Genomic DNA, 56411 nt, shown 5'->3' with positions numbered 1-56411 from the left:
CAAGGTGGGGAGACCCACAAGGACTGCACAAACACCCAGACCACGGCAAACACCTGTATGGCTAATACAAATGTTTATCACGTGCTGGGATCGAACCCGCAACCGCCAACGCAACAGGTACAATCCATGGCGTAACCGTTGCCCCAACGCGTGTCAAACACAATTACAAGATTGAGAGTAATTGCGTCTCAAAAACTGACAGGCACTCCAACAAATCGTGTTTTTTTTCTGAAAATCACATTTAAATACGAATTATATATTTATAAAATATGAATAATATTTTTTACCGACAATAATAAAAAATATAAATAAACATAAAAAATCAAAAATAAAAAATAATTAAAAAATAATAATGATAAAATATGAATAATATTTTTCGATTTTACCGACATAATAAATAAAAAAGTAGGAACAGCCTATTTAAATAAAAAATAACCAGTGCAATTAGAAAAAGAAAAAGAAAAAATAATTGACCAGGGACATGGGGATTTGAACCATGATCTTCTCGGTTGGTCCCGACCGACCGATTTCCCACCGAGCTATTACAACTAACTTGACAAATGCGAAATTTACTTTCGCATTCTAACGATATTTTTTTCACTCCCTAAAAACAGGGATAAAACGACATTTTCTGAAAATGAATCCTAGCTAGATAGATTTATCTCCCCCGAATCCCCCTATATACTAAATTTTATGAAAATCGTTGGAGCCGTTTCCAAGATCCAGATTCTATATATATATATATATATATATATATATATATACAAGAATTGCTCGTTTAATAGTATAAGAAAGGAATTAATTATTTGATTTTTATTTTTAAGAAACATAAAAAAATCTTCCCCTTGAGGGAACTCTCGACCTTACTTGTTACGTATTTTATGGACAACTCCTAATCATATGAATCGTCCTTAACTGATAAATAAATTAAAAAATATATATTTGTAAGTATTAATTTTACGTACTTATGTCAAATTAAATGATTTAGTAATTTAATGTGTTACATTAACAATAATTTAAAAGATAAGCAACCAATACATAAAACTTGGGTTCAAAAGGGTTCGATCGCTTTTTTATTTACTGCTAAACTTTTATTCTATTTTTATTTGGAAAACATATAATTAATTATAAAAAAAATTAAGTAAAACATAAATTCTGTGGATTTCCTGTTGATATGGCTAGGGTCGGCAACACGCTTGCGATACTTCTGATATTGCAGGCGTCTATACGCTACGGTAACAACGTTTTCGTCAATCGTTTTTCACTCATTTTCTCGACATCTATACTCGACATATATCTCGACAGCCAAACCATCTGAGCATATACCTTTTTCAATTTTTGTCACTACATCGTCTTTCAGACCACAACGTTTCCTTATCTCACTATTTCTTATCCTGTCACTCAGTTTAACTCCTATCATACTTCTTAACGCTCTCATCTCAACTGCATTTATTCTGCTTTCATGTTTCTTCTGCCATACCCAACTTTCACTTCCGTACATGAGTGTCGGAACCAACACCTCCTCATGCACAGCCAAACGAGCCTCGTTCGACACCTCCCGACTGCTCATAAAGGAGTGCAAAGCTCCATTCGCCCTGTTTCCTGCATTCACTCTTCTTTTAATATCACTCTCACACTTTCCATCTCTTGTAAACTTTGAACCCAGATACACAAACTCATTCACCTGTTCAATTTGTTCATCTCCAATCACGATATTGCAATCTGTTACTGCCTCATCTCTTTCAAACACCATCACTTTCGTCTTCTACATTCATCTTCATTCTCATTCTCACAAAAGCTCCACTCATAGCAGTTACAATTTTCTGCAACTCCTCGAAAACGAAAGTAATACTTGGTCATCAGCATAGAGAAGATATTTGACGAGTTACTCATTCATTCTCAAATTTGTATATTTTTTTTGAATCTATATATATAGATTAAAAAAAAATTACGCTTAAATTATGCAATTAGCAACGAAAGTAAAGAGGTTTCTTTAAATCTGTATTAAATTTTGAAATTAGCTTTATTTAATTGTAAAACAATCGTAATATTATTAGTCGTAATATTTTATTTTCAAAAAAAGTCGTCAACTTACCCATTATACCTACGACAACATTTGAAAGTTAACTCGTCTGTAACAGACTATTTTTTAAAATAAGAACAAACTTTAAAAAAAACTATGTTTAAGTACCTAATTAACATTATATAAAGCTTAGTTTAAGATAAATTAATTTGCTTCAAATCCTCAGTAAAGCATCTTGTAATTTTATTTTAAGAAGTTAAAATTAGGATGTGATCACTTTTGAAAATTACGTATTTTTTTTTTTGTATTTTTGTAATTTCATTACACATGTGTATATAAGATGTTATTATTATTTAGTTTTAAGTTATTTGTAAATGATAATAAACCATTGTTAACTTGTTTTTTTTTCTAATCAATCATAATAACTTTATTAAAATAGTCTTCAAAAGCACTTTCGAATCGTCATTTTACAAAATATAATTAAAGTAATTATTATTTTTAAAAGTGAAGCTATTAAGTAAAGTAACTCCGCAGTTACAACTCTTTTGAAAATAATATATAAACGGTGTTTTAATATTAAATTAGTAATTCCTTTTCCACTTTGGCCAATTCCACGCGGACATGATTTATACAAAAACTATCTGTAAATATTTAGTTCTTAAGTTGTGAATTGTTGTGAATATGTATAATGTTAAATATAAAAAATTAGTAATATCTTGCACGAAATACAGCGTTACTAGCTATACTACACAGTAGTACCTATTATAGCCTAACATACTTCAAATCTTAGACTAGGTAAATACCACCAAAAATAATAAAGAATACAACAACAGGCATTTATTTAACCTTCACAGCCCTTACCCATTGAGTTCCCTATAGGGGAGCTGATTCTAATTAATAATAATAATAATAGATAGATAAGTATTAAAATTCAAAATATCTTAATTCATGGCTTTTCTTTTGTATCGTAATTTTACAAATTAAAACATTATTGATTTAATATTAAACCAAGACAGTAGGGTAGTGGGGGGGAGGTGTATGGCCTTGGGTGGCACATGAAAGAGGGCGGCAAAATGACCAAAATGTTTCTATTGAAAAAATAATTCAACTCTGCTTATCGACAGGAGGTGAGGTGAAGTCGAGTGCCGTAGAATCGCAACTGCACTTCGACGGCACTCGACTTCATCTCTTTCGTACTATTATGTTTCACTATTAGTAATTAGTAGGTATTTACTGGCCCGTTGGCGCAGTTTGTAGTGACTGCTTTCTACCCCGAGGGTTGTAGGTTCGAGAATGGTAAGATATATATTATGCAATAAGGAGTAACTTAGGCTACTTTTATTTTAGAAATTTATTTATTTTATAACTCTGCAAAAGGAACAATGATGATGATGATGAATGTATAATCAGAAATGATTAAATAAATATTTTATAATATTGAAGTCGAATACTATTATTATTCTGTTATTGTTTTGATATATCTAATAATATTTTTTGTACTTGTTTGTTGTGTGTATGTTGTTTGTATTTGTTATTGTAGTCAAGTTGTTGTAGTTATTTACTTAGCACCGACTTCAAAATTATAAAATATTTATTAAATCATTTCTGATTAACTAAATCAAAATACGAATTACTTTGTACTAAGTAAATTTATTTTTCACTTTTTAGTTCCCTGTTTGAAGTCAGTTTTTTTTTTGTTAAAAATTATTTTATTTTACAATTTTTAGTGATGGGTAGACCTAACAAGGATGCTTTTTCTCTTGTGTCGGAGGTCCGGAAACATACACAATACACAAGCACAAACACCCAGATCATGACAAACATCTTATATGGCCAATACAAATGTCTGTCCTGCGCGGAGATTGAACCCAATAACGCCAGCGCAACAGCCAGTGCTGTGGCCGCTGCGCTAACGCGTCGACATACTATGAGTAAAGTTCGCTATCAAGTGTACGTAATAACAACCGGGACTGACAGCCTAGTGTGTTCTCTGTGTTCTTTGGGAGAACTACAAGGATTAACAACTAGACCGAAAATAAATATTTGTATAAACCCACCGAACCCGGGAATTGAACCCGCGACCATCGGTGTTTAGGCGCCGCCGACACGGCACATGCACCATTATATCAAAGCGGTCGTCAAACAGCAAAAGGTAACTGCTGTAAATTGTTGAGAAATTCCCTCGAGTGTTTATGGGCTCCATCATCAAACCTGGTCCTGCGACACAGATGACCACACAGCAAGTAATTGCTATAAATCGTTGAAAAGTTCTCTCGATTATCTTTCGTCTCCATCATCAGACTGTAATGGCACTTATAACTAATACAGGTACAAAGTTCTCATCAATAGAAACGAGTTAAGTTCAAAAAGCAGGTAATTGCTATAAATTGTTGAAGAGTTCCCTCGACTCTCTTTCTTCTCCATCATCAGATCGACTTCAGACCTTTATTTAATAGTAGTACTTTATAGTACTTAATGAAAACATGATTAAATTTACTAGTCACCCGTACGATTTTTGAAAGTTTCCCTCGATTTCTCTGGGATCCCATTATCAGATCCTGGTTTCCTTATCATGATACCAAACTAGAGATATCTCCTTTCCAACAAAAAAATAATTATCAAAATCGGTTCATAAACGAAAAAGTTATCTCCGAACATACATTAAAAAAACATATATATTTTGAAGTCGGTTAAAAAGAAGACAAATTGCGAAGATTACTTATTATTATTGATTATTATATATAAACCAGATGCATAGGAAAGACAATCGATTGTGAAGATCTTGAGTTGCAAAGTTATGGATTGCGTGGCAATTTGTAAAGTATCAATTTCGTCCAAGCACAGTATACACAAGGAACTCATTTTTTACGTAATTATTACTTGCGCTGAAGCAATACAACCGTGCTTCCATGAGCGCGTTTCGGCGCGGAATGACGAACGACGATGGTTCACTTGTAAAAAATGTATGAAGAAATTTGAGAGCGTTTCTTATTTTTCTCATAAATGGAAATATTATTTATTTTTATATAAAATATCTAGCTCTACGCATAGAGGACTAAATAAGCAACAATTTCTTAGTGTAGTTATTTTTCTTAGTGCAGTGTATTGAGCTATAATGGTTCCTATTCAGACCCGTCTTTTTTTTAATTTTTTGCGATTTCTGTGATGGTTAAACTGTATTTGTGTGAAAAGTTTGTATGGGGCTATAGAATTTTTATGGTGTCACTCGGAGATGAATATATTATCTTTCATTTGAAACCAAGATATCCTCTCATGGTGACTCCTAATTAATTAAAATGGTACGAGAAAAACACTAATGGTTTATTTTTACCATATATTTTTGGACTGAAGGTATTAAAAATAAAACAATATAACAATATCCATAAGATTTATTTTGTGCGTAGTTATTATTTAAAAACAATAAAACCGCTTATACACTATCCAAATTATAATACTATCACAATACTCGATATAACGTTAATTTCAAAACCTTTAGAGTACCTAAACAACATATAAATGTATATAATGTATAAACTAAGACAATACTGCTATTTCAATCCTTTTTAGATGACATGTCACAGAATAAATGGTTGTTTGGGGGACCCTCGATTGATTACGGTACGAACAGATTGGGTCCAATAGAAGGTCATTTAATTAAACCGCTCACACTTCATACCATTTATGAGATACATACAGAACATCAGTCGTACAAGCAGTAGTTTAGACACAAGATGGATTTACAAGTGAATTTAAACCGCTTATATTTGACTAATGTTTTGTATATACTCGTAACTTATACATATGTGGTCTAAATCTGTTTATGTCTGAATATCTGAGTGTCTGTATGACTGAATTGTAAGCGATGTTTTAAATTACCATACCATCGATATACTACACTATACTTTCACGGGAATTCCCACTATAATATTTTCGGAACACCCGATAATTCGACGACAGCTGCAATGTCACCGAAATATCGATATTTTCGAATTGACAACCGAGGTAAACGCCGTATAATAAAGTGTTGATAGCGACCATAAAACTTATATAGAATAATACTAAGTACTTAATTATAACCACTATTCGGTCACTGTAAGACAATTGTAACATCAGATTTGCTCCAACGAATGTACAATTGTTCGAAACACACCTAGTGCAGATATTAGTATATAAACATGATTCCTAAATTATACTAAACGCCCCCTAATAAGATCCCTATAAAATCTCATCAACCTAAAAACATGTATAGATGCAGATTATAGCGAGTTTTGGTAGCTATGAGATCTACGGGACTTTGGTCTGCATTTGTCCATTTTATAGGGCTTACAAGATTTTATCCATAGGGCTAAAATTTTTGCTACAAGTAATTTCCGTGTCAATTTATAGTATATGAGAATCTAGTAAATATTTCTTAACTTTAAAAAGACCCATATTAAAGAGAAACATCTAGTACATTTACCACACACACACACACACGCCAATATAAGTTCTAGAAGGTTCTAATACCAAGTAAATCCTCAGAACCAAGTGGGAGCTCCATTGGGACAATTTGGGATAAAACGAATACTTTCCACAAATATCTTCTAAAAGATTTTAACACAAAGCAATCAAGTTCTAATATCCAATGGGAGCCCCACTAGGACAATTTGGGATAACTCTTATACTCTTGCGTAAGTACGACTTTGCCCAGAAGTGGGATATTACAGGACAGCACAATTAAAGTTGGAAGACAAATTGAAGTCTTGGCGATCGAAATTGGGTAATTGGAAACGTTTTAATATTTTTATACCAAAATTAAGTTTTTGTTTTTTTTTTTTAATTATATGTATTAACCCGTTTCGTCTATATACAAGAAGAAATCAAATCAATAAAATTGTATTTAAAACTTTAATAAAATCAATAGTGACTTGAATTCACGAACCATATATTTTTTATATATATAAAATTCTCGTGTCACAATATTAGTTACCATACTCCTCCGAAACGGTTCGACTGATTTTTATGAAATTTTGCGTGCATATCGGCCAATATCTATTTTTCCCACCCCTGTTAATTGTTATAAGAGGGGGATTAAGGGGGGTTAATGTCATATATCGCAAAACAACATTTGCTGGGTCAGCTAATATTTTATATATATTACAAAACTATTTCCATCAATCACTACATTGGAACGAAGTTCCTTACGGCAGGCTTGACATTTGGCTGGGCGACCGAACTGAAAAACATGTGATACTAAAACCGTAAGAAAAATATATAACGGAAGTGACGTAATATCAGTCACACGACTGTATGATATGACGTTTGTAAAACTAAAATATTACTAGTAAGCTTTTTTTAAATTATTTATGTAATTTTATACTGTCAACAAAAATAAATAAAGACATGTTTTTTTATTTCACTTAATAGTTTGAATTATTATTATTATTTTCTTTGATTTATTTTATTTTACGGTATTTTGTTATTTTCTAAAATACTAAATTTCCTAAATACTTTTATGTACTTAATTAAAAGCCAATCAACAAAACTAAAAAAAAAAAAAAAAATCAAGAACTGGAAATATATATAAAATTCAACATTTTTTTTTCAAATTGTGTTGCTTCTATACTATCCGAAGAAACTTCGTCCCTACCTGGTGTCCCATGACACCACATAATTTTTTATATCACTTTACTTTTATAGTACTAGATATTACATTATTTTTTTATAAGACCAAAAAAAGAGGAGATTCTCAAATTGAATTATTTTTAATGTATTATATATAACCTCACAACTTTTTACCGATTTTCATGATTCTTTGGATTCGAAATCTGATGCTTGTTGTGTGGTCCTGGTTGTGGCAAAATCTGAGTAATAGGCTTTTGAGTTATCCTTAAAAATGCGTATTTAAATTGAAGTCAGTAGTTTGAGAATATATCAAATTTTTAATAGGCATTGTAAGCAGTTTAAAAGAGTTGTAAAGGTGGTAGGGGGGAATGCCCAGTGACATTCTTTTTCACGGACTTTTTTTTAATATGTGCGAAAATCTATATTACATTTAGAACAACTTTATTTCATTTAAATTAAGAATTTGGGGGGTATGTTAGGAGTACGAAGGGGGTAAGTATAAACTGGTTGGGGGATAAAAAAAGTTTGAAAATCTATGTTCTAATAAATCACGTGGGTTTTTATTTGTACACTAATGATCACAAATACACTTATATTATTACAGCGAACGCTCGGATTTATAAACAATTGCAATAAAAAAAAATTAAAATAAAAACTTTTCATTTAACTAAAATTATTTTTAAAATATCAAATCCGATTACAAACTTAAACTTTTTTTACGTACAACAAACAAAATACTCAGTTTTGTACAGATTAAAAAACATACAGACGATAAAACACATATAAAATATAAATACACATTTATAAATACAAACCACAGAAGTATACCTATGTCGATTACTAATAACTTAATATAACTTAACTATAATAAAACGGCGGTATGTTTAAAATATGTCTGACATTTCAAAAACACAAGCAATAATATAAAGTTAACATAAATCTAAGTTAGAAAACTAATTAGTCAACTTAAGTTTTGATCACGTGTTAAGTTTGACTTACCGTCAGACAGCGCGTAAGTCATTCTACTTGACAAATATAATAAGGACGTCTTATAAACGATCAAATTTTTTTGTCAAACTTTGTCTAATCATCGATAACAGCCAACAAGAACTTACACGTTTGACAAATTAAACTAATATTTAATTTGCTTGTGTAAGTTGTCCCACTTGAACGCGAACTTTGACAACTAAATTTGATCACTTCCGACTTGCATACGAGAAAGTGCCTTACGCGCTGACTTACTAACTTAAATAATGTTAACAAGCTAAAATAAAATACAAAATAAATTATAAATTTAAAATACTACTATCACATACTTTGGTTCGATTTGAATTAAAACTAAACGAGCTTACTAACTAAAGAATAAGAAGACAATCATTTGACATGATATATATGCGCCTATTTTTTAGCTACACAATTATTAGCCACCCAGAGGGTAGTTACATTTTTTTCTTTAAATCCTAACCTTACCGTGGTTAGGTTAGAATTTAAGAACTAAAATTGTCTAATGAAGGAAAAACAATATTTTTTCACTATTTCAATATCCATGCATTTCTTTTTTTTCTCGTTTATTGTAACGTGAAACCATATTTTCAATCACTCGCTTGACAGTTCTATATTCACTAAATACTTTTCTGAAAATAAACTTTACTTAATAGCGAAAAATCTTCTATTTAACAAGCTACGTTTATTCTTTGAAGCGACTTCTGACGTCAAAATTTCCTTTGCAATGAAATGGCAACACTAAAAATGCTATCATTTTTCAGTTACTGTACTATGACGTCATCGCCTCACCCGTACTTTGAGCGGGTGAAATAGTATGATATTGCTATCTCTCTCGCTCGATTCGTTTTTAATATATTTAAATGGTAATATGTAGTTATCTGTCGCCTAAAATGATAACGCCCAGAGGCTAGTAACACAGTGCAGATGAAAAAAAACGAACGCGAGATTTAGTTCGATCAAAGTTTTTTTTTTTTTTTTTAATTACAAAAAAGGGTTTATGGGATAATTTACTATACTTAAGAGAGACTATTACTACATAGTAAATTGATAAATAGTGATACCATATTACTATTGGAAGGTAAAGAAGTCATACTGCATTAGAGATAGGGGAATTGTTTGATTTTTTATCTGTTTATCAAAATAAAACTAGTACACTTTAGAAGAGAATGCTTTAACTAGGAGAATACTACGTTATTATTTAATGACTTCGGCTATATTTTCATGTGAGAAAACGGAACCGTCAATAGGTGAAAATCTACGTGGGCGAAAAGCTAGTGTGTAATTTTAAATTGCCAATTATACTATCTGTGTGTTAAATATTATTGTTGGATACAAGCGAGAAACATTAAAATAAACCACACACACACACACACACTACATACCATTTATAAGATGTATACAGAACAGATGACAGCAGGAGACCATCCTATTATGTTATGTAGTTTTAGTAGGTAGTGTGAGTGGGTTCATTAAATGCCTCTCGATTATATACTCCTGTATATGACATGGTTTAATGTTTTATTTAGTAAAAAAAATATATACTAAAATATTTTCGCAATAAAAAAATAATCATTAATATTTAAATTTCAAAACATGTTTTGGTAATTCGAAATAACAGTGAAATGTCACGGCAAATTTTTATTTTACGGATTTTTCGGTCAAGGTCATCTTGACGACTGGGGAGTCACAAAAGGGGGGGGGGGGGGAATTACCCCTTAATTACACCCCCCCTTTTGTGATTGATATCAGAGCTGTTCACTTACGTAAGTCATTAGTCTTAACCCTTTTGCGAGCAGTAACTAAATCTTACAGGTTCGTTTTTGACTTTTCTAATCGCTACTAGAACTTATCCTTAAACTTTCATCAGATAACTTCAGCCATCCCCTCAATAAGGGGCCTACCCCTTAACCCCCTCTAAATTTGAAGGGATCCTCAAAATCTCAATTAATAAATTTTGGAGCGACGATTACAAATCGTATTTCAGTAAATATGTTGCCAATGCTCGCGAAAGAGTTACAATCTTTTTAAGGTTTTACGTAAGAAGCAATAATTGTAAAAATATTGCTATCAAATTGTATTGCAATAATATTGTGTCTGGCAAAGTGAAGTGTATTTGACAATAAATAAGCGATATGCGATTAAATCTTTCGTGATAAAGTTACAAAACAATCGATCGCGCGATTATCGCAAAACGCTTATTTAGGGAATTAAAGCACATTTCGACCGTCGTACCCTGAACAGCTCTACAACACTTTAATTTTACCGTCAAAAAATTTATCGGAAAAAAAATATAATCATTTAGAATAAATACCTCTATAAATAGCCAATTTCCTTTGCAGTAGTGAACTTTTAGCGTCGTAAACATTAAAATTATCATTACTTTTATTTGCTACATTATTGTTCTTGGTATCTAGCGAATCTGAATCTCTACTACTTATTATACGATTAGTGTTATCTATATTGTGAGTTTGTTTGTGTTCATTTATAACTTTATTATTATTTTTAACATTTGATTCTATATATTGGTCGTTAAAGTTTTTCCGCGCGAGTATCTTAGACAGTACTTTCTTGACGCTGTTATCATATTTATCAAAATTATTACCAGTATTATTTAAATTTATACTATTTTCTATATTATTGTTCGTTGCGTCTTCCTCTAATTCTTTAAGTGTCTGCGATGTTTTATTTTCACTACCATTTCCGCTAGCATTGAATCCAATCACAACATTATCGCAATTATTTTTAGTTTTAACGCTGTTACACGATATATTAGAATTAATATTGTTATTATCAGTAAAGTGATTATCAATTTTATCTGAATTTTGATTTAGTTTATCGTTTTCTTTATCTGCATTAATATTTAACTTACTTATATTTATATTTAAATCATCAATATCTAATTGTGCTTTATTATTATTAGAACTTGTATCATTATTAACGTGTTTACTAATAGTTTTAGCATTAATATTGTTCAAAATTACAGGCTCCTGTGTACTATTGCTATTTGTAACAACATTTTTATTTTGAACTCTTAAAACGCGTCCATCAGAGCATGCAGATTCTCCTTTCAATTTACTAGTTTCTTCTTTAGCTACAATATCACTAAAACCATTCCTACTTTTCTGACTAGCTGAACTATCACACAATAGAAGATCTATCTTATCACTTTCTTTATCAAGTTCTACGTTTCTAACTTCTTTACGAACTCTTTGACTATCAAATCTTGCATCTACACCACTATCAACATTTTTAATTACTACATTATCATTCCGCACATCTCTTTCACGCGTTTTAAGTTTTACATCACTATTTTCAGATAGATCTAGATCTAGATTAACACTTTTATCGTAATTTTTACTGACCGTTTTCTCATATGCATTATTAAGATTGGAGGCTGTGTTGTCTGTATCGGTACTACGTCCCGCGTTTATCTGCACAATGTTACTGCCCTGAGCACCACCCGCCTAGGCGAACAGTAAGGTGGGGTCGGCTCCAAGGATCTCGCACTGGAACTGATCCTGCTCTATTGGCTTTTTTATCCACCTACCTAGCTGGGCGCGTTCGAAGGCAGCGGTCAGGGTATCTTTTGCTACCTGGATGAAAAAAAACAATAACATTCATATCACAGCTTTTTAATCGCTCGTGACTATAGCGTCTGCAACGTCACTGACATACCGGATATTTCAAAATGGCAATTTCGGTAAGTTTCTTGCAAGAAGATAACAATTTTTTGAGTAATCTTTGATAATGCATATTTACTTGACTATTGTTTCGCCTACATACTTTGTGTTACTGGTCTGCGTAATTGAATTTGGTTTTTTGTCGTTTGAAAGCAAACACAATTATTTAGAGTTTGATTAAGAAAGGTCGACAAATAATAAAGAAGTATATTCGTATATCATAATTTTGATGTATTAGAATTAATATTTATTAATTTTAACGGAGTATTAATTAGATTTCAATAAGGGAAAAGTATTTTTTGGTACTGATGAACAACATATGACTAATTTGTGACATCATTATGGTTATATTTCGAAGGACCCAACAGGTAAGTAAAGGGTAACTTTGAAGTATATTCAGGTAAGTTTGGTCAATTTACCTGATATGTGGTACACAACGCCTTTGCCTCGTTGTACAAGAGGTAATCTAGGTTCTTTGGTAACGGCGGTAGAGGCGGCCCGTCAGGATCCTGAAAATATTATATAAATATTTCTATATTTTGAACTTTTTTTTTGTATTTGACGTATAAAAATTTATTTATTTACAATCTCAACATACAAATTATTTTTTTAATCAAGTTTACCAAACTAGGTAAAATTGACTTCTTCTACTTACAAATAAGTATTATAATTATTACCAATCCTAGAAACATTTATTTTATGTATATATCATTCATTTCAAATTATCGCAAAGTAAAAATTCTAATCATCTGAGGTAAAATTTAGATATCTTTCTAGGCTTACCTGTAACTAATACTTAACTTACCTTCCAATTTTCCATTACCACATTGACCTGACTTAAGAGTTATTGCTTTATTTAAAATTAGTATCAAGTCTAAAAACCAAAGTTACCTAACAACTTATTATTTGAGATAGGATAAGATATATAGAAGGATCCTGCTCAAGATTTGCAGCAGCTCGACTGGGGAAGTCCTGTGGAGCTCCTGTGGAGGATGCTTGTGGTGTTGCAGACGTCTAAAATTTAGGTTATTCACTTACCATCAGGTGAGCCATACGCTTGTTTGCTGACCTAGCCGTATAAAAATAAAACTAACCTGAGGTAAAAGCGGCAATCGCCTCACAAGATACTGCCAGCGCGCGAACATGCTCTGCTTACAGAGTAGCGACGGATGACCGTTTTCCAGTTTCCCGGTTGTCGCATTTATAATCTCTGGCAGCTGAAAGTATAATTTTATGGAAAATACAAACGTTGAATTTTTTTTTAAATATCATTTATCGGATTTCCATATTTGTTTAAAGTATCTATTTTCAGGACGGATCGTCGGTTATTGACACTTTTCCGCCAGTCGTCACAGGTTGCTATGTTTCAAACAAATATAAACGCTGCACATTCAAGCCTTATGATTATTAAATCCTGTGTCAGTTCTAAAATCTTATAATGATACACACCAGGGCCGAATTTAAAAAGGGGCGGCTTCAAGCGGCAAAGCTTCGGTTTCCCTGATCTAAAAGATTAAAAAATACCAAAGTTTTGACGAGCCTTTAATGTCCCCGTTGTTTTTGTTTCTAATTCTCGTATTTATTTATTTTTTTTAAACATAAAAATCCTCCACTGCTATGAGTACACCGCTCAATGCTCTTAACCCGGCCCTTAACCCAGGACAAACGTCTCTATGACTGCTACTAATATCATTTTGTAGTTAGCGGCGATCGAACCAACCAGTAGCATTATTAGCGAGGACCACTGTACCAAGCCGTATTACGGTATTATGGGCTGTTTCAGCGGTTCTTAATTAAGTTTATCTTGCGTATAAGTTCCGAATAGTCTTTAATCGCAGGAGGTAGAATTGGCCATTAGGAACTCTTTGACCTCAGTTAGTAAACTACAACTTGCGATTCACATTTTCAGATAGAAATATCTAATAAATAAAGTCTAATTCAATGGTGAAGAGATGAAACGGATCATTAACATTTATCCGTTGAATACCGTCGTTCAGGAGCAACTTAACAAGCTTGAGCGATTCCAGAACATACGATTCATATTTGGGCTTCGCAAATACGACCACGTCTCCGATTTCCGCACGAAACTCAAGTGGCTCCCGGTTCGCTTTCTCAGGAATACTCATGTACTTTCCTTTTTATGTACTTTTTAATCCTGATACCCCTCTATACTTTAAAGAACGGTTTGATTATCTGCGCTATTCTCATGAACGTTCCATTAAATATGACTCAAATTTACTTCTAAAAACTTATTAATATTAATATTCGTATGTCTGATAGCATTAACGGCTACCGGTTCAATAGGCCCTGGTTGTACAAGCAAGCAATTAGTGTGTGGTTACGGCATTTAAGAATTTAGCCACACCCTCTCTTCCTGGGAGTGTCGTAAGAGGCGACTAAGGGATAACACTCTACTACCACCTTCGAACTTAAAAAGCCGACTGATGGCGTGATAACCATCCAACTGCTGGCTTTGAAATACACAGGCCGAAGACGGGCAGCAGCGTCTTTGGTGTGACAAAGCCAGCCCTGCGGTCACCAACTCGCCTGCCCAGCGTGGTGACTATGAGCAACACACTCACGCCATTTTTGCGCGAAATTGTCGAGGCCTATGTCCAGCAGTGGACTGCGATAGACTGAAGTGATGAAATATGTATAAAACAAACTCACCGGTGATGTTATGGACCAGCAGACGCTAAAGGACGGCGCCCTGGCGGGGGTTCTGGCTTCAGTGCTAGCCGCGCGCGCTAGGAGAGGCCTTGTCAACTGGTAGGGGGGTGGCAGGGCTGATATATAGCCCTCTATGCGACCGCAGATCGCCCTGAGGGATTTTATATTGATACTATAGCATTTGTATTAAATGAAATAGCTTATAAGCGTCCCAATGCTAGAGAAAGTCAATACATGAGAAAACTTCTCTTATTTGCAAGATTTTTTTTTGGCGCGAACTTGGGGAGGCCTATGTCCAGCAGTGGACTTCATTAGGCTGAACTGTACTGTACTAAGTATTTTTTAAACGTTACTCTTAACGATCGCTATTAGTTGTCATTTAAACAATCGGGATCGAATGCTTTACGTGTTCTCTGAGGCACGATGGGAAGATCCAGATGGACTACCGCAAAATCGAGTAAAAGATATAATTCACATTGCAAAACTCCGAGATTACTGATTCGACACTCAAACTAATTGTTTTGAATTGAAAAATCAAAAAAAAAAAAAGTGTTTTACAGTTAAGTCAGTTATTTATATCCTCTTAACCTATGCTTTTACAACATTTTTTATTATGTCGATTTTAAAATTACTCAGTACTACTGCAATTTCCCACTTTTTGATAAGAATTATATCGGTAGAAAGTTCTAAGATCTAAGTACTAGTAAATAAAAAATTATATAACGAATACATATTCGCTCAACTCGAACGAAACCGGGCGAAACGGCATATCTTACAACATATACTCTTCCCCATTTTCCGTGGTATTACTAAAACCCACACCATTCTAGAAAGTCACGGAAACGACGCCAGCTTATCATTTTACCGCGAAAGGGCGCTGCGATCACGCCGCCATTTCGAAAAAATTTTTTTTGTAACTTTTTTTTTGCTTCTTAATTTAATTGTAAAAATGCAGACTGCTGTACCGTTGGCGTGTTTTTTATCTATGATTCGTAAGTTTTTTTTAATTTAATTTTTTAATATATTGTTTTTAATATCTTTTCAATATTTTCTTTAAAACGTTAATCGTTAAAAATTACTTTTTATTCAAGAAAAGAGAGAAGAAATACAATTTTATAAACTAAATTATTTTTTATACTGAAGTCAATACAGGTTCTTCAAACATTATTTCGTTTGTTGAATTTCGTTGAACTAAGTATAAATTACTTTTAATTAATTTAGAGATTCAATGGTTTAAATAACAAAAAATAAAAATTAAATTAAATGTAATAAATAATAAACAATAAATCTACACCAAGTCAACATCAAAATAATTTTAAGTTCTGTTAATTATAAATGTCTAAATATTACGTTCCTACGAGCTTAATAAAGCATGTATATTTTATTAACAGACTTCAAAAAAAGGAGAAGGTTACTCAATTCGACCGTACATATTTTTAGCCGACTTCCAAAAAAGGAGGAGGTTCTCAATTCGACTGTATTTTTTTTTAATGTATGTTACTTTAGAACTTTTGACTGGGTGGACCGATTTCGACAATTTTTTTTTTTAATCGAAAGATAGTGTGTCATTTGGTCCCATTTAAATTTATTTGAGATCTAACTACTACTTTTCGAGTTATATCTAATAATGCGTTTTACTTGACGCTTTTTTCGTCGACCTACGTTGTATTATACCGCATAACTTTTTACTGGATGTACCGATTTTGTTGGAAAGGAGATATTCCTAGTTTGGTACCATGATAAGGAAACCAGGGTCTAATGATGGGATCCCAGATAAATCGAGGGAAACTCTCGAAAATCCGCATAACTTTTTACTGGGTGTACCGATTTTGATAATTTTTAATTTTATCGAAAGCTGATATTTATCACATTTAAATCTTGTTGTTTGAGTAATCTTTGATAATGCGTATTTACTTGACTATTTTTTCGTCTACCTACGTTGTATTACTTGTCGATGTAATTGAAGTCGGTTTTTCATCTTTTGCCTGCAAACACAATTATTAATATACCCTTATTAATGAAGCAATTAGCGACACTTTTTCTAAATATGTTTATAATATACTAGATGCCCCGGTAAATTTCGTATCACCTACATATATTGGTGAAAAATTTGGACCGAAAAAGACTTTCTGAACGCACCAATAGATATTTGATAGCCAAGTGACAATATTTTCGACAAGACATCAAATATTTCAACAACTATGAACATTTTTATCGTAAAATTAAATTGTCGTATTTAATAGTTTCCGTTAATTATTATTCATGATGATGTATCTGTTTAGTGACGCTGTCTCTCACAGAGGACATGTGACCGAGTTTACAATGATTGTATTACGTATAAACGGTTTTTATGAGTAACTGCGGAGTTTCTTGCCGATTCGTCTCAGCAGAATCGACGGTAACTTAAATTTCAACTATAACTTATTAATCAATGAATAAAATTACATTTTGTAAAGTAACGACGTAAAGCGACTTTAAAAGCTTATTTAAATATCAATATTTGAATTGTCTTTTACATATTAATAACTAGCGACTCGCCCCGGCTTGGCACGGATGCAATGCTGATACTAAATATAAATAAAAATAGGTAAAAAAACTTTTTAAGTTAAACGGTTTTATGTTAAACATACATTGCAATGTTTAAGATAAATGTACTAAAAACCAAAAAATAATAAAATAGATACAGTCGTGGGAATTATAAACATATGCATAGACTAGACTAAAATAAAACCGTGGGGCACGTCAATTGTCTACAATCGTTGATTAAAATGTTTGTTTTGTAATGTTACACTATAATTAGGCAGTTGTTCAACCGACAACGATGGACGTGTGATAAGTAGGGCTATAATGTGGTAACAAGCTAGCAAGCTCGATTATAAGCGAGTTTTAGGGTTTCATAGTGGTGAGCGAGTAGTACTTTTATCATATGTTTTGTCGATTAAAGACAAACTACGAGCAGTGAAACGATTCCTCGCCAGCCAGCAGTGTGAATGTCCAACGATAAACTAGTTGAAACATCTCTTTTATTTACATGGAGTGTATAACTATTGGAATTTCCATGAGCAAGAAAATAGTAAGTAATTTCCTCACCGTCTGCGGGCCAACTGCCTATTTTAACGACGAATTAAACGATTCTTCTATCGCACATTAAGTCGATAATTTGTAGACAATTGACGTGCCCCACGGTTTTATTTTAGTCTAGTCTATGCATATGTTTATAATTCCCACGACTGTATCTATTTTATTATTTTTTGGTTTTTAGTACATTTATCTTAAACATTGCAATGTATGTTTAACATAAAACCGTTTAACTTAAAAAGTTTTTTTACCTATTTTTATTTTCTAGTTTTTAGTTTTTATTTCGCATTCTGTTTAATTTATTTAGTGCTTCATTATTGCAAGGCCCATCTTAAATATTGAGGTTGTATAGTGCACTGTATTCTTCTTGTCAAGCCCTTTTATTTGATACCCATATTGGTGGGATTGATAAAAAATTGTTATCAGACATTTGGTAGCGGCGGCCAGCTTAGATTTCAATTTTGCATAGTAAATTGTATTCTACTTGTTGAGACCTTTCATTTGATACCCATGTTGATGGGATTGATAAAACCTAAGTTATCCGCCATTTTGTAGAGGCCGCCATCTTGGATTTTAATTTTATATAGTACATTGATTATACTGGTTGAGCACTTTCATTTGATACCCATATTGTTGGGATCGATAAAACCTACGTTATGCGCCATTTTGTAGCGGCTGCCATCTTGTATTTCAATTTTTTATAGTATATTGTATTCTGCTTGTTGAGCCCTTTCATTTGATACCCATATTGATGGGATTGTTAAAACCTACATTATCCGCCATTTTGTAGCGGCCGCCATCTTGGATTTCAAATTTTATAGTATATTGTATTCTGATTGTTGAGCCCTTTCATTTGATACCCATATTGATGGGATTAATAAAACATAAATTATCCGCCATTTTGTAGCGGCGGCCATCTTGAATTTATAATGATAATGAATAAATATAATTGTATTGTCACCAAAATCCAAAGTGTATACAAAATTTCAGATGAATCGGTTGACAGGAAGAGGGTGAAATTTGAATTACTAAATTTGACCCAAGAATAAATAATAAATAAAAAATAAAACAAACGGGGTGAGCTAAATAAAACCGTTTAAATATAAAATAAATATTTGCAATGTAAGCGCAAAAAAATGTATTTATTTACGACATCATATTAGAAACCATATTATAGTATATTATGCATGTTTTATACATATACACCTTCCTCTGGAATCACTTTATTTAGTAAAGAGAACCGCATCAAAATCTGTTGCGTAGTTTTAAAGATCTATGCATACAAACAGCGGGAAGCGACTTTGTTTTATACTATGTAATGTATATGTCTTAGAAAGAGTAATAATAACAATATATAAATACTTTTTTAAACATACTACAAATCTAATATATAAAATTCTCGTGTCGCGGTGTTTGTAGTTGAACTCCTCTCCTGACTCAACTCCTGAAGTTATAGGGGGAGCAGGGTGAAAGAGGGTTAATAAAACATGAAATTTTGTGTGCATATCGGGTAGGTCTGAGAATCGACCATCACCTATTTTTCATTCCCCTAAGTTATAAGGGGGGGAGGGATTGAGAAGGTTAATAAAATATATGGCAAAACAACTTTTGTGCGGTCAGCTAGTATATACATACAAAGCAAGATGGACAAAGGTTTTATCACCAGAAGAATGATCTCTTCAAATATAATATGTCGTTGAATTTAATACCTCTAACTTAGGTATATCCCCACTACATATACCTAAATAAAAACTCCTGAAACATTGGGAAACAAAATTAAAAACACGAAGAAAATTATTCAAAACAGTATTCAATGGCCGTAACTTGCAATACATCGACACAATAAATTTTCAGTGCGCGGAATCGAACCGATTACGCAACGAAATAACTCACGCGATATTTACCACTAACTAATAACGTTACATCATAAAATTAACATATCACATTTTTAAATATTATAACCGACTTCAAAAAGTAGGAGGTTCGCAATTCGACTGTAATTTTTTTAAATGTGTGTTACTTCATAACTCTTTACAGGATGGACCGATTTTGATGATTTTTTTTAATCGAAAGGCGGTGCTTGTTATGTGGTCCCATTTAAATTTGATTGAAATCTGACGAGTACTTTTTGAGCTATATCTTATAACGCGTATTTACTTGACTATCGATGTAATTGAATGTCGATGTAATTGAAGTCTGTTTTTTTTAACGATTTCAAAAAAGGAGGTGTTTTCTCAATTCGACCGTATATATATTTTTTATGTGTGTTTGCGGATAAATTGGTCGTTTGTGATCCGATTTTGATGATTCTTTTTTTATTGGAAAAGAGATATCCCAAGGGTGGTACCATGATAAGACGACCAGGATCTGATGATGGCATCACAGAGGAAATCAAGGTTAACCTTCGAAAATCGTAGTGACGACTAGTGCGTTTGTTAATTTTATTCGTCTACTTACGTTGTATTACTTGTCGATTTAATTGAAGTCGGTTTTTATTTCGTTTGTTAGCAAACACAATTATTTCGCTAGCAAGCAAACACAATTATAATCTTAATATATATAAATTAAGCGTCACGTTGTTTTTGTCTGCGATGGACTCCTAAACTACTTAACCGATTTTAATCAAATTTGCACACCGTGTGCGGTTTGATCCAGCTTGAAAGATAAGCTATACTTTATTTCAATATAATTATGTTATTATTATATTTAAGACAAATTTAAGAAAAGAAAAAATAAGCCAGTACGAAGTGGCCCAGGTCGGCTAGTAGTAGTATCTATGCTTTTATAATGTATACAGACATACATACAGACTGGCGTAACTTCCGTAGTCTAATAGTATATGATGCGGTTAGTTTTACGATCACCGCAGGCAGTAAATGTAAATATACTCCATAGAGTTATGGAGATGGTCTTCGGTAATCTATCCAAGAGCCGATTTCACCGTTTACTGATAAAGTATACTTTATGATAGATATCTGTATCCGACGGATAAATTTCTTTTGATGTGTTGGCAAAAGTTGTTTTTCATATTGGTCGTAAGTTACTGATATGCTATCAGAAAGTTCGTTAGCAGAAGGTAAATCGTATGATAAGTTTGTCACTTGTATTAAAATAAAATATCCCTGTTAGGGACGGACTATTTTGAAAAGGCCATGTTTAATTATATATTTGCCGACCTAGCGAACTTGGTCGCAATAATTTTTTTTATTAATCGACATAAAATACAGCCTGAATTTCAGGTTGGACAAAGTTACATATATGTATAAAAATAAATAAAAAAATAAAAAAGCCTTTTATTTCTTGCGTCATTTCATTACAGATTTTTTGACTAAAATTATTGCATTAAAATTGTTGAAAAAATGTAATAACATTATCAGACTGAAAATAAATAAACTATGATATAATGACAAATTATTAAAAAACTATTGTTGTAAAAAAAATAATTAATAATATATGTGCAAAATTTTATTAAAATCGCGGTCCAGGAGTTTCGGAGATTAGCCCGGACAAACATTGTGACACAAGATTTATATATATAACAGAAGATTTGGTAGAGCGATGTACGTAATGTTGTGTTGTGTTTTATCCGATAATTTACATTTTTTTTTCTATATAAATATAGATTTCATCACGATTTAGTTCTCTTTTTACACACATTTTACATTTTAAGATATAAAGATTGTTAACACGAACGCGATCGAGCGAAACGATAGCGTAAATACGTGTGTAATTTGATATGAAGTAATGCTACTGAACCAGCTCCAACCCCCTTTGAATGCAGACAGATATTAAGAGATTTTTTTATATTAAAATTGTAGGTCTATATGCTCTAAATGCCTTTGTTTTGTTTCATTATTATTAGTGTGTTAACTCATTCTTATCGCTTCACTTCAGCCTGTAATACCCCACTGCTTAGTATAGGCCTCTTTCCCCATGTACGAGAAGGATCAGAGCTTAATCCACCACGCTGCTCCAATGCGGGTTGGCGGATATATTCCCTACTATGAGTAACGATCGCAATCAGGTGTACATTACAACAACCGGGACCGACAACTTAGCGTGCTCTCCGAGGCACGGTGAGGAGACCCACAAGGACTGTACAAACACCCAGACAAACAATACAAATGTTTGACATGTGCGCGGATCGAACCCGCAACCGCCAGCGGAATAGCCAATGCTTTTAGACTTAATGGATAAAACTTATTTTATATTTACTCTAGTATGGTAAATATAATCCCAAAAGGTGTGCTGAAAAATTCATGACATGATGATATTGTTTTCGGCAACCGCCGTTCAAACCAGACTTTTAGCACGCAACTTTATGTCATCGTATTCGCAATGAAACGGCGCTCATTTTGACTTCAATTACATCGACAAGTAATACAACGTAGGTAAACAAAAAAATATTCAATTAAATACGCATTATTAGACGTAAATTAAATTCTATTCGTCATATAGGTTTAGGTTTAAAGAACTTTATTTCTCATAAGAATTTAACATTCACTTAAAATGAGATACAATGACATTTTTATACATTTGCAAGAATACAGTTTTAACATCTGGGCCGTTGGAAGGCTTTCTTATTTACTATAGTGAGGATATAATATGATTTTTTAGTTTGGTTTTAAATATGTTCATATTATCACATAGTTTTATTACATCTGGTAGTTTATTAAACAGCTGTACTCCTTCAAACATAATTGTTTTTTTACCATAATTAGTTCTTACATTATCAATATGTAGTTTATATTTGTTTCTTAAATTCGAAATATGCGATCTCTCATAAATACTCATTTCCGACTGCACGGAACCTGATTTAATTTTTTTGATTAGAATGCATGTATTGTATATGTAAAGTTGTGATATATTCATTATTTTTGTGTTATTATAAAGTTGTGTCGTTGGAGTAAAATAGTGATAGTTATATAGAATTTTGATTATCCTATTTTGTATTCTTTGTAAAGTATTTAAATTTGATGATCACCATCACTAAATACAATCAATAAAACAAAACTACGCGAGAGCACAACACAGTTCCACTACCATCTTGGAACTTAAAAAGCCGACCGATGGCGAGATAACGATCCAACTGCTGGCTTTGAAATACACAAGCCGAAGACGGGAAGCAGCGTCTTCGGTGCGACAAAGCCAGCCCTGCGATCACCAACCCGCCTGCCCAGAGTGGTGGCTATGGGCAACACACATGAGTTCACGCCATTTTTGGCGCGAACTTGTGGAGGCATATGTCCAGTAGTGGACGATAAGCTGAACTGATGATGAGTGCTGATAACGTAGCTAGCTGGTTGAGGTAATTCCCCACTCGGGCTGCCGTAGATTATGGGCAGGATATTTGCTGTTATTTTAATAATTATTTTTGTTTCCTTTTCAGGTCCTCCAGGCATCCAGTTTGAGAACGCCTTACTGCAAATCGCGCCAGTCAATAAGGGCAAATGTCCTTATGTAAGAGACAACAACGACATCGTGTTCCAGCTTTACACGAGGTATTCTAACTTTGGTCTAGACTAAAAAATAGAACTGACTGATATTTCTTTTAATCTCTCTCTACTGGGTCAAGGCTTCTGCTAGCCACGTTTGGAATTTATTGATCCAGTCTTCTCCATAGTAGTTTGGCGGATAGTTCCCTACCTCTGCTAAAGTCTGATTTGAATCGTGATTGGGAATATAATATGGCATGGCCTGGAATTTTTCATCATGGTCCATCTAACAATAAGGAATTTTTCAATCCAAATGCGCGTTCCTGAGGTTAAGGCCTTCAACCAAAAGAATTCTCCAGCTTTATATAATTGGTAAAGATACACTTAAAAAATATATTTATCCAGGCACAATCCAACGGTAGCCCATAGCCTCCTAATCGATGATGATGAAAGACTGTTCGCATCGAGCATCGACTTCAATGACCGTACGGTGATATACTTCCACGCTTTCATGGAGACACCTGATGATGGGAGCGGGCTGATGATTCGAGAAGGTAAGGAAATATGTGACTATACAGATGGATACAAGCGAGAGACGTTAAATTAAAGTTGGTCTCAGTTGCTATCATGTACACCTTGATAGCGATTGTAGCTCTTAACAGAGAATAATCCGCCAAGCCGCAGTGAAGAAGCGTGGTGGATCGAGGTGTGATTTTTCTCCTACATGGAGTAAGAGGCCTATACCTAAAATATCAGTCAAATAGAAGCCACAGCCGAACTTAATTATATTTTCTTGTTTGACTAGTTTTTTTTATACATAGCTTATAAATTGTATGAACTACACGTGCTCTCGCTTGTATCTCCGTCATCATAATCTCGAATTTCGTGAGATTATTTGCAAAATAACGTGACTTTATGCCTGACATAAAGCAATCAATTGCGCGATGACTATGCGATAAATTCGATATTATCGTAACTTATAATTATATTAATTTGCACTTTGGACATACTTTTGGTGTGCAGTAAAAAGTACTTGTTATCGTTGTTGAAGATTATCAGAAATTGTCCAACTTCCAATGTCCCTCACCAATATTACCTTGCCATACTAATAAGTAATACACAAATATAAAGGCACTATTTCTAAATTCGGAGCAATAGTGAGTCTGCCGAAAAAATATCAGAGACTAAGCGAGTTCTAGAAAAAGACATAGATAGTGGCTTTGGATTTTCGTTAGAATTTTCGAGAACGGTTTGGAAATATCACTGGCAAGACGAGAATACGAAGTGGGAAACTAAGTTTGGGATGAGACTTCGTGCAAATGAGGTATTTCTTTAGGGTGTTCAAACTTCCACTTCCACAGGTTTTTTTCTCAAAAATACCCGAAGCCACCAAGTTAGCATTTGAGTTTGTTACGTAGAAGTGTGAAAACTGAACTCTTATACAACATTATCTTCATCATATCTTCAATTCCAGCCTTAACACATCGTGGTGATACCAACGTTATAATGGTGGACGCACAGCGCCTCGAGGCCGGTCCGTGGTACTTCAAAGCAGCTGAGAACACTTGGTATATTGGAAAAATTGGCGCTCAGTTCATTGACTATTTGGTGTCGAGGTAAGATATTGGAAAAGACATATAACTAGCTGACCCAGCGAACTTCATACCGCCATTTTTATTCTTAAATTCTTCGAATTTCCTTGATACGAACCTTTTTCTGACAATAACGAACAGAAAAAAAAAATATCCTATTCGGTAAAGACGTTCATCTATCAAGAACCTTTAAGGAGCGTAAAATTTCTTCAACCTGAACTCAAATGGCTAGTAAGTATCTAATTGGATACAGGTCTTATATTTCACACAAGGGAAAAGAAAGTACTTAAATACAACCGCTGCAAAATTGCTGACTGGCACGTAATATAATAATAAGCATAAACAGTTGGCAACAGCTTAGCAAAAGTATTTATAATGAAAAAAAAAAAGAGTGTGCTTCAAGACCCTCTCTCTCTTTCTATCTTCACTAACTTATATCTCCCTCTCAATTTCCATTCGCCTCGCCCGATCACACTTTTCGTAACGCTCTCGTCACGCATTCACCAGCTTACTTCTCAAGTCGAGAGTGCGTAAGGAAGCAACACTTTTTACTTCAATTATACCGTAACCGTCGGGGGTAATGAGCAACTTGTTACAACTACACCAGATGGATCTTCAAAAATATTGTAACGACACAAATCATAGTTCTATCCACGGGAATTTACTTATTAACTGATGAGCAAAACAAATGTCTGTAAAATCAATTTTCTATTTTAAGGTGATAGAGAAAATATTTATAAGGAGATTCATTTATTTATTTAGTTGACTTGGGGACAAGTCTCTATTAAATGTAACAATTATTCTACTTGCAACTATCTATGTGCGCAGAGTTATAAAAACATAGTAAAAAGTTATGAAAATATAGTAAAATGCACCCCACGTTTTTTACTCTGAATTGAATTATTGTCTTAACAACTTAAATTTTATTATAATTTTATTTTCAAGTAATTACATTCGCAGTCCACTACTGGACATAGGCCTCCACAAGTTCACGCCAAAAATGGCGTGAACTCATGTGTTTTACCCATAGTAACCACGCTGGGCAGGCGGGTTGGTGACCGCAGGACTGGCTTTGTCGCACCGAAGACGCTGCTGCCCGTCTTTGGCCTGTGTATTTCAAAGCCAGCAGTTGGATGGTTATCCCGCCATCGGTCGGCTTTTTAAGTTCCAAGGTAGTAGTGGAACTGTGTTATCCCTTAGTCGCCTCTTACGACACCCACGGGAAGAGGGGGGTGGCTATATTCTTTGATGCCGTAACCACACAGCATAACTATAAAATTTAATTAACTACAAAAGCGCGTTTTTTTTTTAACTATAAATTATTGAAAATTAATTTATTCTTTCAGAGGTTTAAAACTATCGAAGACCCATCTAATTGGACACAGTTTGGGTGCTCAAGCCGCTGGCGTCGCTGGCAGTTCGATAAAATCAGGTACTTCGATTAATCAATTGCTACTACCATCAAGAATGTTTGTTACCATGTTTTTCTTTGGTCAGGCTGAGTTTTGTTTAGTTAGAAAAATCGCGCCTCTAGACTAAGTAAATTAGAAAGCGTGTTTGATTTTCTTACTTAAACTGATAAATTTGGCACGGCGTTCTAATTTCTTACGATTTGATTGGATCCATTAATTACATGAGCTAATTTTCAATCAATCAGTCAGTCAGTCAGTCAGCTCAGCCTATTGCAGTCCACCGCTGGATATAGGCCTCCCCAAGTTCGCGCCAAACATCCCCGTTTTCCGAAATCCTCATCCAGCCTACACCGGCAATCTTACGTAGTTTTAATATCTGTAATTTGAAGTTGTGGTGAGACTTTCGATTATCCCCTGGTTATCCTTGGTTTAAATGAGATTTGGTGAGATTTCATTGAACCCCCCCCATTCTGAGCTCTCGTAATTAATGGATGTCCCATTGGTCAAAGGGCATGTCTGTGCGAAAGGACAGTATATGTCACTATTTTCTTTACTTATAGTAGCTATTGTTGTAAAAACCATACTCCCGAGACGGTAGTCCATTTTAGTGATCAATGGCATTGTTTATAACTATGAACGTTTAGAAGAGTTTTTATTTGCTTCAACCTGTAATATTCCACTACTGGGCATAGGCCTCTTTCCCCATGTAGGAGACGGATCAGAGCTTAATCCACCACGCTGCTTCAATGCAGGTTGCTGGATAAATTCCCTACTACGAGTAACAATCGCTATCAGGTGTACATGATAACAACCGGGACCGACTGCTAAACGTGCTCTTCGAGGCACGGTGGGGAGACCCACAAGGACTGCCCAAACACCCAGACCACGACTTTTATTTATTCTACCCTAAATCCAGGTCGAGTCTCTCGCATCACTGGTCTGGATCCAGCTCTACCGCTGTTCAACAAGCTCCCTCTAGAACAGAGGTTGGATCCGTCTGATGCTGAGTTCGTTGATGTTATACACACCGACGCTGGGATTTTCGGTAAGTATCCAAAGCATCTATAAAAACGTATTAATTTGCCTACCTTATATATTATTATGATATTAATCCCTTTAACCCCCTCCCCCCCATAACTTAGGGGTATGAAAAATAGATGTTGGCCAATTCTCAGACCTACCACCATGCACACAAAATTCCATAAAAATCAGTCCAGCCGTTTCGGTGGAGTATTTTAACTAACACTGTGACACGAGAATTTTATATACAAGTAGGTATAAGATTTAAATAAAATGGTTCACTCTACTAACCGTTTCAAGCTATCGAGAATATTCTACACTATAATTATAAATCTGAATAGTTTGTTTGATTGGACGCGCTTATCTCAAGAAAGTCGAGAAGGACTGGTTCGCATTTGAAAAGTTAAATGAAATGTTTTTAGTGTTGGATATACCATATAGTGAAGGTAAATAAAGTAAAGGTAGACCAAAAAATTAAGAATTTTCATTTCTTATAGTGGCATAATATATGGGGATATGCTACTATGTATATTTACCTAACTATATAACAGCCCCGTTTCACCTGTTGTCAGATATTTAAATTGGTTGATGGGTTGGCGGTGTACAGTATCATATAGGTCTCCAGGTACGGTAGCAAAGGCTATTACCAAACAAAATACAAAAATTCAACAATGCTTGTGACAGCAACGATTACCAAAGTAGCCAAATCGTAATAAATGCCAACGCTGCCAACGTGATCCTCTCCACTGGTAGTTTTTTGCACACATATCATAGTTTCAGGTTTATCTGGTACCGAAGACTAAGTCTGAAATTTTATTAATTGGTTTCAGGTTTTCCAGAACAAGTGGGTCACGCGGACTTTTATCCCAACGGCGGCATAAGTCCTCAACCGGGATGCGAACTTGAAGTCGTTATACCACAGCAGCAGATATTACCTAAGTGTAAGTTATATTTCAAGACTGCCTATTTCACCGGTTATCTTATATATCCTTCTACATGAGACTTCACTTTATCTTTTTTTTTGTACGGGTCACCTGATAGTAAACTTACTATTACCCTAGCCTATAGACGCCTGCAAATATTGCAAGCATCACAAGCGCGTTGCCGACCGTACCCCCAATTCCAGGAGCTCTGGTCACTTTACTCACCACGGGAACACAACACTGCTTGAAAGCAGTATTATTTAGCTTTGATCTATTGTAAGGTCGAGGTACTACCCCAGTCGGGCTGCTCCAGATTTTGAGCAGGATAAATCCTGCTGTGGCCTACGTCAGTTAAAAAGTTGTCTAACAGAACATCTATGTACAATTTATGAATCCAAAATTTGCCATTTTGTAGAAATAGATTTAAAAAGGCACTAAAAGCCTGTTTTGCCACCGCAACCGGTAGAAAATGTCCTAATTTATTAATTTTGTTTTAAGTTGTATTTTTTATAGGTAAGACGCCAGTTACTTTACTGTCCATAAAAACATTTCTTAGAATTTAATTGAATAAATGGACTAAAAAAGGTCATGGGATATCAAAATAATATTTTCTTACCCTAATAACTAACGCCTTGATCCAACGATGTCACAATTAAGGGGATATAAGAGAGTATATTTTTAAAGTTTTAATTTGTAAAATGACGATTCTAAAGTGCTTATTCAACTATATAGAATTCAAAACAAGGCTAGTATAAGATTTTCCATTGATAAGTTCTTCTGTCCACGTTATATTATCAGAAGTATTCGTCTAATTTCTCTCAAGGTTTCTTTCAATTTTTCAAAGAATAATTCCATAGAATAAAATATCGAAAAGGATTTTAATCGTTCGATTATTGTGTAAATTCGGTAAAATTCGAATCAACACAGATGCAATTTAAAATTTTATAAATATTCTTTTCTACACTACAAAGGGGACGAACAAGCTTACGTTTCGCCTGATAGTGAGCGGTTACCGTATAGCCTATATATGCGTGCAAAACCAGAAGCATCGCTCGCGTTGCCGACCCTACCCCGGACCCTGTCAAGGAGTTCTCGACCTTATTCACAGAGGAACACAACACTTCTTGATATCAGCGTCATTTAGTTGTGATCTTCTATTAATTTAGAATGTGGTACTTCCTCAGTTGAGATGATCCAAATTTCGAGCAACATATTTCCTGCTGCGCCCCCCCTCAATATAACCCCATCTTCCCCCAGTTTTCTGCAGCCACTGGCGCTCATACATGTTCTACAGCGAATCGATCCTGCGACCCGCGTCGTTTGTGTCCTCACGCTGTGAATCCTGGAGAGAGTTCTTAAGGGGATACTGCTCGAAAGAAGATATCACCCACATGGGTTTTGGAGTTGATTTGAAGTGAGACACAAGTTTTACATGATCATGCACGAATTTGGGATTTTTTTTAGAGTTTGCACAGTTTCTTTCAGACGGGTTTGACACTTTTTTTGTATAAAAGGCACAGTTTCGGAAGACCATGTATGTATTAAAGTTTGCGTTTTGCACAGTTCTTTTCAGAAGATTTTGCCACTATTTTTGTATATAAAGCACATTATTTATAGTCACACATTGATGGTTGTCCTTTTTATGTATTGTTTTCATACTCTTCTTCTTTTACGTGTATGATTAAAAAGTATTCAATACATATCGTTACATTGCAAAAAACAATCTTTTGTAAATATTACAAATATCTCCGAATTTGTCAAGACTTTTCCTGTCTCTAATTTTGAGTTACTTGAAACAGACACTTCACAAATTTCCGTTAACCCACAATTTTTCTTAATTTATAAACTTACGATAAACTTGCGAATCTCTGTACAGATCTTGTTAATATAAGGGATGATAATTATTATAAATGCCATGTAATAAACCATTCCTCTGCATCTTACAAACTGTACAGCACGATAACCCAACCATTTTCATTTACAGGCGAAAAGACAACTCATACAAACATTTTGTACGTTTACCATTTGATAAACCGAACATACAATTTGGAACAAAAGTCGAATGTACAAAACACTTTTATAAAAACCATCACCGCCTTACGAAATACCATAAAACATACACACGATACCCAAAACTCTGAAAATTTCTTCACGAGATATCCAAATCTGTTGCCAACTATTTGGAACGCAATCGCCCAACTATCTAAAACTCAAGACAAAGATTCACCAAAACTTCCTTCAAACTTTCTCAAGAGCACACCGAAACTTCGACTACCACTAAGTATCTTCAGAGGACGTCGTCATGCTGGAACCTTTCAAAATGCGGAAAATCCATCCCGTTCTGGTATACTCGATAAAATATTCGGAATTTTCAAAAAAAGGGACGTTCCAATTTTGACAATTATGAGACATATAAATACTCTTGTGTCAAACGGACATAATTTCGTGAACCAAACGGTCACTGAGCAAAATAACTACTCGCAACACTACACGGGTACTATTCGACCGTTCGAGTACAAAGTTGAGGTCAATTCTGACTCAAAATTTAGGAATTTTTTCAAGAAATTGTTTGGTTTTGGAAAGGGTACATGTTTGACTGCTAGCTGATACACGTACAGACAAATAATATATACATAGGTATGGTGAGTATTAATTATTTTTTTTTTTTTTTATAATTCTATTTATGTTCTACTAGTCTAAAAATCGTAACAATTGAATCTAAATAGTAAAAGATACGGTATGACATAACTTAAGTATGAGTAAGTGGTAGTGAAGTAATGTTTTTTGGATTCTGTATCCAAAGAAGAAAGTTTAAAAAGCGTACAGCTCACCTGGTGGTAAACGATTACCGTAGCCTATAGACGCATCGCAAGCGCATTGCCACCCCTACCCTCAATCCCCCCAGGGAGTCTTGGTCACCTTATTCACCAACATCAACACAACACTGCTTGAGAGCAGTATTATTTAGCTGTGATCTTCTGCAAGGTCGACGTACTACCCCATTCGGGGCTGCTCCATATTTTGAACAGGAAATTTCCTGCCCCTACCTACTACTCAGCATCGGATGTATCACACGACATCACACTTCACATCGTTATCATACAACCAATATAAATGTAAATATGTTAACATCTGTTAGTCAATTAGCACTATTTATGTAAATAATGAATTTTTTGGGTAGTTTTGATTATTTGTTGTTTTAGGCATTCAAGGGTTGTCTCTTTTTTATTTAGGAATATTTTTGGTATTCGTCCGTTTAATGTACAGGCTACAACGTAACATATACAAACATAATGCACTAAAATAACGCGCAAACACTGCATACCATTTATAAGATGATAGTTAGATAAAGTTTTTCGTATAAAAAAGTAAGTAAAATAAAGCGTTGCCAAGTACCAGGATAACATAACATAATAGGATGATCTCCAGCCATCATCTGTTCTGTATATATCTTATAAATGGTATGTAGTGTGTGTGTGTGTGTGTGTGATTTATTTTAATGTTTCTCGCTTATATCTATATAATACTAGCTGACTCGGCAAACGTTGTCTTGCCACTAAACGCTATTTAAAAATAGGTGTTGGTGGTAGAAGGGTGAAACTTTAGGGTTGTATGTATTTTTCAACGCCAAATCATAATAAAATAAAAAATAAATAATTTATCTAAAAATTAAAAAAAAGTTACCCTTAAAATTTAGGAGGACAAAAAATAGATGTTGTTTGATTCTCAGAACTACCCAATATACACACAAAATTTCATGAGAATCGGTCAAGCAGTTTCGGAGGAGTTTAACTACAAACACCGCGAATTTTTATATATAAGAATATTTAATATAATTTCAAAATCAGAAATATTTACCTTGTTTATAGAATTTTAATGTAGCATGTTTAGTCATTGGCAATTATAAAAAATTACACACCACGTAGATTTACTCGAATTGATTGTAAGGTACCAGGACAACATAACATGACAGGGTGTCGGTACAAAAAGTAGTCGTATGTTATAGTGGATCTCCAGCTATCACCTGTTCTGTATATATCTTATAAATGTATGTAGTGTGTGTGATTTACTTTACTGCCTCTATAAGAATAAACATGATATTTATATGGATTTCTTAATTTTTCAGCGCCCGCGGTAAATATTTTTTGAAGACACATCAACAGTCGCCATATTCGTTAGAATAAGTTCTTTTTAATGATAATTTTTATACGTTATAATATATATATCCAATATGTATATAATTCCTAAGTAGATAAATAAATGAGTATTTAAATAGTTTTGTCTTTTAATTTACTGATACTTATTTACTACAAAATAACTAAGTAATGATTTTAAAGAACGGACAGAAATTTCAAACTACCCTTAAATAAAGTATTAAGCCAATAATACTTCAGAGAACGCTTCGAAATGTCTGAAGATTTTTATTCTTGCTTGCACTGCTGGACATAGGCCTCCACAAGTTCACGCCAAAAACAACGTGAACTCATGTGTTTTGCCCATAGTCATTCTTGCTCCCCCCCCCTAACTTGGCTCTAGCCGCCGCCGCCCCCCCCTACCTGTGCAGGTGGTGGTGGTGCAGCAGCGAGCCCAGCACCAGCGAGCGCAGGTACACGGGCCGCAGCAGCCGCGCCAGCAGCGCGCCCTGCAGCCCCGACACGCACCAGCGCGCCGCCTTGTAACATATCGTCCCCCCCCCTACCTGTGCAGGTGGTGGTGGTGCAGCAGCGAGCCCAGCACCAGCGAGCGCAGGTACACGGGCCGCAGCAGCCGCGCCAGCAGCGCGCCCTGCAGCCCCGACACGCACCAGCGCGCCGCCTTGTAACATATCGTCCCCCCCCCTACCTGTGCAGGTGGTGGTGGTGCAGCAGCGAGCCCAGCACCAGCGAGCGCAGGTAAACGGGCCGCAGCAGCCGCGCCAGCAGCGCGCCCTGCAGCCCCGACACGCACCAGCGCGCCGCCTTGTAACATATCGTCCCCCCCCCTACCTGTGCAGGTGGTGGTGGTGCAGCAGCGAGCCCAGCACCAGCGAGCGCAGGTACACGGGCCGCAGCAGCCGCGCCAGCAGCGCGCCCTGCAGCCCCGACACGCACCAGCGCGCCGCCTTGTAACATATCGTCCCCCCCCTACCTGTGCAGGTGGTGGTGGTGCAGCAACGAGCCCAGCACCAGCGAGCGCAGGTACACGGGCCGCAGCAGCCGCGCCAGCAGCGCGCCCTGCAGCCCCGACACGCACCAGCGCGCCGCCTTGTAACATATCGTCCCCCCCCCTACCTGTGCAGGTGGTGGTGGTGCAGCAGCGAGCCCAGCACCAGCGAGCGCAGGTACACGGGCCGCAGCAGCCGCGCCAGCAGCGCGCCCTGCAGCCCCGACACGCACCAGCGCGCCGCCTTGTAACATATCGTCCCCCCCCCCTACCTGTGCAGGTGGTGGTGGTGCAGCAGCGAGCCCAGCACCAGCGAGCGCAGGTACACGGGCCGCAGCAGCCGCGCCAGCAGCGCGCCCTGCAGCCCCGACACGCACCAGCGCGCCGCCTTGTAACATATCGTCCCCCCCCCTACCTGTGCAGGTGGTGGTGGTGCAGCAGCGAGCCCAGCACCAGCGAGCGCAGGTACACGGGCCGCAGCAGCCGCGCCAGCAGCGCGCCCTGCAGCCCCGACACGCACCAGCGCGCCGCCTTGTAACATATCGTCCCCCCCCCCTACCTGTGCAGGTGGTGGTGGTGCAGCAGCGAGCCCAGCACCAGCGAGCGCAGGTACACGGGCCGCAGCAGCCGCGCCAGCAGCGCGCCCTGCAGCCCCGACACGCACCAGCGCGCCGCCTTGTAACATATCGTCCCCCCCCCTACCTGTGCAGGTGGTGGTGGTGCAGCAGCGAGCCCAGCACCAGCGAGCGCAGGTACACGGGCCGCAGCAGCCGCGCCAGCAGCGCGCCCTGCAGCCCCGACACGCACCAGCGCGCCGCCTTGTAACATATCGTCCCCCCCCCTACCTGTGCAGGTGGTGGTGGTGCAGCAGCGAGCCCAGCACCAGCGAGCGCAGGTACACGGGCCGCAGCAGCCGCGCCAGCAGCGCGCCCTGCAGCCCCGACACGCACCAGCGCGCCGCCTTGTAACATATCGTCCCCCCCCCTACCTGTGCAGGTGGTGGTGGTGCAGCAGCGAGCCCAGCACCAGCGAGCGCAGGTACACGGGCCGCAGCAGCCGCGCCAGCAGCGCGCCCTGCAGCCCCGACACGCACCAGCGCGCCGCCTTGTAACATATCGTCCCCCCCCCTACCTGTGCAGGTGGTGGTGGTGCAGCAGCGAGCCCAGCACCAGCGAGCGCAGGTACACGGGCCGCAGCAGCCGCGCCAGCAGCGCGCCCTGCAGCCCCGACACGCACCAGCGCGCCGCCTTGTAACATATCGTCCCCCCCCCTACCTGTGCAGGTGGTGGTGGTGCAGCAGCGAGCCCAGCACCAGCGAGCGCAGGTACACGGGCCGCAGCAGCCGCGCCAGCAGCGCGCCCTGCAGCCCCGACACGCACCAGCGCGCCGCCTTGTAACATATCGTCCCCCCCCCCCTACCTGTGCAGGTGGTGGTGGTGCAGCAGCGAGCCCAGCACCAGCGAGCGCAGGTACACGGGCCGCAGCAGCCGCGCCAGCAGCGCGCCCTGCAGCCCCGACACGCACCAGCGCGCCGCCTTGTAACATATCGTCCCCCCCCCCTACCTGTGCAGGTGGTGGTGGTGCAGCAGCGAGCCCAGCACCAGCGAGCGCAGGTACACGGGCCGCAGCAGCCGCGCCAGCAGCGCGCCCTGCAGCCCCGACACGCACCAGCGCGCCGCCTTGTAACATATCGTCCCCCCCCCCTACCTGTGCAGGTGGTGGTGGTGCAGCAGCGAGCCCAGCACCAGCGAGCGCAGGTACACGGGCCGCAGCAGCCGCGCCAGCAGCGCGCCCTGCAGCCCCGACACGCACCAGCGCGCCGCCTTGTAACATATCGTCCCCCCCCCTACCTGTGCAGGTGGTGGTGGTGCAGCAGCGAGCCCAGCACCAGCGAGCGCAGGTACACGGGCCGCAGCAGCCGCGCCAGCAGCGCGCCCTGCAGCCCCGACACGCACCAGCGCGCCGCCTTGTCCGAGCACGACATGGTCAGCAGCCGCTCGCCCTGCCACCGGTGATGGGCTACAGTACAGATGGTCAGGAACCACCCCCCCCCATACGTTCCAGCATCGCAACTATTCAAACTATCACCCCGTCCTCCCATGATACCAGAAAACGACGTTATTAGGCTGCATCAGAGATGATCCAAAACTATACCCCTTCATATGTTCCTGTATCAGAACAATACAGACTATCTACCCCCTCTCTCCTACTTCTTTCAACGGTTGAAACCCTTGAAATCAGCAAACAAGTTATCTCGGTTGATATTTTTAGAGTTTCTTTTTTTATTTCACTAGGTCGACAAACAAGCGTACGGCTCACCTGATGGTAAGCGATAACCGTAGCCTATAGACGTCTGCAACACCAGAAGCATTGCAAGCGCTTTGCTGACCTTACTCACCACAGGAACACTAATTGTTAACAAAATTATTTAACTGATCTTGTTACTCTTTCACATAAAAACTACTAAATTATATACGAAAAAAGCTTATCGCTTAGAATGACCACATTTTAAAACATAAGCTATATTCGTGGTGTAATTTTGACGAACCTTCCCTAACCCCTGATACTAAACCCGCTGATAGGGTTATCACAAGTAAAATCAAACAGTAGACCTAATTTTAACAGTAATTTAAGTAAATTTTACCTGTAAAACGCCATCCCAAGTTTGAAGGATGTTGGTGCAGTTCTTCACGGGTATGGTTCCTTCACCAGACTCTATTTTAGTCCTGAGCTGACCACGTGCTAATCTGCAAAGTAATTTAATTGCATAAAAAGTATTTTTAACAAAACAGTCAAATATTAAAAAAAGTGGTAATAAAAAAATAACGTGAAGCTAGCTTCCCTAGTCGTATCAACCTTTAATTCTGTCATCAGTGACCTCACCTCTTCTCGCTTCAGCCTGTAATATCCCACTGCTTGGCATAGGCCTCTTTCCCCTTGTAGGAGAAGGATCAGAGCTTAATCTACCACGCTGCCCCAATGCGGGTTGGCGGATATATTCCCTACTATGAGTAACGATCGCCATCAGGTGTACATGATAACAACCGGGACCGACGGCTTAACGTGCTCTCCGAGGCACGGTGGGGAGACCCACAAGGACTGCACAAACAGCCAGACCACGGCAAACACCTGTATGGCCAATACAAACGTATGTCAAGTGCGGGGATCGAACCCGCAATCGCCAGCGCAACCGGTACAATCCATAGCTGTGACCGTTGCGCCAACGCGGCGTCAACCCTGCCATTACCCTGTCATAAATGACCGTCCCACCCGTTAGCATACTTATCGGGTCCAGTGTCAAGATGCTCGTGGGGAGTCAGAAAATTACAAATAAACATTTACGGTCTTACTTATAAACGTTTCTTAATTTTTAATCAATTGCTTAGCAACGGATTAGCAAAAACCTCACTTATAAACACTATTTAGCGTTAAGAAGTCGTTAAGTAGTGTTTAAATAGCCGTCAAATTTAAACACTATTTAACTCCTGCTAAGCGGCAAGATGGCGGATTTCACATAAATCAGCTGTTCTATTGTGACGTTTGATCTACTTACTTGCGTGTATTTGTTAGAAAAAAAAAAAAAATTATCATTCTTTGTTCGTTTCTTAACTAAGTAACAGCTAATCAACGTTTATAAGTAAACAAAAGTTAAACATGGATTTGTAGCTTAAGAGCGGTTTAACTAAGCGGTGGCTAAGTATTGCTTAGCGAGATTTTTATAAGTAAGACCGTTAGTTTCCGTAGGTATTTACTCCCCACTAGGGGGGGGGGGGGGCAGGAGGCAGCAGTTTAGTGAGTTACCTGTTGGGATGCCTGTCGGGCTCGGTCTCGTGGTGCTCGTGGGGGCTGAAGATGCGGCCGTCCCCGCAGGGGGCCGTGCTGACGTACAGGTGCAGCTGGCGGTCCGGCCGCAGTTGGTAGCCCCCGCCCGGGAAGGGTTCGATGTCCGACTCGGGTATGGGGACGGTCGGGTCTGACATGATATAGAGATATTAATCAGAATTAGGTTATTTTTTGGTTCAGTTTTGTATTGTTTGCAGGCGTTGCATCGTAATATTAACACCAATATATTGATATTCTTACAGCGTGACTGTTATTTATTAATTTGAACCAATTTCACGGTACAAGTTTAAGGGAGCGAGAAAGGGCTTTTTAAAATTTTATTACAATAATTAAAAGTTAAAACTAATTAATTATTTTATATATAAAATTCTCGTGTCATGGTGTTAAACATTGAACTCCTCCGAAACGGCTCGACCGATTTTAATAAAATTTTGTGGGCATATCGGGTAGGTCTGAGAATCGGCCAATTTTCATACCCCTAAGTTATAAGGTTGGGGGGGGGGGGGGGGGATTGAGCGGGTTAATAACATATATGGCAAAGAAACGTTTGCGGGGTCAGCTAGTAATGATATAAAATTACAAATGGACACGGCCGAAGAGAATGACACGCTCTGGTTGAATCCCCGATCTAATTCTAAATAGACTTTCTCGTAACATACGATTCCAAAGCGTGAAACAATGCGAGTTCTTCCATTCTGCTGACGCGCGCTTTGACCTAACATAACTAGGCCTTATAGGAGGTTGTTTCGTCCACTAAAACATGAAACATGGCCCACCATGGTCATGGAATATGCGTGAAGGTTTATGTGTGTCTTCTGTGTGTGTTGTGTAAGGATATATATTGTTAATGTATATTTTATGGATCTAATTATTTTTTATGCATATTATTATGTAAATACATGTATGTCTCAATGTAATTATAGGTATGTATGTATGTATGTGTGTATATATGTGTTTTATATATTATATACTAAAATATTTACTTATTTATATGTTTTTTTTCTTTTTTAATAATTATGTAAGTCTATCATATCGTAGTTTTTATCGATTTATTATTGATTTTTCCTCCTTAATTTGTGCACACTGCTAACCGCTGCTACTGTATCGTGTCCAGTACCCAAAGGTTATCTGGAAAAAATCGCTATTTAGCGATAAGATCGCCTTTGTACATCTTGTATTGTATCTTTCTTTATATGTGTCTGTATTTCGGTGTACATTAAGAATAAATAAATAAAAATAAATATATTTCTGTGTGTGTGTGTGTGTGCAGTCAATGTCAGATAACTTTACTTTTTTACCTGCAGCGTTCGCGTACATCAATAATTGTGCGTACAGATGGCGCTGTAGACATCTCCTCGCCGCTACCTATAACAAAAATAACTTATTATTACCAATCAGAATACACATATCGCACATTTATCGCGAAAGACAGAAATATTTATTTATTCATACATGTATTATTTATGTGTACGTTCATTGAAAAAAAAAAAACGATTTAGACCACACGACTGAAGTAAAACTTACGAAACGTAACTCTATCTCTTACTATCTTCACTAACTTATTCTCCCTCTCAACTTCCGTTCGCCTCGTTCGATCACACTTTTTGTAACGCTCACGTACTCACCAGTTTACTACCCAAATTAAGCGTGCGTAAGGAAGTTTTACTACAAAAATCATGTAATTCCTCCAGGGCCAAACCCCTCCAAAAAAATTTGTGCATATTTGGTAGGTCTGAGAATCAGTAAAATGAAATGAAATGAAATAAAAACATTTATTTCGTCATAAGGTGATATACACACTTAATGAAAGTGTAACACTAGCCTAACCCCACGGTATCAGTGTGCCTCCGACTTAACTTCATACGAAGATAATTAAACAATATATTTGAATATAAGAAACCCAGGTGTGCCCACAGCCTTATTTCTGTATGGCACACGTGCAAGATTTCAACATCATTTCGGACGAAGATGGCAAGCAACGGAAAGCGACCACCGCAGCGACGGCCACACCGTGGAAACCTTTCTTCAACTTCATTTTATTAAATCATTCTTCGCCTTAACATCAGTAGGGAATCGCCTCTTTTTAGTTATAAGTTTAATTGTAATTTAAATCAATAAATTATTATAAGTAAATTGCTTTTTTTGGCATCTGCGGCTGCAACAATCGTAACTAAAGCCAAAATAATGTAATTTACAAAAATAATAATACAAAGAAATTAAAAACAAAAACAAAAAAACTCGACAATAATAAAAGAAAGTTAAGGCAGCAAAAAAATCATCATCTTCCTGCCCTTATCCCACTTATGTAGGGTCGGCACAACATGTTTTTCTCTTCCATTCCTCTCTATTATTCGTCACTTCAGTGCTTACTCCTTTCTTTCTCATATCCTCACTCACACAATCCATCCATCGCTTTTTCGGTCTGCCGATCGCTCTTCGTCCTTCGACATTCATCCCTAACATTCTTTTACCGACATAGCGGTCATCCCTCCTCATTACATGCCCATACCACGCTAACCTATTGCTCCTCATTTTCTCTGTCACGGGTGCTACTTTCAAGCTTCCCCTTATAATACTCATTTCTAATCCGATCTTTCCTCGTTACTCCAGGCAGCAAAAAAATCAAATAATAAAATGAAAATTTATATCTTAACATTGGTTACATTACAAACTTAGGCAATACGAGTATACCCAGTGTTATGTGCAACCTTAAGGGTTGCCCACCTCAAAATAATTATTTTTTAAATTATTTTAGCAAATTTTTTTATATGTACGATTTTTATTTTTGTGTACCCACACATTAGACATTGGAGACGCGGGTTCGAATCCCACTGGAGCGGTCAATTTTTGATATGACATTCAAAAATTTTTTTATTTTAATTTTTTTATGACTTGGTATTTTTTTTTCTAACCCTCCGATATAGGGGTCGGAGACTTTGTTTGCTATCTATTATTTCATACCAGTTCTCGCTTTTATGCCTCTCGTACTTTCATGCCTCATACTTGATCTTTCTTACATCCATCACCTTTCTTCCGGTTCCCTCTATTTACGTCCTAATTGTCTACTTTGGCTACCTTAACTTAGCTTATGTGATATAAGGGGGTAAATAAATTTGCACATTTGGAATTATAGCTTTTTTATGACTTGGTATTGAAAAATACATAAAACCCTAAATTTTCATTCTATCACCAATTATTTTTAATAACGTTTAGCGGCAAAATAATCTTTGTGAGGTCAGCTAGTATTTTATATAAAACTCACCTCTGCGTGGCAATCGTTCACGGCCCGGCCTCGAACCGACATATGTTCGCCAGACACACACTTCGTGCCCGTCGTCACTGCGATCACCTGACACACATGACATTACACATCACGCACAAAACCAAACGTCCAGACCAGAAGAATTAAATCAAATCAACAGCTATGTATGTGGCTACGGCAGTAAAGAATATAGCCATCCCCTCTCATTTCGTGGGTGTCGTAAGAGGCGAATAAGGGATAACACAGTTCCACTACTACCTTGGAACTTAAAAACCCGACCGATGGCGGGATAACCATCCAACTGCTGGCTTTGAAATACACAGGCCGAAGACGGGCAGCAGCGTCTTCGGTGCGACAAAGCCAACCCTGCGGTCACCAACCCGCCTGCCCAGCGTGGTGACTATGGGCAAAACACATGAGTTCACGACATTTTTCGGAACGAACTTGTGGAGGCCTATGTCCAGCAGACTACGATAGGCTGAAGTGAAATCAAAAACAACTTTATTTAAATAGTCTTCAAAAGCACTTTCGAATCGATATTTAGCGAAAAATTTTTTTTTAAAAAATGATTATTATGTTTAAAAGTGAATCTACCACCGATACGGAATGTAGATTCTGGAAAGAATCGGCAAAATATTCAAACAGTCAAAGCCTGATGGGATTTTTTTCCATAAAAGCGAGTTTCCTCGCTGCAGTTCTTAGTTTTAGTAAAATTCGATCCAGAAGTTGGATGAGTATGACCTTTTTTCCACATGATTTAAGACATTTACGGAAATAAATATAAGTATTGGCATAATTAAAGACCACAACGTTTATCTCATTATGAAACGTTGTGTTCTGAAAGATGTAGTGACAAAAATTCAGAAAGGTATGCTCAGATGGTTTGGTCATGTCGAGAGAATGAGTGAAGAACGATTGACGAAAAAAGTGTATAAGGCGAGTGTGGATGGAAGGGTTGGAAGGGGTAGACCTAGGTGGACGTTCCGAGACCAAATAAGGGACGTCTTGAAAAATGGCCAGGTCAAGAGTACCCAAGAGTAGTAAACCGAAGAGCATGTATGAAGGGAATAATGACAGTGGACGAAGCGAAAGAAGTGTGTAAGGATCGTAGCAAGTGGAAAGAAGTGGTCTCTGCCTACCCCTACGGGAAAGAGGCGTGATTATATGTATATTCAGAATTAAACTTTTAATTTGATAATTGTTATGATATAATAAATCGATATGGATGTCGAACCTTGGCCCCCTCGATCTTGTTCTCGATGGTCATCACGATGCCTGCGAGGACCTTCCTCTTGGAGTGCACGAGGTCACCTTTCATTATTTCATTGAATTTCTCATTGACCAACCTGTAATTTTCAATTACCTTTTTAAATATCACAATTCATTGAAATATAGGGTATAGGAGGAAATTTTCTACTCAAAATCTGGAGTAGGTAGTTCAACTGGGGTAGTACCTCGACCTAACAGAAGATCACAGCTAAATAATACTGCTTTCAAGCAGCATTGTGTTCCTGTTGGTGAGTAAGGTGACCAGAGCCTAAGGGAGTTGGGGATTGGGTCGGTAACACAGCGATGCTTCTGGTGTTGCATGCGTCTACAAGTTACGGTAATCGCTTACCATCAGGTGAGCCGTACGCTTGTCTGCCGACCTAGTTGTATGAAAATATCGTGTAACACAAGGTAGTTACTCCCCCTCTCTTCCCGTGGGTGTCGTAAGAGGCGACTAAGGGATAACAAGGTTCCACAACCACCTTGGAACTTAAGAAGCCGACCGATGGCGCGATAACCATCCAACTGCTGGCTTTGAAATACACAGGCCGAAGACGGGCAGCAGCGTCTTCGGTGCGACAAAGCCAGTACTGCGGTCACCAACCCGCCTGCCCAGCGTGGTGACTATGGGCAAAGCACATGAGTTCACATTATTTTTGGCGTAAACTTGTGGAGGCCTATGTCCAGCAGTGGACTGTATAGGCTGTAATGATGAAGGTAGTTACTTGGCGATGTGGTCAGCCAGCGCCTGCGGCAGGGCGTCCGAAGCAGAAGGCCTGGCTTGCGCCGCTCCCCGCTCGCACATCTCCCCGAGGGCAGAGCGAGCCGCCGCCAGCTTGGCCAGCTTCTTGCTCGACCCTGGAGACCACATCATCAGACAGTACAGTACGAAAGATAAAAAGGTAGAAAAAAAGAAAGAATTTTGATTTTGTACACCTAGATAATTTATTATATAAGCAAATAAATTACTTTTTAATATGTACGATTTTATTTTTGTGTACCCACACATTAGGAATTCTAAACATTTAATACATACATAATTTCGCTCTGGCGGGTACATCGTTCCATAGCTTAATTGGCTAGAGCGCCGACACGGTCAGTCGGAGACGCGGGTTCGAACCCCGCTGGAGCGGTCAATTTTTGATATGATATTCAAAAATTACTTTTTGTTTAATTTTATTTCAGTACTGCTGTTTTTTTTCTTTTTTTTTAATACGTAAAAGTGTTTGACTATATTTATTCAAGAAATAAATAAATAATAAATAAATTAATATTATTAAAAATCAAAACCGTTATCATAAGTTACTTCATTCTAGTAAGCATTTTTTCAAATTAAAATTATTTATTACAGTTATTGATAGTTTAAATTTATTTTCACTCACCATATCCTTCGAAAGTCTGATTTTTAATCTGACAAACTACTTTGAACCGCATACTGTGGCTCAGTTGGACTGGAGCTACAAAAAAAATTATATTGTGATCACTTTTATTCAACAAATAAAAAATAGATTATTGCAATTTTTCTATAAAAAAAACGGGATATTTTTGTTTTTTTTTCTGAATGTTTGAAAAATATCATCATCATATAACATAAACACACGACCGTCTGTTCCTAAAGTAAGCAATTGAATGCTTGTGTCAGAGATAACAGTCGACTGATATAGCTAAATATATTTTTGAATAGTACATATATAAATTTATAAATACAAATATTACACCCAGACTCAGGTGGGAATCGAACCCGCAACCCGCGGAGCAGAAATCATCACTACAAACTGCGCCAACGGGATATTCAAACATAATTTTTTTTTTAAATTAAAACAGAAAAATTATAGGAAAAAAAAAATTACCCTGCACTGTATCCAGAGGAGATCCGTCGCCGAAGGTGCAGATAAACGTGATACCAGGGTAGTTCTCGTAGAGGGTGTTTATGGGGCTCTTGTGGACTGGAGACACTGATGGCCCGAAGAGGCCTGGAACAAACATTTCCGTTTTAGACTATCAGCCAATCCGCTGTGGAGCAGCTTGATGGATTACGAACCAAGCTTTTTAACATGTACACGTTGGTATATAAATTATAATTTTCAAAATTGAGATAATAGTGTTTGCTCGCAAACGAAAAAACATCCGACTTAAATTTATATCGATAAGTAATACAACGTGGGTAGTCCAAAGTTATCATTTAAATATAGATATCGATAGATATCGATACCCCCCCCCCCCCCTTAGTGATATGTGTTAAGGTTTTAGACTACCCCATTCCCAAAATCACGTGTATTTTTCATGCAAAGTACATAATTATATTGAAATTTTCCGATTTAAATACTGGAATGATTTGATTAAGTTTTAGAAAAATAAACAACGTGATGCAAAATTTCCATTCAGACATCAAGGTTGAAAGGTGTTATTGGTTGGTTAGTTTGGTTGGTCCTTGGGAGTGTAAGGTTTATTAGCCAAGATACTATATTAAGATGTAATTATTAGATATTAAATAATATGTAATATACATTTATTGTCATAACTTACATTGATATTAGATTTAGTAAGTTTCAGTTTGTTAGTAACACATTAAATTAATTAATTACATGTAGCAACACAGGAACGAACATATTAATGTTTTTGACGTTTAAAAAGTAATGTGATAATGTGGGTATTCTATTCTCGACATTTGTACCGAACGGTTGTGTAATAAAAATCTGTAAAAATCTTAACAATTAGTGTTCAATTTGAGAAAATAAGGTCAGATCTTTCAACATATTTCATGATTTTCTTCCGAACTCCCCACCCTTTCGAACTTCGCATGATTAATGGACAACCCCTTATGGGGCATCCATTAATTACTCGAGCTATTTTTCGATCAGTTTAGACTCCTCTCCCCCTTAGGTGAGATTTAGTGAGATTTCCCTGGACAGCCCCCCCCCCCCTCCTTTACGTGAGATTAACATTAAAAATATTTTCAACTAAATTTATTTTTATTATTCGAGAAAACAATAAACCGTTCATGTATACTATAATAATAATAATATAATAATAATATCTTAATTTTACAAACTTAGCACTATATTACAATGATAATGTGGCAACAATATCAGAAGCAATGAGATTAGCATCTGTAACCGAACTAGGCACAGCCTGTATTTCGGCTATCAACACCATTCCCTTCCAGTAATTATTTATTATACGATAATAGGTGCCAGAAAACATATATCGTATCGTATAGTACACAAACTTTACTTCTAAATTATTTCACTATAGTTAAGTTATTTAAATTAATTAACATTCCAAGCAAAAACTAAATTATTTTGATAGCCATGAGATTTATTTTAGCGGGCATAATGAACACTCAAAATCATTTTTTTTCAATATCTGTAATATTATATATTTTTTGAAGTTGATGTGAGATTTTCGATTATTATCAGTTTAAATGAGATTTGGTGAGATTTCATTGAACCCCCCCCCCCCATTCTGAGCTCACGTAATTAATGAATGTCCCCAAATGTGGCAAAATAATGTTTTCTTTTCAATGTTGTACATATTTCTTAGTAAATGTTAACAAAATCTTACCGGAAGGTGCACACGCCTTCTTGTCATTCACTTCAGGTGGCTGTATCTTGGTTTCGATGCACTGAAATTCGGACACTGAAAGAAATAATAATATTTTTAAAAAGTTTGTATATGTATGGGCGCGGACATTGAACGCTCGGGTCGGAGCGGGGATCGCTTTGTCGCAGGGGACGCAAATATGGTCGTATGGATGCAAAAAAATAATGATGAATTTATGGAATGGGCAGCCCAATAATTATTAATTAAAAAAAAAACGACTTCAAACAGAAAAAAAAGTAAAAAATTAAAAAAAAAATAAACGCCCTAGCCGCCACTACGATTTTCGAAGGCTTCAATTTATCTGGGATGCCATCATCAGATCCTCAGATCCAGATTTATCATGGTACCACCCTTGGGATATCTCCTTTCCAACAAACGAAAACGAATCATCAAAATCGGTTCAAATCGACAAAGTTATCCGCGAACATACACGAAAAAATATACGGTCGAATTGAGGAACCTCCTCCTTTGAAGTCCTTAAAAAAGGTCAAGGTTATTGGCCATGGGCGCTAAATATTAAAATACGCCACGGGGCGAAAACAAAGCAAAAACAAATAAAATGCAATAGTATTTAGTACTCATTAAATATCTATTTCAATTTTTATATAACTTCGTCGGCATACTAGCGTAGGGCTAGCATCAGGGTAAGCGATTACCGCAGCTTACAGACGTCTGCAACACAAGAAACATTGCAAGCACGTTGCTGAACTTACCCCTAATTCCCCCAGAGCTCTTCGAGTAAGGTGACCACCTTACTCACCAACAGGAACACAACGCTGTTTGAAAACAGTATTATTTAGCTATGATCTTCTGTAAGGTCGAGGTACTTCCCCGGTCGGGGTGCTCCATAGTTTGAGCAGGAAATTTCCGGCTGTGCTCTACCATAAAGTTAAATAAAGGTCAGCGCTAAATATCCGGACCGATGGCTGTACCAATCTATAGGCACTAGTACTAATTACTAGATTTTGTTTTCTATTATACTACAAATGTGGCATACAAGCGTACATTCCGCTTGGTAATAAGCGGTTACCTATAGACACCTGCAACACCAGAAGCATCGCAAGCATGTTACCGACCCAATCCCCAATCCCCTAACCCCTCTCCAGGAAAGAGCTCCTGGATACTCCCTTGTGTTCCTGTGGCGAGTCTGGTCAACAACACAAAGCTACAGGAAAGCAATGTTTATTTAGTTGTGATTTTCTGTAAGCTTGATATCCTTCAACAGTCGGTCTGCTCCGAATTTTGAGCAGGATATTTCCATCTGTGCCATATTTCAATATATTTGTTCATACCTGGGTACTTTGGTGGCTCATCGCTTGTGAAGTCAGGTTGTGGTCCAGGGTTAGGGAGTACTCTTCCCGCGCGAGCCAAAAGGGCACTCAGGCATGTTCTTGCGGCCGACGCTCGTGCCTCCCTTTTACTGTGACCCCAACCCTCAAAGGTCATATCCGCTACCTGTATAAAAAGAATTTAACGTTACACTATGTACCGACTTATATAACAATTAAGTGTTCTTCTTCAAAAAAAAAAAATGAACACCAATTAACACAGACTAATAATAAAATTAAAATACCATCGGCTAACTTCTTTTTTTTAATCGACTTCCAAAAAAGGAGGAGGTTCTCAATTCGACTGTATTTTTTTTTAATGTAAAGTGTGTTCTTTTTTTGTTGGAAAGGGGATATCCCTAGTTTGGTACCATGATAACGAAACTAGGATCTGATGATGGGATCCCAGATAAATCGAGGGAAACTCTCGAAAATCCGCAATAACTTTTTACTGGGTGTACCGATTTTGATAATTTTTAATTTAATCAAAAGCTGATGTTTATCATGTGGTCACATATAAATTTTATCGAGATCTGATAACTAATTTTTGAGTAATCTTTGATAACGCGTAGTTACTTGACTATTTTTACGTTGTATTACACGTCGATGTAATTGAAGTCGGTTTTTTTTTTCGTTTGCAAGCAAACACAATTATTTTAGTACTATTTTAGTTATACCTAATAACTAGTGGTCGACCAGTGGTCGAAATTCGACCATAATTTAAATAAGTTTGAACATTAAACAAAAGAGTATATATGCGTGTGTGTGTCAAACACATGTTATAGTGTGTGTAAGGCTTTTTTTTAATTGATTTAATGTATTTTTGTGCATAATTTTAAAAAATATATTAGCATTCTGCACTCCTTCTCTATATAAACTACTAGCTGACCCGGCAAACGTTGTCTTGTCGCTAAACGCTATTAAGAAATAGGGGTTGGTGGTAGAAGGGTGAAAATTTAGGGTTGTATGTATTTTTTAATTTTGTATCATAAAAAAATAGAAATTAAAAATTTTGTCTAAAAAATAAAGAAAATAAATTTAGGGGTGGACTACCCCTAACATTTAGGGGGATGAAAATGTTGGCCGATTCTCATAGATACCGGATAAGCACAAAAAATTTCATCAGTCAGTCAAGCCGTTTCGGAGGAGTATGGCAACGAAAACTGTGACACGAGAATTTTACATATTAGATAAGTGTGTGAAATTAGACACTCCTCCGTTCGAGCAATTTTCGTAAAAGGGGGTACAAAGTTTTTGCTTCACGTATTAATATATACTTGTAAACTTCGGCATTTAAAATTTATTATGAATTTTTAATGCTGAAAAGAAAAAAAAAAAACCTTAAAAAACCGAAAATAGAAAATTAATCATTATTAAGTTAGGAACCCTATATATTTTTAGTAATTATTAAGTTTTTATTATTATTTCACAGTTGCTACATTTTGAGCAAGACTAGTTACTGGCCACGAATAAGGTCTCATGGAAATTTCGATTGTATTCCATTTGTGATATTTAGAAGATACTAATTTAAATGATAATTTTTTTCGACTACCCACATTTTTTTACTTATCGATGTGAAATTGAAGTCAGCTTTTTTTTTGTTTATTACAATTGTTTTTAACCAACTTCAAAAACGAAGGAGGTTACTCATTTCGACCGTATATATATTATGTATGTTCGGGGATAACTTCGTCGTTTATTCACAGATTCTGATAATTCTTTTTTTGTTGGAAAGGAGATATACCACGGGTGGTACCATAATAAGGAAACCAGGATGTGATGATAGGATCCCAGAGAAATCGAGGTGAACCCTCGAAAATCGTGACGACTAGTGCGTTTGTTAATTTTTTTTCGTCTACTTAAGTTGTATTACTTGTCAATGTAATTGAAGTCGGTTTTTTTTTCGTTTGCTAGCAAACAATTATTCTAGTATATAGTAAAGATATTTACCGTAACATGTACATAAAACGTCGGTATATGCTCGCTCCCGGTTTTACCCACACATCTGAACGTAAAACCGTTTGTATATTCATTTAGTATTGATATTGGATGCTTATATTTTAATTCGTTGTCGGTTATTTTACTTATATCCATTTTGATGTGATTTCTTATATTGGATATTAAAAAGAAATTGTCTGTCAGTCCTTATATATATCGTACTATGAATAACATTTATAAGTAGAGTCACGATTCAGTCTGCAACATCCCACTGTTGGGCATAGACCCCCTTCTCTATGTAGGAGAAGAGAGAGCTTAATCCACCACGCTGCTTCACTGCGGGCTAGCGGATGTATTGCCAACTATTATTAACGATCGCTATCGGATATTTGATAACAACCGGTACCTACAGCTTAACGTGCTCTATGAGGCACGGTGGGGAGACCCACGAGGACAGGTATCCAAACCGGAAAGAAGTATTTGTACCACTACACCAGAGCGGTCGTTAAATATAATGAGCAGAGTCAGTCAGTCAGTTCAGCCTATTGCAGTCCACTGCTGGACATAGGCTTCCCAAGTTCGCACCAGACATCCCGGTTTCCTACAATCCTTATCCAGCCTACACTGGCAATCTTACGTAGATCGTCGGTCCAGCGGGCCGGAGGACGTCCCACACTGATTTTGCCAAGACGCGGTCCCCACTCTAGGACCCGTCTGCTCCAACAGTCATCAGTCCTGCGACACAGATGACCAGCCCACTGCCACATCGAATCGCTAATTCTTTGGACTATGTCTGTTACTTTGGTTCTCTCGCGGATAGTCTCATTTCTAATCCTGTCTTTGAGAAAAACTCCAAGGATAGCCCATTCCATTGCACGTTGAGCGGCTTCAAACTTGTGGACCAGTCACTTCGCCAGTGTCAACGTCTCGACACCGTATGTTAACCCAGGCGGGACAATAAAATAGGATAAGCAGAGTAATAACTATAAAATGCAGGTAGAAGCGATAGGGTCAATTAGTTAAAAATATATGCAAGTATACAAGAGGCACGGGAATTACCACGGGTAAGCGATTACCGTAACCTATAGACGCCTGCAACACCAGAGGTATTGCAAGCGCGTTGCTAACCCTACCCCTACCCCTACCTCCCGCCGGGAGCTGTGGTCACCTTACACAGAGATACAAAACTGCTTGAAAGCAGTATTATTTAGCTGTGATTTTCTGTAAAGTCGAGGTAGTACCCCAGTCTGGCTGGCCCATATTTTGAACAGGACATTTCCTGCTGTGTCCCACCTCAGTTTAAATCATAACCAATTGAAATAGGCAACTATTAATTTTTGCTTCAATTTGAAACAATTTTATTGTATGTACAAATATTACATTAGTCAAATCATATTTTACTTCATTACAGCCTATACAGTCCACTGCTGGACATAGGCCTCCACAAGTTTACGTCAAAAATAACGTGAACTCATGTGTTTTGCCCATAGTCACCACGCTTGGCAGGCGGGTTGGTGACCGCAGTACGGGCTTTGTCGCACCGAAGACGCTGCTGCCCATCTTCGGCCTGTGTATTTCAAAGCCAGCAGTTGGATGGTTATCCCGCCATCGGTCGGCTTCTTAAGTTCCAAGATGGTTGTGGAACCTTGTTATCCCTTAGTCGCCTCCTACGACACCCACGGGAAGAGAGGGGGTGGCTAAATTCTTTAGTGCCGTAGCCACACAGCACATATTTTACTTAAATAATATTTTTTACGCTGTGTGGCTACGGTAGAAAAGAATATAGCCATCCCCTCTCATTCCGTGGGTGTCGTAAGAGTCGAATAAGGGATAACGCAGTTTCACTACCACCTTGGAACTTTAAAAGCCGACCGATAGCGGAATAACCAACCTACTGCTGGCTTTGAAATACACAGACTAAGGTAGCAGCAGCGTCTTCGGTGCGACAAAGCCAGCCCTGCGGTCACCAACCCGCCTGCCCAGCGTAGTGACTCTGGGCAAAACCCATGAGTTCACGCCATTTTTGGCGTGAACTTGTGGAGACCTTTGTTCAGCAGTGGACTGTATCAGGCTAAAGTGATGATGATGGTGAATGTTATTTTATGAAATTAATAATTTTCAATAAAGTAAACAGGAATCAATATGTCATATATTTGAATAAAAAAATCAATGAAAACTTGTACATATATAACTGAACATCCAGTATAACACACACAACTACTTTCTACTCCTACATACACACACTATAGGAAGATTATACGCGTAAAACAGGGAAACATATTACTTGTTGCTTTATTACTGATAATATTTATCACTTCACATTTAAATATTAAATAGCTTCAACATATATAATGTATTTTAAATGTATATAACTTATGAATAATTCAGAAACATTATTATCATAACATTTTTTTTTATTGTTATAAATGCAATTTCCTGCTATGACTTCAAGTATTTCGAGCATTCGAGTTATCACATTCGATAATCGATTATCTACAATATCAATATAATCTAATATATAAAATTCTCGTGTCACAGTTTTCGTTGCCATACTCCTCCGAAACGGCTTGACCGATTTTGATGAAATTTTGTGTCCATATCGGGTAGGTCTGAGAATCGGCCAACATCTATTTTTCATTCCCCTAAGTTATAGGAGGGGAGGGGGGGGATTAAGCGGGTTAATAACATATATGGCAAAGAAACGTTTGCGGGGTCAGCTAGTTATTAAAAAAAATTGTTTAGTTGATAAAGTCGATAGCTATATCAACAAAACCGATATATATTATAATGTGTATGTGTATATGTGTATGTAATGTGTATGTATATGTAAACAATTTATTTATATATGTATGTATGTCTATTACTGAATAATTTCACATTATTTTTTATATTATGGAACTGTACATCTACACCTTCAATATATGTATGGTTGCCTGGAAGAGATTGCTTTTTAGCAATAACGGCCGCCTTTTGTACATTTTTCTACTAATTATTGTTAATGTTGCTTATTTTATTTCTTGTTTAGTGTACAATAAAGTGTAAGATAATAAATAACCGAATGTATTATTTTTTTAGATAAATATATGACTACGTACACTGTAACACCCGTAACTCAACAACCCCCGCCATTCAAATAAAGTATATATTTTTTTTTTATGTCACTAGAGGTTGGCAAACAAGCGTACGGCTCACCTGATGGTAAGCGATTACCATAGCTTATAGACACCTGCAACACCAGAAGCATCGCAAGCGCGTTGCCGACCCGATCCCCAATCCCCCCAGGAGCTCTGGTCACCTCACTCACCAACAGGAACACAATACTGCTTGAAAACAGTATTATTTTGCTGTGATATTCTGTAAGGTCGAGGTACTACCCCAGTCGGGGTGCTCCATATTTTGAGCAGGAAATTCCTGCTGTGCCCTACCTCAGTTAGAATATATAATATTGCCTCATTTCACTGTAGGCAACCCACACAATGACCCTCCCAACCCTCTTAAGTTATATTATGATACTTACAGTAACAGCGACGGTGAAGCTAGGGCAGTGGGCGGGGCCGCCCTGCCTGAGCACACTGTAGGACACCCTCACGCCCAACTCATTGAGAGCCGACACCGGGGACTTCCCCCCGGTTTCGACAGACTCCGCCGCCTTGGCCAACGCCTGGAATACCAATCGCAAGGCTCACGAGAAAATAATTCTGACTTGTATAAGCAAACAACCTTGGAACTTAAGAAGCCGACCGACGGCGGGATAACCATCCAACTGCTGGCTTTGAAATACACAGGCCGAAGACGGGCAGCAGCGTCTTCGGTGCGACAAAGCCAGTACTGCGGTCACCAACCCGCCTGCCCAGCGTGGTGACTATGGGCAAAGCACATGAGTTCACGTTATTTTTGGCGTAAACTTATGGAGGCCTATGTCCAGCAGTGGACTGTATAGGCTGTAATGATGATGATGATGTATAAGCAAAGACGATCCTATTTATTTTCATATGGTGTTGAGTTTCTTGCGAACCATTCTCAGCAGAATTTAATTTCCAAATCGGATGTACGCTTCAGCCTGTAATATCCCACTACTGGGCATAGGCCTCTTTCTCCATGCGAGAGAACGATCGGAGCTTAATCCACCACGCTGCTCCACTGGGGGTTGGCGAATATGATCCCTACTATGAGTAACTATCGCTATCAAGTATTTATGACTAGCGACCCGCCCCGGCTTCGCACGGGTGCAATGCTGATACTAAATATACTACAGAATGTCTTTATTTATAGTATGAAGCTAGCTTATAGCATGGTCATTAACATAATAACAACATTCAAATATGCGTCATTAGATTAGACGTTGTTACAGAATGCGTTGAAGGAATAAAGGTTCACTGCTCGTTCCCCGTAGGTGATAAGCGTAATAATTTGTAACCTATATGTTGACCCGACTTCTTAATAATATTCGTGCCAAATTTGAAGTAAATCCATGCAGTACTTTTTGAGTTTATCCCGGACATACATACATACAAACAGACAAAAATTCTAAAAACTATATTTTTGGCTTCGGTATCGATTGTAGATCACACCCCAAGTATTCTTTAAAAAAAATATTCAATGTACAGTTTTGACTTTCCTACCATTTTATTATATGTATAGATAACAACCGGAACTGACGGCTTAAGGTACTCTCTGAGGCACGGTGAGGTCACCCACATGAATAGACCATCCAAATCGGAAAGGAATATTTGTAGAAATATCCATGCCGAGCGGAGTCTGAACCCGCAAACAATCGATGTTTAGGCGATTATTCGACCCACTACACCAGGGCGGTTGTTGCCTGGATGGAATGGAAATGGAATTACCTGTAAATTCCATTTGAAACCAGCATCAAGCTGTATCGTTGGTGGTGGCTTCTTTGCTGGTGGTTCGTCATCTGCAAAAAAAAAGTTGTATCATACTAAAATATTGAATACAACTTCTGGTTCCTATTAACCCCTATCACTTAAGATAAGGAAGATACATAGACGGATCGGTACAATCGAGATTACCATCTCAATATAATTTTGAAGTCAAAATCCGTGAAAATTTTCATTTAAGCACTGTAACTTTTTAAAAGTTCAACCATCAATAAAAATAATATCAATACGTTAAAAATAAACACAAAATGGATATTATGTACAATCGAGGAGTGTATGGATAGGTTAGGGTTATTTTTTTTATTTTTTTTTTGTATAATGAAACTGTCGTTAAACGTTGTACTTTTTAAGTTCGGGTGCGTTACCTCAATATAACAATATAAGAGTGCTGAGTACATGTAAATAATGATATATATTAATACGCTAAGGTTACTATGTTTACCCCCCTTTTAGAAAAAACCTCACAATTGCTTCACATAAATTATATACCATTTTTAACCGACTTCCAAAAAAGGAGGAGGTTCTCAATTCGACTGTATTTTTATTTTATTTTTTTATTTTTATGTATGTTACATAAGAACTTTTGACCGGGTGGACCGATTTCGACAATTTTTTTTAAATCGAAAGGTGGTTTGTGTCTACTGGTCCCATTTAAATTTATTTGAGATCTAACAACTACTTTTCGAGTTATATCTAATAATGCGTTTTTGCTTTTTTCGTCGACCTACGTTGTATTATACCGCATAACTTTCTACTGTATGTACCGATTTTGATAATTCTTTTTTTGTTGGAAAGGGGATATGCCTAGTTTGGTGCCATGATAAGAAAACCAGGATCTGATGATGGGATCCCAGTGAAATCGAGGGAAACTCGAAAATCCGCAATAACTTTTTACTGGGTTACCGATTTTGATAATTTTTGATTTAATCGAAAGCTGATGTTTATCATATGGTCACATATATATTTTATCGAGATCTGATAACTACTTTTTGAGTAATCTTTGATAACGTGTAGTTACTTGACTATTTTTTCGTCGATCTACGTTGTATTACTCGTCGATGTAATTGAAGCCGGTTTTTTTTCATTTGCGAGCAAACACAATTATATAGATAATAGCTTTCTCTACCGGCGTCCACAACTAAATATTTACTATTGCTTTTGTTTTTGTAAATAATTAAATTATTAAAATTATATATATAAAAAAACGTCAACATGATTGGCGGTCGGTAATTTTTTTACTTATTTAGTGCGAATTATTCGCACGGGTATTGCTAGTTATATTATAAGGCTTTTCTACAAAACGTCATGATGCCGGATACGAACGATAAAATGTCATATTTTATAATAAAGCACTAACATTTTTAATCCATTGATCTCGTGACTCAACTGAGATTCGATAATGTATTTAAACAAAATATATAAAAACTCTATTGTAAGCAACAGGTCAGAAAAAGCTAAAAAAAAACTAAAACAATAGTTGTTGAAAATTCGGATTAGTTAGTAGACGTTTAAAAGGAAGCGAAAAATCACTCATTTTTCCGTTATTGAAAATAATTCACATAAAAAACGAGTTTTTACTAAGTACTTATTCCCGCGATCGTCTTCGCGTTTCGTGCAAAACCGCGCTAAAATTCATAGTAAGTAAAATCGCCCTATTCCTTCGTATATACTCAAATTTCATACATATACGCTTAGTACAATCAATGAAATGTGCGGCCAAGATAAAAATAAAAATATTGGATTTTAATATTGATTACAGAATGCCCTCAAATTTTTTATATATAATATAATATGATATTTTCAATCTAAAGAATTAGACTTGTCAAAGATTTATTTTGGGTAAAACGAACATATAACATTTTAAATTACATCTATATTAATACGCAAGGGAAAGGTGAAGCAAAAAGTTTGTACTCCTTTTTACAAAAATTGCGCTAACGGAGGAGTATGAAATTTCGCACACTTATAGTTCTAATATTTATTTTAATCATGCATAAAATATATTTTAAACCAATTAAAAAAACAAAAAAAAAAATTACACACACTACCACGTATTTAACATACACACGCATATCTTTTGTTTATTGTTCAAACTTATAATTTAAATTAATTATTATCGAATTTCGACCACTGGGCGATCACAAGTACTAATATAAATATATTACATACCTTCGAAATTTTTCGAAGCAGCTTCAGAATGTTCAGTCTCACACATTTGGTCGATTCGTTGAAAGGAACAAGGAATAATTATATACAACGGAAAAAAAAAGGCAACGCGAGATATTTACAACAATTATATTCAATATTCAATCACTTTCAACAAAACAACAAAATTATATGCAAGAAATGACAAAACTTGAATAAAATACGATTTCAAATGACGACTAAAAGCCGTACAGTTGAAAATTGAATTTAATAAAACTCTAACTGATATTTTAATTTTCAACTACCCTCAGAATTTATTATTTTTTTATTAGATATAAAAGGTTTAATGATTCGGTTTGTTCAAAATTATATTTTATTTATTAATAGGCTTTTAAATCGTTTATATAAAATAATTATATTAATCCTTAAAAAATATATATTTTTATTTTTACTTCCGGTCCACTGGACATGATCTACGTAAGATTTCCGGTAGAGGCTGGTTAATGATTGCGGAAAACCAGGATCTTTGGCGCGAATT

General features: G+C 37.0%; 2 protein-coding genes across 2 annotated transcripts; one reads left to right on the top strand and one right to left on the bottom strand.

The window, feature by feature from the left end:
* Positions 1-11972: 11972 nt before the first annotated feature.
* LOC123667264 (double-stranded RNA-specific editase Adar) lies at positions 11973-55943 on the bottom strand. Its single transcript, XM_045601222.1, has 18 exons — positions 55898-55943; positions 53675-53745; positions 52345-52488; positions 46854-47016; positions 45523-45597; positions 43809-43931; positions 43341-43415; positions 42684-42816; positions 41924-42035; positions 40690-40776; positions 38726-38792; positions 37386-37557; positions 36229-36331; positions 35435-35586; positions 14983-15133; positions 13407-13529; positions 12732-12821; positions 11973-12225 (listed from the first exon to the last, which is right to left on the bottom strand). The coding sequence occupies exons 1-18, from the start codon at positions 55941-55943 to the stop codon at positions 12097-12099; spliced, it is 2016 nt and encodes a 671-aa protein (XP_045457178.1). The 3' UTR covers positions 11973-12096.
* Positions 15848-32707, top strand: LOC123667026 (pancreatic lipase-related protein 2-like). Its single transcript, XM_045601035.1, has 9 exons — positions 15848-15974; positions 23450-23561; positions 23901-24049; positions 24970-25111; positions 26434-26519; positions 27416-27544; positions 28350-28460; positions 29700-29856; positions 32569-32707. The coding sequence occupies exons 1-9, from the start codon at positions 15932-15934 to the stop codon at positions 32624-32626; spliced, it is 987 nt and encodes a 328-aa protein (XP_045456991.1). The 5' UTR covers positions 15848-15931; the 3' UTR covers positions 32627-32707.
* Positions 55944-56411: the final 468 nt, after the last annotated feature.

Source organism: Melitaea cinxia, chromosome 27, assembly GCF_905220565.1.
Source record: "Melitaea cinxia chromosome 27, ilMelCinx1.1, whole genome shotgun sequence".
In the NCBI taxonomy this organism is placed as follows: domain Eukaryota; kingdom Metazoa; phylum Arthropoda; class Insecta; order Lepidoptera; family Nymphalidae; genus Melitaea; species Melitaea cinxia.
The sequence above is the reverse complement of the archived record's forward strand: the minus strand, read 5'-3'. Positions and strand labels throughout refer to the sequence as shown.

What these genes read in the sequence shown, in the direction of transcription:
- LOC123667264 (XM_045601222.1), bottom strand. Translation starts at nt 55,943, where the DNA reads ATGTGTGAGACTGAACATTCTGAAGCTGCTTCGAAAAATTTCGAAG. An exon ending in TGCTTCGAAAAATTTCGAAG is followed by an intron (nt 53,746 to 55,897) that starts GTATGTAATATA and finishes TTTTTTTTGCAG; the next exon opens with ATGACGAACCACCAGCAAAG. An exon ending in GCTGGTCCATAACATCACCG is followed by an intron (nt 13,530 to 14,982) that starts GTGAGTTTGTTT and finishes TTATACTTTCAG; the next exon opens with CTGCCAGAGATTATAAATGC.
- LOC123667026 (XM_045601035.1), top strand. Translation starts at nt 15,932, where the DNA reads ATGCAGACTGCTGTACCGTTGGCGTGTTTTTTATCTATGATTC. An exon ending in CGGGCTGATGATTCGAGAAG is followed by an intron (nt 24,050 to 24,969) that starts GTAAGGAAATAT and finishes CTTCAATTCCAG; the next exon opens with CCTTAACACATCGTGGTGAT. An exon ending in GGTTTTGGAGTTGATTTGAA is followed by an intron (nt 29,857 to 32,568) that starts GTGAGACACAAG and finishes TTAATTTTTCAG; the next exon opens with CGCCCGCGGTAAATATTTTT.